We start from the raw sequence: 72,089 nt of genomic DNA, 5'->3' as shown, positions 1-72,089 counted from the left end.
GTTTGATTTCTATTTATTTATTCTATTTTCAAATCATAAATAAATAAATCATAAATGTAACACTCGTCTGGCAGAGATGTGTGTTCTACTAAATGGACCTACCCACATTCAAGGAAAACGTCCCACCCCCCTCCAAAAAGCCAAGGAAAACCAGAGATCTTGCCGGAGCGTGTCTTCATCAGACCTTTCGAAGCATGTGGCAATCATGCATATGAAGGAGAATTCTGAAGTCACTTCACCTGCCTATTGGTTTGAAAAGGTGACCTGCCAGTCCCGGGATATTTGAGTGGGAGGCATTAATCAAGCATTCCTTTGTCAGTGTTAGTTAAATACAGTAAAATGATCCTATTTGCCTGGGCTGTTGAGACCTGTCAGAAGTAATCTGCCCTTTCTTGAGGATTCGCCAAACGGGTTTCCATCCCAAGAGACTCAGTCATTTATTTCTGTTTAAATACAAATCTCACTTACCTCCACGAGTCCTGGCTCACCCTTAAAAACTCCACGTGTGCTTAACATGCCACAGTGTAGAAGGGGGTGAGAACTGTTATGGATTCTTCTCATTGCTTGGAATAGTACAAGGAATGTGGCCAAAGTTTCCTCCAGAGAGTTGGGGAAAGCAGAAAGTAACTCGAGAGCAAACCACAGAGACAGTAAATAGGGATTCTCAAGCTTGACTTGGGAGCGTAAACTCGAATGACATTTTATCCTTACTCCCCCGGACCCTGCACCAGGAAAGCGAAGCATTATCTGAGCAATGTGCAAACAAGGGGTTGCCAAGCACAGCTTAAAAATGGCTGGTTTGTACCACATGCTGAAGATTTATAACATAGAAGACAGAAATGAAATCCTCTGTCACATGGACAAGTGTTTTTAAAATTGGAACAAAGCTGAGAGCTGTCCCCTTCCTTGTCACAGGGAGCACTGCTTGGATTTTTTTTTAAAGCCACCAAATGGGTTTGACTATGTTTCCTCCTTTCAGGTGCCAGGATCTTTGCACAATGGGGCTGCAGCAAGAGGGGTCACCGTGGTTCCAGCAGAAGGAATTGCCAACTTTCTACCCAAAATTGGCTTCTGGATATAAGAGCCTTAAAAGAGCTCACTGTTTCACCCCACTATTTCTCTGGTAGGAATCTCTTCCTAATAGACTGTTTGGCGATACAAAGAAAGATTTAGGGGCCAAGATGTGTGCCCTGGTTTTGTTTATAACTGAAAAAAAAAAAAAAGAAATATAAAATAAAAGAACACAGTCAACAAAAAGTTAAATTAATCATATGCATCCACAGAAAGGGAATATTCTGTAGCCATCAACAATTGTTTATAAGAAGTCTGAAGAACAAAACAAACAAATTTTTACTCACTTAAACTTTTCTGTACTTCTTTCTGATTTTTTTTTAGCAAAGATCGTGATTTGTCTTGTTTGTCAGGAAACAGAAAAGTATCTGAAACTGACCATGAGAGTATTGACACATTAACACAATGAGCGGCACTAAAAAAGGCTTCTCTCTTTAAAACAGTTACACACAAGACTCAGTATTTGGTATTACTCAACCAATTCTGCATCACTCAGATGATCTTGTATATCTGACCACATATAAGAACTACCAACTGGTATTACTTCTTTTATTCTTCTACCTACCCTCTGGTGGAAAAAGCTGATGGCAAATTTGTGTTATCCTCCTGGAAAAAAAAATCTTCTATAATTAATTTGTCAAACAAGTCCTTTACTTCCTTACTTTGACTTCGCACTGGAAGACACCCTCTCATATTAGCTCGTGCTCATAGGAAAGGAAAATTTGCATTTATAAACTCACAGAAGTGCCATTAAGCTGAGAATCTTATTTCAGTTTAAACACACTTTTCTTTTTATGGTAGTGCTTGTCATTCCTTTCCAAGTGGGTGATAAGCTTGTTTTTGATTTGTTTATATTGTCTAGAACAAGATTTTGAGTTGATATGTTTCAATAAAGCCTACTGAACATATAAATGAGGACCTTAGATCAGTGAGTTTCTCTTTTTTTTTTTTTTTTTTGGCTTCGAAGAGCATTGCTTAAATTAAATTTTATGCTGCACCCCAGTATTTTAAATAAGTCAAAGAAGAGCTGGTCTGATTAAAGTGGAGGTGGGGAAGGACCAAAGCTCAGCATGACCATATAATTTATCATGCAATCTAGAACATTCTTGGGAGTGAAAGGAGGCACTCTTCATAATTGCACCGGGGCAACATATTTTACACATCATTCCTTTCTGCTTTAGGAAGAACTACACGTTCAAATTGCCCAGAGCCAGTCAAGGAAATGGTCAGGAATTGACTACATACAAAGGAAACTCCAATGGGGGGTGGAGGTGGGAGGGAGGCGGGTGGGACCATAATTGAAGTCCAGAGCCAAACAATAAATTGGACAAAAAATATGTGTGTGAAACCCAGACAATGGATTAATTCAGTCAGTTAATAAAGTGCTGCACAAACAGTGAGGAAAGCATGACCCTCCCCAAAATAAGCAAAGGGTAGCTGTGCACTGCAGCTCATAGGGAAAAAAATATGCAATTGGCAAAAATCAGTAAAAATACCCCAAAAATGTTTACCTTGAGCATAATGAAAGAAATGTTAACCAAAACAAAATACTGTCTTTTATCTAACAGACAAGCAAATGGTAAAGTGTGAGAATAGCCGATATTAATTAGCCTATAGGAAGCAGTCGTTCTTAACACTGACGATAACCGTATTAACAAGTTAAAAACTTTTTAGATGACCATTAACCAAGAGCTATTAAAGTGAAAATATGTATTGTCTTTTTTTATCGAAGAATAGTCAGTTTACAATGTTGTGTCAATTTCTGATGTACAGCATAATAGTTCAGTCATACATACACATGTATCTATTCTTTTTCGGAGTCTGTTTTGTTATAGGTTACTACAAAATATTGGATACCATTCCCTTTCCTTAAAAAACTAAAAATAGACTTACCCTATGATCCAGCAGTCCCACTCCTGGGCGCATCTGGAGGGACCTCTAATTCGAAAAGATGCGTGCGCCCAATGTTCACAGCACTAGTTACAATACACTATTTACAAGACATGGAAACAACCTAAGTGTCCATCGACAGATGACTGGATAAAGAAGTTGTGGTATATTTATACAATGGAATATTACTCTGCCATAAAAAAGAATGGAATAATGCCATTTGCAGCAACATGATGGACCTGGACATCGTCACATGTATTGTTTTTGACCTGACACCTACACATCTAGAAATCAACTTGCTGCTTGCCAAAGTAAACCTATATACAGCTAATGTGAGCCATAGTCTGTTGCAGCAAAAAGGAACTTGGAAACAACCTAAATGTCTATCAATTAGGGAAGGAGTAAATATTTTATGGAATGGGACAACATATGGTGGAATCCTGTGCAGCCAATAACATAAAAACTGTGGTAGTTTTGTAGGTTCTGGTAGGGAAAGAAGCCTCAAACATATAACATTAAGACCAAAAACCAAAAGCAGAGTCGGAACACTGCGTATATCATGGCTTTTATTCTGTATATTGTTAAGAGGTGGCTTGTAGGTATTATGTATGGATGGATTTTTAACATCACATCAGAAAAAATGACCAATGGTTGTTTATGTTAGAGGGATTGGGGCGGGGGTGGGGCTGGGGGCAGAGCGTATTTTTGCTCCCTGTTTTCTACCTTTTTCCTTTTTTGAATTTTCTAAATATGTTCATGTGCTCTTCGTATAAATTTTTCAAACGTCAACCGAGGTTATCTGTGTGGTTGGATTATCGCGGTAAATATAAAAGGTGGAGAAATTATGTTTGGGGAAGAGAAAATGGGAAGCCTGAGACAAGAGGGCTTCCAGGCTTACAAAATCACACCACTGCCATTAACAGAGAAAAGAGTCTGAAAACTAAAGCTCTTCCTCTGCAAACTATTGAGCACTGGAGCCTTCCACTCACCCCAGTACATTACAGAAGATGCCATGCCTCACCCTCTAGCAAGAGGATGAGGGACATACCTATAAGGGGTGTAGGAGCAGAGAACGCATCCATGATGGATGTCAACGTATGCAAAAAAGAACCTCGAATACGCACCCCACCCCATCTTTATCCCTGGCCCTCAGTAACTGGGAAAGGCTTCTGCTTCTACGGAGCCTTTCCTGACATCATCCTCTTAAAAGACAAATGCTGCAGTTTTGCATGAGACCAAAATATTATGCATTGACCACAGCCTTCAGAAAAGATGCCTGGCTGTGTTAGGTGGAAGTTAGAACGAGGAAGCTGAGCCCTCCTCCACCTGCATGGGGAGGATCTTCTAGAAAGCTGCCAGCAGAGCAGCACCCTCACAGAAGCCCACCAGCAGGCCTCATTATACCCTGTTCCCAGACAGGTCAAGTATGGAATGTGGGAGAGAAGGAAGGGCACGTCCCAAGCACTAAAGAGTGAAACTACAGGGACCACTTCCATTTACACATCCAGCTCTCTTTCCTCTAGCCCAGCAGACATGTGACTTCTTAACGAGGGTTTTTGCCATCCTTCTGTTTAATTTGCCAAGCTAACGTATTTTTCAGAAGCAAGATACTTGCATTTACAATATCTCCTACAAATAAAAATTCCTCAGCAATTTAATGATGGGCTTTGCTCTTTCACAAAAAGAATATGATCTAATACTAGATAGTAGGCATTTACTCCTGCCCCACACCATGCCAGGGGCTTCACATGAAACCACCCCTGCAGAACAGGTACTATTATACCCACTTTACAGATGAGGAAACTGAGGCTCAGAAGGGCTGAACAATTTGCACACGCTCATCCAGCTGGCAAGTGGCTGAGTGCCTGGTTAAGTGTATTATGGGTCCTATAAATATCACCAAAGTTAAACTGAATAAAGATGAGTTTTCCATAAGAGTTTGGCTTCTCGCGTCATCGTGTATAAATGACAGGCGGGATTCTACACAATCAAGGGAATGTGGAAGTCACAGGAAAGGACTCAGCTGCAGTTTCCTCCAGCATGGAGAACTGTCTGCAGAGATGGAAGTGCTTGACCCAGTGCCGTCCCATCGCACCTGTGGCTGCTGATCACCTCTAGGTGGCTTCATGTGAATGAGGAACTGCATCTGTAATTTTGTCTAACTTAAATATGAATAGACACATGGTTACCATACTGGGCGCCACAGTTCTATCCAAAGTCGTTCAAGAAACGTTTATTGGTAAATGGATTCAAAAGGAGAGGACATAGCGGGAGAAGTAAGGATATAAAAATCACAAAATATTTAGAGCTGGGAAAAAAACCTTTATGAGACCATCTCGTCCAACCCACTCATTTTCCACAGATGTGTAAAGTGAGACCCAGAGAGAGATGAAGCAATTCACTAAGGACGCACAAGCTAGCAAGGGGCCAGAGAGAAATCCCACCTTTTAAAGACATGAAGATTAGCCACAGCGGTAAAACAATTGCACAGAATTGAGTTAAACTAAGGAAAACAATAAAAGGATTTTCTGGGCACTTTTTTGAAATCTGCACGAGGCAAGGAAAAAGCGACTAACAGTCCTACGTAGAGAATGGCTCTCCTGACTTCTTACTGAATCTCTCTGTATCAGTGAGAAATAATTTAAGGCAAGATTTCCCCAAGGCAGGGACACAAGTAAGTGTAAAGTTACTTGCTGGTTAAATCTATACCCTTCTGTTAGGGAAACACCGAGCACCTTGGAATTGTGTTTTCATGTCCCAATTCTGTTACCAAAAAGGAAAAAAAAAAAACAAAAAAAACCCCCTGACTTCAAATTACAATATTCCCTAAACTATGCCCTCCTTCTCAACTTCTACCCCCCAATGGGGAGAGTCCTGCAGACCTCCCTTACAGAGGAGCTCTTCTGTTTAATTAGGTTAATAGGTTACAGATAGGTTAATTGGGTTAAATCCTGGGCAGAGCGAACGTGCTTTCTAATTGCTGCTGCCACCGCGGTACCTGGAGCTGAGCTGATCCTCGGTGCACACTGGTCTGTTTCTGGCTCCCCAGAGACCCGCTTAAACACGGCGCAGGGTGGTGACTCACATGTGGGCACTCTCATACCCCTAAACTACTTGGCAAAGGCATTTTGAAAAAAGTACTTTCTGCCTTATAAATGATCTCTTCCAGGTTTCCAGCGAAACAAGTCATTTAAAAAAATTTTTTTTTTTTTTTTTGACAAATGAAAGGGGGAAAAATGCCTTTTCAAATCCAGGGCACTTGAAAGTTTCATTTTCCTGTTTTAATTTGCTTCGGCATTTCAAGGGAATAATAATAGTTTTTTAATGCCAAAGGTGGCTTTCATCACTCAAAGCCCTCTAATTTCCTCCCATACTGCAAGTAATGTGTTAATAGTTCCAAAATGAAATATTACCTAAAACACAACTTGGTAATTTTCCTCACAGTTCAAAGTTATTTGAAAAAGAAGCATCACCTTTTACAAATATTTACTTTGCGACGATGGAAGACGCTGCAAATTATCTGCAACAGCTTCCATTCCCTTCTTTTTTTGTGCCATCTTTGAATATTCTGCTGGGGAAAAAAAATGAAATAAATGAGGAAAAGGAAAAAAACCCTCCCCCTTCCTTTTCATGTTCTAATACCAGATTCCATCTAAGAATCTGAATTCTCCCTTTAAAATTAGATCATGTTTATATATACATATAATATATATATACAGAGAGAGAAAAAAGCTTGGTATCTCCGGTCTCATTATAAAATACACACACCAAAGAAAGGATGTGCACAGAGGCCACAGAGAATTTAAAAGATTTATTTATGATGTATTACTGTAATTTTTAATTTAGACATGCAAATTTTTTAATTTGCACCGACTGCTTTGCCTTAATGGTTTTGATTAATACTTGGAGGTAGTGTTTGTGAAAGAGATTTATACTGTGATTCATCTGCAAAATAATCAAATCATTACCAGCTAATGACAAAGCTGTGAAAAATGATACAGATATTGTGTAACTTCCAGCTATGGCTGAGCACGTGGAGGTACCCAATCCTTCCAGCAAATGTGGACTTGTGTTAATAACTGCTGGGAAGTTCGCTCTAGGTCCACTCTAATTTGGCAACAAAAAACATTGATCTTAATAAAGCTGTCTGATAAAAGGAGCGGTGATTAACATCCCAAACCCTCTCTTCTGCTGCTCATGCCAAGGTCCCTTTTTTTTTTTTCCAGGAATAAAATTCCACTGCACTTCCTGCTTATCGCTCCATCTCACCTCAGCCCTCTGTGAGTCTCCAGATAAGGCTACAGACGCCTAAGGAAGGGGGCCTGGGGACCAAAGGGTTGGCTGCAGGTGGCAGTTCCCCAGGGAAGAAAGCTTAGCACACAGAATTCCCAGAGTCTGAACTCCTGGCAGAGCCAACACCCCCTCCTTCCAGAACTCAGAGGCAAGTCCTCTTCTGATGGGTCCTTCCTGCCTGTTTCACTGTTTCAGCCACTCTGGTCTGAATGACTCTTGCTGTCTTGCTAATCCTGACAGAGTCAGCAAAAGTGGAGGAGAAATTTCCACACCATGTCCAGAGTCAGCAGAACAAACTCTCAAGTGGTAACAGGAAACAGAAGAGGGCAGGAAGCAGAAAGCCACAGGTAATCCCCAAATCTTATTCCATCATTCTTGTCTCCACCGCACTGCTGGCCCAAGAGGCTCATTTGAGCAAATTTGGGTCTTACCTCCTCCCTGGCTGCACCCCATCAACCAAAGAATGAAAATGAATGTTTCTTGTCGTCTGTGCTCAGGCCTTCCCCACCCACTCTTTCTTAATCGTCACCGCCAACCTATGAGGTAGGCATCATTAGTATTATTCCCATTTTACACATGAGTACACTTTACAGATAAGGAGCGCTCTCAAAGTTCATGAAAGAAAACCGGCGTGTGTTGGAGGCAAGACTTACTTCTGGTTTATTCTAGCACCACAAACCCCACCTGTCAAAACCATGCCCTTATTTGTCTGAAGTTTCTACTGCAGAATGAAGACGCCCAAAATGAGGGCAGGGCAGTCAGAGGAGAGATGGGGGTGACATGGAGGAAGTGCGTTCGTTTTAAAAACAAACAAACAAACAAGAAACCCCCCCCCCAAAGCGTGGCTCAGCCAGAGTTAATACTGAAGCAATCCCATTTTTAACTCATTCTCAAGAAATTCAGCTCCCTTTTCATTTCGCTCCTCACAAAGGAAAAGCCCAGTGAGTGGCTAATCATTAATATTTCATTGAAAACCAATCCATATTTTTCTGTGATGGTGACACGGACATTTCTACTTCATCAGGAAGCCATTTTACAAAATTAGAAAAAGCAAGGCACCATTCTAGGAATGCACAAGTCGAGACTACTCATCATGATTATTTATTGCTTCTTGGGTGCCAACTGGGCCCCCGCCTTTGAGAAAGAGTTATAGAAGCATCACGCGGAGGCGGACAGTCCCTGTTCCCTGGGTTCGCACGCCAGTTCCCATCACATGGCTACAGTGGACACTGCGCCTTTAATTACTGGTAACTGCCACTGCCCTGGAACCACAAAAGGAAAATCAGAACATCCTATCACTTTTCTAGACATGAAGAAAAATGAGAAGGGAGGCAATAAGCGTAATTAATTTTAACTAGAGCTGGAAGAGGAAAACTTTTGGCCGTGGTACCATACACAGCATTTATCAGGGAGAGCTTCTCTCCCCGCAGAGCCGGTGCCACTGATTCAGGCACAAAATAGGCGAAGTAAGCCAGAAAGAGAAAGAAAAACACCATATGATATCACTTAACATGTGGAGTCTGGAAAACTGACACAAATGAACTTATTTACAAAACAGAGACAGACCCACAGACACAGAAAACATTACCAGAGGGGAAATGGAGGGGGATGGTTTAATTAGGAGTTCAGGATTTGCAGATACCAGCTATTATATATAAAATAGATAAACAACAAGGTCCTACTGTATAGCACAGGGAACTATATTCAATATCTTGTAATAGCCTGTAATGAAAAGGAATATGAAAAGGAACATATATATGTATAACTGTATACCAAAAATTAACACAACATTGTAAACTGACTATACTACAATTTAAAAAAAATGAAAACATGAAAAAAATTTATAAATTTAAAAATTTTAAAAAAGAAGGAAGCTGCCATTTCAAAACAACAACAACAACAACAACAGGAGAGAAAAATACACATAACACAGCTTTCGTAGCATCATGTTGGTTCAAAGTATCTGTGAGAGAAATAAGCGTATGACTTAATTGTACGTGTGGCCCAGGAAAAGCAGGTGGCGATAAGCCAATAAGTTCAAAGTAAAGTTGAAATTCAAGCCATTCAGTGTGAGCCAACAGAATAAGCCCTTGGACAGATGGGCATCTTGTGTGATTCAACACAAGATGTAGGACAAGTAATGAGGCTGAAGTGTTGAAGGAAAGGGAAATACACTCTCAGAGGTAAACTTGCTTTCAAGTCATCAGGACTTAGCTGAATAATTCCCCTAATGCTTAGACAAATAATGCTGCTAAATTCTTGGGAATCAAACCATGGCTCCACCCCTCAGCTTCCGGGAGCTTCTAAAGGATAGACCGAGCAAGCCGTAGGGACAATTAAATCCAAAATGTATTCATCGTGATCGTTTTAGAGAAGGGAGATGCTACCTGTCCATCCATAATGTGAGAAAAGGGACTAAACTTGACTCTAAACAATCTCAGATATTTTGGAGGAAGACCAGAACCAGAGCATGACTGAATACGGATTTTAGAAGCAATGCTTTTGCTGCTCACTGATCACAAATATTCTAGAATCCCATCCCTATCCAGTTCCCACAGCCTCCCTCCCCCAACACCATCAACAGTTAGAGCCTCAGTCACCTCAAAGAATTTTGGCTGTTGTTTAATGCAGGCTGTTTTCTGCTTCTGCCAACTCTCAACATGATGTTCTGCAACTCCTCATGTCTATCCAAAGTCACACCGCAGAACCTTCTTAGATAGTGGAAATGTTCTAGATCTGTACTGTCCAGGATGGTTGCCACAAGTCACATGAGGCTAGTGCAACTGAGGAAATTAATTTCTAATTCTGTTTAATTTTAATCCATTTGCATTCCTGTAGCCACATACATCTGTTAACTGCCACACTGGGCAGTGAAGCTCTAAAGAGAACAATGTGGATTTCACTGAACGTGCGTTAACACAGATGGAGGAGTTTGCCTTGCACATGCATGCCGTGAAACTCTCTTCCCTAGACTCCTTTGCAACTAGGGGCAGCCATGTGACACAATTCTGGCCAATAAGAGAGGACCTGAGGGACAATTTTATTTTTTTCCTTTTCTATATAGAATCCAATTTTCCTATTTGCCCCCTTAGCTTTTCTTCTGCCTGGGGTATGCCCATGTAGCAACAATCTTAAGGGCAAATGGTCTCCATCAAGGTTGGCAAGGCAGGAAGTTGGAAAGGGGCTAAGGCTTGGGAAACTTCCTGGAGCCATCACGCTAGTCCATGCACCAACCTATGGATTTCTGTGGTGGCATGGGACAAAGAGAGCCCTTACTCATTTAAACTACTCTTTGTTTTTTTAATGCTTGGAGCCAAACTCATATAACTAGAGCCCATTACAAAGGTGTGCCACATAATGAAGATCTTGGTGTCTACACAACTGGTGTACGGTCCAGCCATGGTACCCTGCTCATCCACTGCACCTGTCCATCCTCACGCTCCTCTGTGGGGCTGGCCCAGGGCAGAACTGTGAGAAGTGAATAGATTTCATCAAGTTGCCCGCCCCCTCCCTCCACTTCTCTTCTCTGTGTTCCTGTCCTTGTCCAATTCTTTGTAGCTTTCCTCTCTCCCTTCAGCGTTGTTTCCACTATTGCTCATTACTCTTGGATACTTCCTTAAAATTGGGGGATGTAGGGAGGCTAAGCTTTGTTGTAGGCTCAAAGGTTTTAAGTCACAGGGAAGAAAAGGAGAAGAATCTGGACACTAAGGGTGTTCCCTTCCATTAAAAATATTTTTGGTAAGTGATTTTTTCTCTATGTGTCTAGATAAAGGTTTCCCTGGTCTCACTTCTGAGATCTTGTTCACGCTTCTTTTTTCTTTTCAATGACTCTTAAGTGGGCATCTAGTGTGACTTCAGCTCCTGCCTGGCCCTCGCAGTTATATTATTTCTTTTAATCCTCAGAACAACCCAAGGAAGTAAGTCTTGGGAAGACACTTGGGGACAAGGGTGGCCATCTGACAGTGTTTCAAATCCACACACTGTATCTCTAGATAGCCGTCCACTAAACTTGTGTCTATGATGTCCACTTTACAGATGAGCAAAAGGAGGGCAGAGGGCAGAAGTACTTGGTCATAATGAGTGACAGGATCTCTGGCTGCAAGTTGGGTCTTTTTCCAGGAGAAAGGATGGAAGGGTTGGGGTTTCTCCTCCCATGTGACCCTCTCTTGTGCCAGTGGCTGAACACAAGGGATCAGTTCCCCTCCTCAAAAGAGCTCCATTGGAGAACAAGGGAGAAAGGGCAAACTAGGGAGAGGTCCCCCACACTGACAGAAGCAGGAAGGCTTGTGCCCTGCCCTGGCTAGCGTGCCCAGCAGAAAGGCACTTTCCTCTGCAGACATCCCCCAGGAGGTCAAAGGTGGTAGGAAGCTTTCTCACCTCACAGGGAAGTTGTGAGGCTTGATTCCAGTTTACAAGTAGTATCTGATCCAGCTATTAAAGATTCTCTTGTATTCTTTGTTCCCTCTGGTTTCTCTTTCCAGAGATGACTCATGAAAAGAAGATTGGGTGAGAAGTAGGGTGGAGGGAAAAGTGGAGACAGGCGTCTGAGAGCGAGTGGGAACAGAATAGGGGAGGACCAGAGAGGCAGGATCAGTGGTTCTAGAATTCATAGTCCAGGACCAGGAACAACTGGAAGATGTTCTATGCACCTCCCGTTTCCCCAGATGCTCAGTAATACAACAGGGCTCTCCCTCACCCCACACCATCCCAACCCAAAGGGGAAAATCAAGTGTTAATGGTCGGGAAGTGCTCCACAGGTGAAGCCCTGCCTCCTGCTTTGTCTAGTCCCCCATCCCTTGGTCCGTCTCCCTCCAGGAAGATAAGGAGAGCAGGTCATTCAGTCTTTGGACACTTGGGCCTAGATGAGTCCCCAAAGCTGAAATATTTTTTACAAAATCTTCAGAAAGCTGCAGGCTTCTCTACATTTTTTTTTTTTTTTGCCACAATCATTCTCTTTCTTGCTCTTTTTTTTTTTTTTTGTATATGTATTTTTTATTGAAATATAGTCAGTTTACAATGTTGTGTCAATTTCCGGTGAATAGCATAATGTTTCAGTCTGACATGAACACACATATATTCATTTTCATATTCTTTTTCACCGCGAGCTACTACAAGACATTGAATGTAGTTCCCTGTGCTGTACAGTCTACTCTGTCTTTTTTTAAATTGAAGTATAGTCAATTTACAATGTTCTGTTAGTTTCTGGTGTACAGCATAGTGATTCAGTTATACATATATTTATATTCGTTTCCATATTCTTTTTCGCTCCTTTTCTTTGTGCAAAATTTTCCCTTTCCTTCTTTTTTCTAGTTCAAAAAAATGAGTGTGAAAACAGAAGGGCAAATCATTTTTGGGGTCAACACAGCATTAGAGCAGCCCAGAGTCACTTCTAATGAAGGAATTTAAGGAAATGAGAACCTAGAGGGACAAAAGTGGTCTTTGAGGGCTTTCCAAATCCATTGATAGCCACTCACTAAATTTGTAGAAAATTGCTCCTCGTGTGTGTATACCAACTGCACCTGTAGCTCCAGCAGTCTTAGAGATGAAACAAACAAAATGAAACAAAATCTCCCCTCCCAGATACTGGGGAAATGGAAAACGGGTAGGGGAAAGGAAACACAATGAATTCAGAGGCTGAAGTTTTAAGAAAGCAAGAACAGGAAGCTCAAACCTTTCTCGTTCGGGCAAAAACATGTGTGTCTGAAGATTTCCTCGGGAACTCTGTACAGTTGCTCATTCTGTGCACTGCACAAAAGGACTGGTCAAGCACGTGTGAGGACCAGAATGTGGCTCTCTCTGCTTGCCACAGTGAGAGCCAGGGGGCCATGTCTGCCCAGATGTGATGCCTGTTACTAATTCATACCAAGACAGTGTATTGATGTGGTCTTGTTTTCGTAGCTGAGAAGAAAATGTCCCTGCTAAGAGTCACTGCTCATATACAGTCACAATGATCAGGTGTGGCCTGAAAGGAAAATGCATCACTTCAACACAGCCTTTTCTTTAATGGGTAAATTAAATAAAATGTTGTATCATTGATTTCTGAGTACTAAACTATCCAGAGATGTTCCCTGTGTCTACTTAATAGAACTGCCAAAAAATTTTAATTTTTTCATATAAAACACACCCAGAAAATTGAACAAATTTCATCAAAATGTTTAAGTCCCAGAAACGATTCCAATCTAATAAAACATTAAGGCCTTGCATCGTCCGGATTGCACATGTGGCAGGCCTCCATTCACAACACCGTGGGAACCTGGTTTTTAATTCTTTTGCGCAAAATCACACATTTAGGTTCTGCTGGGAAACCTTCAGGAAGGGTCTCTTTGTAAATAAAGCAACCAATTTCTTAAAGTTGGCCGGGAGTATGGCTCCTTTGGGGTCTGAGAGGCATCTTCGCTGAGCAAACGCGGAGGCAGGCCTGCACAATCAGCTGTTGTAACAGAATCTGTTGGTGTCTGCTGGCGCACTGAGTGACAGCAGTGTGTAATCAGAGAGACGCACAGTGACACATCAGACGGCAAGAACCCAGAAGGAGACAGCTGAATGGGAATATTTTGGAACCTCAATGGACCTTGGAACCTCAAACCCTTTGAATCTGCCATTTTGCACAACCTGATCATTTTTGCTTGTGGCACTTGGAATCTACCAAGGGCAGAGTGATGGGGATCAGAGGAGAAGTGTTAGTTTGTACACGGCGCATCCTATGCTCCAGGCACAAAGGGCTTTGCAGGTATCGTGGGATCCGATCCTCATACTCACAGTAGGGTGTATTATCCCCATCACAGAGGGGAACATCACATCTTCAGAGGTAAAATAACCCACCCAAGGCCACACAGCTAGAACGGAAATCCGGGTCTTCAAATCCCATATTTGAAGGCTGTGGTAGAAAATCAGGGGCCAATACCTTGTTCCATTCTAGCCTGAGCTGCTCTCCTCATTTGGTGATTTCTGAGTAACAGGAGGAGTTGTCCTCAGTGAGGGCCTTTCACCTGTCTGCCTTGTCTTTTAAGAAGGAGAATCCATCTTATTTAAAAAGTAAACTCCCAGGAGTGGGATGGCTGGATCATAGGGTTTATCTAGAGTAAACTCTAATTCAAAAAAGTACATGCACCCCAATGTTCATGGCAGCACTATTTACAATAGCCAAGACATGGAAGCAGCCTAAATGTCCATCGATAGATGACCGGATAAAGAAGTTGTGGTATATTTATACAATGGAATACTACTCAGCCATAAAAAAGAATGAAATAATGCCATTTGCAGCAACATGAATGGACCTGGAGATCATCATTCTAAGTGAAGTAAGCCAGAAAGAGAAGGAAAAATATGATATGATATCACTCATATGTGGAATCTTAAGAAAAAAAGGACACAAATGAACTTATTTACAAAACAGAGACAGACTCACAGAGATAGAAAACAAACATGGTTACCTGAGGTGAAAGGGGAGGAGATGGAGGGATAAATTGGAACTTTGAGATTAGCAAATACACACTACTATATATAAAGTAGATAAACAACAAGGTCCTACTGTATAGCACAGGAAACTATATTCAATACTGTGTAATAGCCTATAATGAAAAAGAATATAAAAAGGAATACATATGCAAAAAAATTAACCACAAAAAAAAAATAGAAAAAAAGGGAGATTAACTCAAGGAAAGAGAAAATTGAACTCCTGAGAAAAGCTAGGCTGGATTCAATTGGATGACAATCCAAGAGCTCATTTTTCTAATCAGGTTTTGTGGATGGAGGGGCCAGAATGCTGGGATATGTAGCTCAAGAGCCTTGCTGGCCACCCAAGTATGGGTCCTGGCCGTGGTTTCAGCATAGACACTAGACGACATAGGAGCTCATGCAACCCCTGCCATCAGCAAACGTATCAATCAGCAGTGAGAGCCAGGCTCCCCCTCTGAGCAAGGGAGAAGATTTACAAGAAAGCAAGTGATGTTCTCTGAGGGGAGTAAACCCACTTTATGTAAACCTGAAAGATCAGTTAGAGTTCCCAGAATTCACCCCTGAAGTCACCGAGTGAGGGACTGTGAGAAACAGTGTGAATGGACTCAAAACAAAACAAGGCTCACCTGATTACAAGTTTCATTATGAACCTTGGGTTTTTTAGAGCTGGTGACATCGCGTTGCTTCAAGATCTTGGGCAGGGGACAGGGGCTGGCTCCAGGCTGGATGCACACGTGAACTTGGTGTGTTGGCAGGCCTTCCCCATTGACATCACACAAAACCTCATCCCCACTTGGGCTTCATTCACTGAATGGGCTACCCTGTCCCTCTCCCTGTCCTGAGGTGGTTAACCACCAATGTGGATTTTTTGTAATTTTCAAAGGCAGCTTCAGATACAAACTTACAGCACAATCATCGTCCAAGATTGTCAGCCGTCAGGAGCTGTCAGGAGTTGGAAGAAGGCTCTGAGGCCCATCTCAGCCTCCATCTACAATATGCCTGCCATTTGAGTTTGGAATGCATCCAAGCTTGGCTACTCAAAGTATGCTCCATGGATGGATGAGCAGAACAGGTCTCAACTGGGTGCTAGCAAAAAACTACAGAATCCCCAGACCCATCCCAGCCCTAGAGGAGCAGAATCTGCATTTATTAACAAGATCCCCAAAGGACTCGTATGCATGTCAAAGTCTGCAAAGTGCCAAAATAGAACAGTGGTTCTCCCAGTGCATCTCCAGGACCAGTAGCATCAGAATCCTCAGAAACCTGTCATCTGCAGAATCTCAGGTCTACTGACTCTGAATTTCCATCCGAGTGAGACCACAGGTGATCTGTCCCCACAGTAAAACTGGGAGAGCACAGTTTCAGGGTCACGCAGACCTGGGTTTCAGTCTTGGCGTCACCAGTTACCAGGTGTTTGATTTTAGACAAAGTACACAACTCTTGGAGTTTCCATTTCTTCCAACATAAAATAAGGCTCATAGAATCTTCTCTTGGGAAATTCAAAGGGATGAAAAGACATCATTGTAGGGAAAGCTCTTAGCACAAGGCTAATGCATATTAAAACTAAGTAAACAGTCGTATTTTTAGCTGTTGCTATTCGTTCCTCTTCCTCTTGTCTGTCATTCTCCATCCTAGAGATATTTCCATGAGGACTTCCTGGGCCTCACCTAGCTTTAACATGCTCTGATTTGACAATTAGTTCATTTTTCTTAAAACTTCTGCATAGCCACTAAACCAAGCCCTATAACTGTAACAGAAACAAAAGTGGATTAAGAATTAATACCATATGATCCAGCAATCCCACTCCTGGGCATATATCCAGAGGGAATCCTAATTCAAAAAGACACCTGCACCCCAGTGTTCACAGCAGCACTATTTACAATAGCAAATCATGGAAACAACCTAAATGTCCATTGATAGATGACTGGATAAAGAAGGTGTGGTATATTTATACAATGGAATACTACTCAGCCATAAAAAAAGAATGAAATAATGCCATTTGCAGCAACATGGATGGACCTGGAGAATTCTAAGTGGAGTGAGCCAGAAACAGAAAGAAAGATACCATATAATATCACTCATATGTAGAATCTAAAAAAAAAAAAAAAAAAAAAAAGACAAATGAACTTATTTTAAAAACAAAAACGGACTCACAGACATGGAAAGCAAACTTATGGTTACCGAGGGAAAGGGGAGGAAGGGATAAATTGGGACTTCGAGATTTACAGACACTGACTGGTATATATAAAATAGATAAACAAATTTATACTGTATAGCACAGGGAACTATATTTGATATCTTGTAGCAGCTTATGGTAAAAAGAATATGAAAATGAATATATGTATATTCATATATGATTGAAGCATTGTGCTGTACACGAGAAATTGAAACAACATTGTAAACTGACTATACTTTAATGAAAATTAAAAAAAAAAAAAAAAGAATTAGTTCCTCATTGGTGTCCAACGTCATTTTCTTGCTGAGCTGGGTATTGTCCCCAGTGCAGAATGGAAGCAGGAAGAAGGGGACCGCAGTGTGTCTGCTAAATGCTTTCCACAGAAAAAGTTCAGATAGGAACACAGGGGGAACAAAGCCGTCATGGCTCCTATCCTCGGGGAGTCTGCTGATTGAACCGGGGCAATTGATGCATAAATGTATCATTGCGGTGGAAGTTGTAATAAGCACTGGGAGGCATCGTGTATAGGGCCATATGAGCAAGAATAGAAGGATAATCACACCCTGGAGATGGCGAAGGTGCAGTTAGCGAGGCGAAGCTGGAGAGACTGCCTCTTGGCGAGAAAGACAGGCAAGCAGAGGCTTGACAAGGAAGAACATAGTTGATCAAGGGTTAGAGAAACCCAGGCACCCGTGTCTGCAAGTGCAATGGGCCTGAGGCAGAAAGGGCTTTGAGAAGTCAAAGAATCACTGTGAAGGTAGCCATGGCTGGACCCCTGCCCATCCTGCGGCTGGTTCCTGCGGAGGCTGGTTCCTGCGGAGGCTGGGAAGGTGGGTGGAGCTAATCGGGGCTCCCAGCAATTGGCTGTTCTCTAATTTAGGGGGGAGGAGGCAGACATCACTGCAGTAAGCTCGTGGACATAGGTGGCCAGAGCAAGTCTCATTACTAACTGTATTCATGCATGAACTCCGGGCACCAAGGAAGAGCTCTATAATACTTGTGATTAAGCACAAATAAATAAAAGGATGAGACATGCAAATGGAGGAACTGGTAAAATGACAGAGGAAAAGAACCTTGTGAAAGAATGCAGGGCGTCGCTCCTCCAAATGCCCCTTCTCTCTCCTGCATTTAAAATTTTTCTTGAACTGCTGAATTTTCTTATTGATATACAAATTTGCTGGAATATCCTATGTCTTTAAAAACAACCTTGTGTGAACTGAATCACTTTGCTGTACACCTAAAACTAACACAACATTGTAAATCAACTATACTTTATGTAGGTGAGCATATATAAAGTATGCATACCTTATATATATTGAATATAAGGATTTATAGTCAATATCTTGTAATAAACTATAATAACCTTATAAGTGAAAAGAATCTGCAAAAGAATATATATATATATATATGTAACTGAAACACTTTGCTGTACACTTGGAACATTGTAAATCAGCTATGCTTCAATAAAAAATAAAAATGTTTAAAAAGCAATGCACAAAAAAGGAAGCATCATTCAGGAAAAAAAATATTAAATTATATTATTCACGCAAATCCATATTAGTCAGGTAAAAGCCTAATAAATGATGGTTCTTGCTATAAATAAAGCTTTAAGAGAAAGATGAAAAAGAAAAACCTTCTGTGATCTCCACATTCCATGCCAGTTACTGGCCATGTTTCTAAGCACCTTTTACAGCAAAATGTTGAGTTGTTCTTCTGTATTCACTTCCTTTCTTCTCATTTTCCTCTCTTTAAAAATCATAAATACCATTGATACACTAATGAATATATGTAATGTATACATAGCTCATAAAGTTTAATGATAAAAGTGGATATCCCACGAGTGTTCCACCAACTATTATTCCAACTATTAGAACCTCACCAATTTCATTGAAGTGATTTGTATTAATATTTTTCACTCTACCCACCGCCTCCACTAATCCAGGCAATTTTTTATTTATCATTTCCTTTTTTTGTACATGATTTCATCACAAATGCTTATATCCCTAAACAGCATATATTTAATTTTATCTGACTTTTTGTCCTTTATGGAAATGGAACATGGATCATGCAAAATCAATTCCAAATGGAATTACCAGTGGCAAGACATCAAGAATTTTAGAAGAAAACACTGAGCAATATCTCTATGATTTCCAGTTAGGGAAAGATGTTTTGAACAAGACATAAAAAGCACTAAATTAAAAAAAGAAAAAGACTCCTTCCTTCCATATGTATAAACCATCCCTCTTCCACTCCCTTCCAGATGTCACACTGCCAAGCAATTGAAGCATCAGCAATTCTTCCTTTTGAGTTGAACATGACCCTAACTCTGTGGAATTCCTTTAAAACACAAGTGTCTTTCAGGGATTGGTAATATATGGAGCCTCTGCTATGTGCTGGGTTTCCTGGGATGCAGATTCTAAGACAAAAATTGATGTGCAGAAATTTGACTGAGGAGGGCTCTTAATAACTGTTGGGGAAAGGAAGGAAGCAGGATCAGGGCAGAAGCTGGGCTGTGATGCCGTGCTGTCTCAGTGGAGAGTCAGCCAAGGCCACAGGGCTCTGAAGCTGGGATGGCCCTTCAGAGTTATTCTAAGTAACAGCATGGATGCCTTTATCCCCTTATCCACCAGTAATGAATGCAGTTGACATTGGGCAAGACAGCTGTCTTCAGTCAAGGCAATTCCTTTAGGAAGATCTCTGCTGGCAGTCCTTCCAGCGACTGGGGGTGTACCTTCTCACTCCTGAAGGGGAATCGGGGGGAGACACACCACAGCACCCATCAAAGTCCCTCATACCTTAGACTGAGGTTATTCAACATCTTCTTTAGTTTTTCTTTCTTTATTATTATTTTTTAATGGAGGTACTGGGGATTGAACCTGGGACCTCCTGCACACAAGGCATGCGCTCTACCACTGAGCTATATCCAACCCCCTCAATGTCTTCTTGAGCCTGACAAGACCTAGTGGCACTAGAACACCAGGTCTAGGTGTGCTGATAAAGGGATGAGAGAAGGAACTCAGCCCTGAAAGCAACTTGGTAGAGAGTTGGGAAGAGAACCGTTGCCAGGTCATGGATAGTAAGTTAAGACTATGCACTGTACCAGATTCCTCCACAGCATCAAAATATTTTCCAGAATCCACCTCGACCCTTGCTTCTAATTAGGACCAAATTACCTAACTAGTGGACCAAGTACATTCTTAGAGAACCAGCTCCACAGGAGAAACCATCCACCCACCCACACACAGAAAAGTTCACTTTGGTAAACTTACCCAGAATTTTACAATCAGAAAATCTAGAAAGAAACTATTTTCCTTTCAACCTGAAAAAAAAAAAGCATTGAATCATTTCGAAAAATAAAATTTTATACTTTGAAATTACCAGGTGGGAGAGTGGCACTGAACCAGGGGGGAGTAACTTGACCTTTCTAGGTCTTTGGCTCCTTAATCCCTTAGTTAGAGCCATGCCTCAAATGGAAACCCCGAGCTTCAGGTACCAGGTAGCAACAGCAGCTCAGTAACGTAGAAACAGGCTTCCGGGGCCCACGATGGAACCCAGAGCCAGCTGAACAAGTAGTACCGCAATTACCAATATTCCCAGAGCTCTGCTTTGCAATTTTTCTGAAGACAAGAAGATTTCCAGTAATTTAAAAAAAAAAAAAATGACCAAAGAGAGAGAGATAAAGCCATTAAGAAACAGCCAGTGATGCCTTTATGCCAACGTTGTACAGCTTCACTTGGGCTGAGCAAGTAGAAACAATTGCAATGGAAGGTGAACGTGAAAAGGATGAGATGACTCATCTTAGTTATTCTCAAGAATGACAGTGTTCAATAAGCATCATTTCTGCAAGATATTTATAGGTTTCTGACATAAAACGGGGTTGGGGGGAGCCCTTTCAAGTGTGTCTGGGAAACACTGCACGTTATATTTCTCTCCCACATAGTCACAGTTGCTTATGGAGAGACCTGAGAAGTTCTGCAGCAAAGAAACCTTCTCAATCTTGCTGAAGTTTGCAGTCGTCAAGAGTGAACCCCAGAACGCGTTTTCCCTGAAACACCCATTTAACACCTTGCCGAACTAGTATACGAAGAACACAGTTTGGAAAATGCTGGTCTAACCCAAACGATTCCAATTTCAGATAAGCAGCCTGAAGATCAGAGAAGAAAGAGGGCCTTTCTAAGGTCCCAGTGTAAGTAGAGTCAAGGCAAGAGCCCTAGTTCTACAGACTTCAAATCAGTCTTTTCCTTTCAATCCACTGACTCATGGAAGAAAATCAAAATTGCTGTTTTATGACTGTTCTATTGATTGAGGGTTAATCTAAGAGATGGCTGTAGGATCCATCTTAAACAGAAAAAATTTCCTGTTTTTGTTTTTTTTTTTTTTTCTTGTTCATAGGGTACTTCCAACCCTGCTCTGGAACAGGGAAATGGAGACAAAGAGGGGTTAAATATATTTGGCTTAATAAGGCGAAAGAGTATCTACCAAGGCCATTGAAGTCTGTGTGTATCTTATAAGGAATTCTGAGGCTTCCCCTGGGGAGCTAAATGACTGGCTTGGAGGTGGGACCTAGGAAAGAAGAAGGAGACATTGAGAGAAGAAAGTAGGACCCTAGCAGTGTGGTTATCGATCAGGCTCCTGGGCGAGAAACCACCTGAGAGGACTCTGCGATGGACTCTTGGAAAGGGAAGTGTGCTTCCTGATTTGAAACGGCCTCCCGTGCTGTGCTGCAGTGACCCTCTGGGGTACCCTCCCATCTCTCCACCGCTCCCTCCCTCCTAGAGGAGTCTCATGAAGGACAGAGAGAAGTGCCAGCCTTGGAGCATCACACCTTGGTGAATGAAGTGGAGGCCAGGTCTTCATTTGGGGCACAGAGCACAGCAAAGAAAGCTGGCGCTTCTTAAGGAAGTGATCCTGGGAAGCCAGAGGACCCAAAAGGGAGCCTGGAGTCAGAGTTGGGAGTAAGGGGTGGCAGAAACCAAATTCCTTTGTAAACAACTGCCCCCACCCAAGAGTCCTCCGATATAGTGGAGACTTCTCTATCCAAAGCAGGATAGAGCCTCAATTTAATTTATTTGGACATTTAGGTGAGTAGTGAACCAGAAGGCCAAATGGGACATTTAAGGTACACAGTGAGATTGCACAAGGAATATCATGTGAGACAATCACTCAGCATGGCTCCTAATTTCTTCCAATTGAATTGATCACCACTGGCTTCCCATCACCACCCAGTACTCCAGCTAGAGCCTTCTTTGTCATGCTTTGTGGGGTCAGTGTGGACCGAGCCCTCCTTCACCCACTGAAACAGCCTTCTGCAAGGCCAGTACACACTACGCACTGGGTCTGTCCTCCCTGCTCCCTGATGAAATGCCCTTCGGACTGAATACCAAGACCAGTGGGGGACAGGCCCAGAGAAGACAAAGAAAATGAGCATTCCATTTCAAGATTAAAATGCTACAGAGATGTCAAAATGAGAAGTTTTGGAAATGTAAGGCATCTAAAACAATCACATATAAATATAGATTGCTATATAAAAACATGGTAACCATGAACTAAAAATCTGTAATAGAATAGATACGCACAAAGAAAAAGGAATCCAACGTAACACCAAAGATAGTCATCAAATCACAAGAGAAGGGAACCAAAAAAAAAAAAAAAGAAAGGAAAAAAAAAAGACCCACAAAACAATTAGTAAAATGGCAATAAGAATATCCATATCAATAATTATCTTAAATGTAAGTGGGCTAAATGTTCCAATTAAAAGAAATAGAGTGGCTGAATGGATACAAAAATAAGACCCACACGTATGCTGCCTGCAAGAGACCCACTTCAGACTGAGGAAATGCACAGCCCGAGGAGATGGAAAAAGGTATTTCATGCAAATGAAAATCAAAAGAAAACCAGGGCATCAATACTTACATCAGATAAAATGGGCTTTAAAATAAAGTCTATTAGAAGAGACAAAGAAGGACATTACATAATAATCAAGGGATCAGTCCAAGAAGAAGATATAACAATTGTAAATTTACATGCACCCAACATTGGAGCACCTAAATACATAAAGCAAATATTAACAGACAAAAAGGGAGAAATTGACAGTAACAATAAAAGTAGGAAACTTTAACACCTCACGTACACCAATGGACAGATTATCCAAATAGAAAATCAATAAGGAAATACTGGCTTTAAATGACATATTAGTCCAGATGGACTTAATTGATATATGCACAGAACATTTCATCCAAAAGCAGCAGAATACACAGACTGCAACATTCTCCAGGACAGATTACATGCTAGGCCACAAAACAAGCCTCAGTAAATTTAAGAAAGTTGGAATTACATGAAGCATCTCTTCAGACTATAATATTATGAGTCTAGAAATAAACTACAAGAAAAGAACTGCAAAAAATACAAATATGTGGAGGCTAGACAGTATGCTATTAAACAACCAGTGGATCATGGAAGAAATCAAAGAGGAGATAAAAAAAATACCTAGAGACAAATGAAAATAAAAACACAATTCCAAAAACTGATGAGATGCAAAAAAGGCAGTTTTAAGAGGAAAATTTATGCAATCTTACCTCAGGAAATGAAAAAAAAAACTCAAATAAAAAAACCTAGCCTTACACGTAAAGGAACTAGAGAAAGAGCAACAGACAAAACCCAAAGGAGAAGAAAAGAAATAATAAAGATCAGGGCAGAAATAAATAAAGTAGAAACTAAAATACAATAGAAAAGGTCAAAAACACTAAAAGCTAGTTCTTTGAAAAAATAAACAAAATTGACATATCTTTAGCCAGACTCTTCAAGAAAATAGTGAGAGAGTCCAAATCAATAAAATCAGAAATGAAAAAAGGAGAGGTTATAACCAACACCACAGAAATACAAAGGATCTTACGAGACTACTATGAGCAACTAACTATATGCCAATAAAATGGACAACCTAGCAGAGACAGACAAATTCTCTGAAATGTACAATCTCCCAAGACTGAACCAGGAAGAAATAGGAAATAGAGAAAGAGAGAGAGGAACACCAGCCAAAAAATAAAGAACAAAATGTTGCCATTTGCAACAACCTGGACCGACTTGGAGGGCATTATGCCAAGTGAAATAAATCAGAGAGAGAAAAACAAATACTGTATGATATCACTTGTATGTGGATTCTAAATTACAACAAACTAGTGAATGTAACGAAAAAGAAACAGACTCACAGACATAGAGAACAAACTAGTGGGCACCAGTGGGGAGAGGGAAGGGAGAAGGGGCAATATAGGGGTAGGGGAAGCAGAGGTACAAACTGTTAGGTATAAAATAAGCTACAAAGATATATTGTACAACATAGGGAATACAGCCAATATTTTATAATAACTATAAATGGAGCATAGGCTTTAAAAGCTGTGAATCACTATATTGCACACCCATAATATATAATATTGCACATCAACTATATGTCAATAAAAAATTAAAAATAAAATGCTAAGGTGTCTATGTAACGATCTTCTAATTGGCGTGGCACCTCACAATGTGGCATGCCAGTTCTGATGTAAGTTTTAATTCCAAGTAGCCCTAGAGTTCCTTAAGCCACTAACTTTCTCTCTTTTTTTTTTTTTTTTTTTAGAATTTTTAAAAAATAAACCTAGTCAACACACAGCAGCAAGTTAGAGTGGTCACTTCCTGGTGGTGACTCACACCCTAGGAGCATTTAAACCCCTTTTTCTGCTGACCAGGCTCTCCTGGAATGGGCAGAGCCAAGTTCCTCCTCTCCATCCCCACTCAGTATCCTTGAGTACAACTTTGCAGCAGCCTGATTTTCAGATTCATCCTTTTCTGATCATTTGTTTTCTGAATTATCAGTCTTACACGGTGTCTGCTCCCTTCCCCTCTGCGGCTTACATGAGCCAGTCAGTTGGAACCTAGCATGGATGAGGTTTCAAAGGTGTGTGCTGTGCCGTCCCCAGCCTGCAGACGTTCCTGCTGAGGGTAATTTCAGCGGTAACTCCAGCCTGGCCCTTTCTAAGCATCCAGGCTTAGAACCCTTCTCGACAACATTTGCTCAAGAAAACTATTCATCAAGGCAGTAAGTCCAAATGATAGCTTCGAAATCAGATGCCAGTGCCCCACGTGTCTCAACAAGACAGCCCATCTGCCCTGGTTTTTGTGCTGCAGTCCCTGCACAAGCAAAGCTGTTCCAGAGGGCATGTCACAGAGTTTATCCAGGAAGCCAGATGCTTGGATCCCTGTGTTGTGTTCCAAGGGTCACTCACTACCTGCCTCCACCGCCTCCAGCAAGGCTAGGAAGGCTTCATCAGAAAATGACACAGCTGAACTCAACCATCCTTTGTGGAAGACTCTCTGCCTCTTTTAGAGACAATCTTGCCACACCTCTCATCATGTGTATTTTAGATGAGAAAGTTTAAAAGGTTTAACCAGATTATGCCAAAATGTGTGGACAAACATGCTCAAAGTCCTGAAGTGGGATGGCTGAAATAATTAAGGTATTCAGTATTTTAAGTGCATGTGAATGTGTGATTAATTTTATTATTACTAAGGAGTGGATTAAGGAGCAGTTCCTAGGTTGCATGGCTAAAAGATGTGTCTGTTAGAAAGTTTTGCAATTTAGCCATATTGGGTAACGTAGCACATGGTTTCTTCTGTCTAGTTAGAAAAGCAAGGACAATGTACTAGGCTATAGGTCTGAAGGATAATCTGGGGTTAAATACTGAGAACAATGAGGAGGAGATGTGGACCCATCAGAGGCCATTTTCCAACCTCCCGCAGTTGCAAAAACAGAATCCTTCTCTTAGGAAGTGATGAAAAAATTGTATTGGATATAGTGGAGGCTGTCAGGACTAAAACTTGTTCACATTCAGAGGGATTTTTTTTCTTGTTTTAATTAGCCTTTTGCAGTTAAAGAAGACATTTCTAGATAAAGAAATTATAAATCCATTAGACCAGAATTTGGCAAACTTTTTCTGCAGAGTCAGATAGTAAATATTTTAGACTTTGACGGCTGCGCAGTTTCTGTAACAACTGCCCAGCTTTCCCGCTGCAGCAGGAAAGAACCACAAATACTGTGCTTAACAAAGGCGCATGGCTGTGTTTCCAATAAAACTTTATTTGTAAAAGCAGACAAAGAGCTAGATTTGTCCCACACATGGTAGTTAGCTGACCTTTGCCCCATGACTATAAGTTTTATGAAGGTAAGGACCTGTATTCTCAAGAACTGGTACATTGTAGGCACTCAAGAACTATTTGTGAATGACGTTTTCAAAAACTGGAATTATAAGGGGAGGGTATAGCTCAGTAGTGAGCACATGCTTAGCATGTACCAAGTCATGGGTTCAATCCCCAGTACCTCCTATATAAATCAGTAAATAAATAAACTTAATTATCCCCCCCCAAAAAAAACAAACAAAAATTGGAGCTATGGACTTAGCAAGACACAAGAAAAGAGAAGGAAGGAGAGGGAGAGAGAAAGGACATGAAAGAAAGTAAAAATTGGTAAAAAAAAAAATTGTTAGCTTTGCTATCCGATAAAATTTAATCAAAATTTACTCTGCAGACAACTTTTCAAGGTTGGTTCTAGTCTTTAAATATTATCCTTTGAGTATAGAAATACCTTACATTCCTTCTCCATAGGCCTTTCTGAGCCACTGGAAAGAAATGCAGGATTCTTTTCAGCAAAATGTCCTAGCACACCCTCTGAAATTTCCTCATTACTCCTCACTGGCGGAAAACTGCCCCACTGTTACGAATTCTTAAAAATTCTGATGAACAAAGGAATGAATTGATTTATAAACAAAGCGAATGTACAGACTATTAAATGCTAAACAAAGTGAATTTTGTCTTCAAGACTGGGTTTAGATGTGGGAAATTACAGTGGTATTAATCTACAAGAAATATCATCACCTTATCCTCAGAAACCTAGACTAACTTAATACTAACAGAGTGTCCAATTTCATTACAGCAAATACTACAGTAAAAATTTCAGGATGACACCAAGAATTTGAGTGTTTTTCTTTTGTCAACAGTAGGGATATAATTAAATTTTACTAACAGAATCTAGATTAGAAGTTAGTCTTCTGTATTTTAGTATTAGTAACAAAGGAACAGAGTTCTTAAGAAAATTTTTAAAATCTTACTTTGATCCTTATATTTATTATTGATTAAAATAATCATACAAAATGACCAAGACAAAGCCAACGAAGATTTTTACATTCTCTTCCAGAGTTAATTTCAGTTAAAATTATTCTTGAGCTTCTAGATGGGTTTCCCCCCTTGTTGGCTTGATTTTTGTTTTGTTTTCTTTAAATTTATGTTCCCTTTGCACATTCCACTTATGCCTGATTTGGGAGGAGAGAGTGCCGATAATTCTGCAAGATGGTTGATTGTTGCGTTTGGTTTGATTAGGATGAGGTTCCAATAAAGCATCCAAACATGCTGGTGCGCCTCTCAGTTAAAGCTTCAAATCCTTAGAGGTGCGCATCACCACTAAAACAACAGACCATAAAGTTTGCTCTATGCAAGGAGATTTATTTCTTTATTTGTACTCAAACACAACCATAAAGGTTTATCTTCTGATCAGAGGGGAAAAAATAAACAAAGCAACAAAGGTCTTCACAAAAGAGAGTGTGTGAGCCAAATGAACAAAGCCTTTTTTCTTTCCAAGTTAAGAAGAAATAGGAAGGAAGAAGAAAGTAGGACCAGGACGAAAGGAGGCTCCACGCTTTTAGGATCCTGTCACTTTGATTCCTGGTAAGCGAACTTCAGTGTGTGTTTAAAATCTTGAGGATTTATATTATTAACCAAACAAGAATTTTTACAATCAGGGAACATTTGTCTGGCTTTCTCCCTCGCCTCCTCCCTCCCCACCCATCCCCCCAACCAGCACACACAATTTTTGTAGAATATTTTGTTGGCTATAATTAAACTATGTGTGTTAATTAGGATTAGATTTTAAATGCACTGCTTGGGAAGTTGAAAAATACAGGATCTGAATGAGCCCAAATTGAGATGACACTTGAATTTTCGCAGATGTTTCCATAATCCTAATTTCAAATTGATTGTACTTCCTGAACAGTGAGAAGCCATTTTCAGTTATTTATTCAGACGTGCGCACTACTTTTTCCTCTGCCAGTGGGTAGAAAATATCTAGCACTTTCATTAACTCCTTCAAATAAACTGATTTTTGAGGCAGGTTTTAATGGGAGGGATGCCAAATCAGACCCACCTGCTCCTAGGGTCGCCCCAGAGCCCGCATAGGGGCCTGAGCGGAAATCGGGAGCCTGGCGACTTCTCTCTTGCCTGCCCCCTCATGATGGGTTCAGCTGGCTTTTGACTGTCATTGCTCAATAGCCAGGGAAAAAGCAAAGAGAGGGAAAAAAGAGCTTCCCAAATTATTGGCTACCAGCAGCCCATAATATGTGACACTTGATTCAGCCGCAAAGATGTGCAGCGTGCTACACTACAGAAGCCCGGAGTTTGGACCCAGCAGCAGGGCCACCTGTAAAACACATTCCCAAATAAATGGCCTGTAAAAAAGATAAGCCCCCGCCAAGTCTGAGTGTGTCAGTACCAAACGGCATTTCAGCGAGAGCCGAAAACCCAACACCAGGCGCCCAATGTGCCTGAACCGAAAGGGTCGTCTTCTCTTTGTCTTATGTGGGTTTGTTGTAGCTTCTCTGTATGTTTCACTGTATGTTCAACCCAGAATCCAGAAAGGCTTCAGAAATCCTGCCTTGGAAGCAACCCCATCCCCCTGACAAGGCCCCTATTTGATTGTAATTCCTCGCAGATTTCCTGTTAGGGGGGCCTCCGCTGAATTAGAGGCATCTCGCCTCTTCCACCTGTAACGATTTCCCACTCAACTGTAAGACAATGGCCATGATTGATCTAATGAGGGACTGGAAAAGCCAGCTGATTGCTATAAATAGTTGAAAGCAAAAACTTGTGCTTGGCTTCCCAAAGAATTTCTCATCAACTCTGGTCCCCTAACCTAAATAGGTAAGCGGCCTCCTGGCAAATTAGGTGAGACACTTAAGCTTTTTCTTGGTGGGAGTTCGTCTAGAGGGCAAGGCAGAATTCAAGCAGAGAGAGATGACTGATGGAATATTCACGTTTTAAAGCCACAATCACGTGTCATCCTATATGTCCCACGAAGGCAGAATTCAGTTTTTTAAACAGAAAACTGTTTGAGTAAATGCAAATATGCGTGAGACCAGAGAATTGGGTTTGTTTTAATAGCTGTTGTTGTTTTTTTTAATAGTCAAAGTCCAGTGGAAAGCCTTTGTATATTCATTTGTTAAATAAAGTAGCATACTGCAAAGGTACATAAAAGTCCCTGAAAATCAGAAAATCGTACATTTTTTTTCCTCCTTCCATCTTTTAGGACTGTGTTTCTTAACCAGGCTACATGTTATGAATGCCCAGGCTATACCGGATCAATTACATCGGAGTGCAGGCTTGACATCCAGGAATCACTATTTCTTTTTAACTCTCCAGGGTATTCTAGTGGGCATCCAAGTTTGAGAATGGGTTATCGTGCTAAAGGATCTCCAATAACAGCATGGAGAAATTTTTCCTCCTGTCCTGTATGCAGAAGGGAAAGAGGTAAAACTGTCTCTATTTTCCCACCCCTTGCCTGTGAGTTATCTGGGGACGATTAATAGTTCATCGTGTGCATGCCTGGGCTCACTCCTGATCACTGCTGGAGCCCCTTCCTCCGGGGGTCCCTGCCACCCCTTGGACATGGCGGCAGAGAGTTTAAGTGACTGGCCCTAAGAACACTGGCCAGTAAGTGGCACAACCAGATTTCGAATCAGGCCAGTGTTGGCCCCAGAGTCCATGTTTTTATGATTACAAATGCAAAGGTGGATGCTGGGAGCCCACATGAGTCTGAGACCTGTTTTAGTTGCTTTGTACCTGTGAGAGGAAAAGAGAAGATTTTGAGGGTGTGTGGAAGAGTATTATTTCTCTCATTTCCTTCCATTTTGTTGAATTGTATTAAAAGCTTTTTCAGGTTTTCAAAAGTTGCAGGAACCAACTGATTTGACTATGACCATTTCCACTGAAGTGGTCGAAGAGAAAACCTCTCTGTGAATTTAGAGATTCACTCAAATCCAAAAGAAGTGTAAGCAATTTATATTCCTCCATCCAGGCATAGTCTCACCAAGACTCCCAGAGAGTTGGGGTAACACAGAAGCTTGGGTCCCCTCTTTGTGCACTGGCCTGACTATGCAAATCAGTGCGTAGCCATGTCCTATTCCATTTTCTGGGATTCTTTGAAAGCAGGTATTTTAAGTGTTTAAAAATGTTAAAAAATTAGAATCAGCATTAGTTTGGCCTTAACTTTTTTTCTTCTTTCTTTTTTTTTTTTTTAGTTTGTGTTAATTGATTCGATCAGCAATTTATTTTAAAGAACTTGGTTGTTACATCCCCCACTGAAATATATAAATACTGCTATTCAAAGCCATTCATCTGACGGAGACAATTCTCATATAAAGAGAGTTGCAAAGGAGACAGAGGAGGATAGGAAAGACATTTAACCATCTATCAAGATGTTTCAATGAAAAGTCAAGAAGTAAGCTTTTATTTAAGAAATCAGACCTAGTTATTATAGGTTAATAAGAATCAGGAGGACTTGAGCAATCTATCTAGAAGTGACCACGCAGTTTGTCAACTGAAGATTGAAAGTCTTACGGTTGTTAATAAAGTAACTCAATCTAATATCCACAAAGATCAGCAAAAATGGCAACTTGGACTGTCCCAGAATTTAAGTCCATAAATGGCGAGTGTGTCATATTGAGTGTCGTTTATTTTGTTCGATGTCAGATGAAGCAATCATTAGTTCCATCAAATTACTTAATATTATTACTTCATATAAAATGCTCCATAGCTCCCTGTGCACATCAAAGGGTATAATTTACACCAAAATCATTACTTGCCAATATTTGGGGACCTTGGTAGGAAATCAAGATGCCATCTAGTCTAGCCGGCTAGAAGGAAATTTCTTTCCTCCTTTCCCTGGGAACTGCTTTCCCTCAGCCTTGGTCCAAGACTTTGTCAAAATTTTAGGCTGAGTAGGTGTTTAGCATATACTAATGATCTAGAATGAATTATTCTGAACGCTGTCATATGCCAATGCCCAACTCTTCTGAAACTTTCTGCCCAGAATCTTCATGATATGACCCAACACAGAGTCCAAAAGAAAGAGGAAAGTTTAGTGGAAAATGGTACAAGAAAGATTTAAACTAAAAGTTGGAGAAAGTTACAGAAAATGAAATAAGTTCTTGAATTGATGGATGGATCAAGGGTAACTTTTAAAGGAAGCAGATTGGGGTTTCTCTCTCTCTTTCTCTTTCTCTTTTTTTTTTTTTTTTTTTTTTAGATTTTTTGGAGGGAGGTCATTAGGTTTACTTATTTGTATATTTTTAACAGAGGTACTGGAGATTGAACCCTCCCCCACAGCATAATCTCTTTCTCTCTGTCTTTTGAAATTTTGAGCCACTTGGGGGATTTTCAAAGACTGAAATTTTAAGGATTTGCTTTAGTTATTTTTTTAACCTTAGGAGTGACAACGTTTCTGTGTTGTTCCCACATTCACCAGAACAATCAACTGAATTTGTTGTTGTTGTTCACTGCAATACTTTTGTTTTCTTCACAATGACATGCTGCTGGGGCCAAATGTTCTCACGTGGGCAGTAGAAAACCAACAGTTTGGGGCCATCTCTTAAAGAATTGAGAATTGCATACAGAAACCATACACAAATTAAAAGGATTGAATACATTTACAGGTGTAAATGCTACCCATTTTCCAGCTCAAGGCAAGGAACAACCCATGGCGTTCTGGCGGGCAATTGTGGGGTAAGAAAGGAAAGTGAGTTCTAAGGCTGGGACCTTCCCAATCCTGTCAGACCCAGAAGACAAATGACAGCTGACGCAGGACTCTTGTCAGCCCCTAGGGAAATCGTGGAACAGGCAGCTCTTACACCAATGCCCTGTGCAGGTCAGCAAACTCGTGGTCTCGCAGATTGTCATCAAGCCCGAGGATTTCTCTTCCACAAACATATTTCTCACCTCAGCCACGAACTGAGGAAACACACGTACTAGGGGTTTAAAACGAAGATACGAACTGGCCATCACACTTAGACCAAAGGACCCGTTTAACTTAAACAGAAGGTTAAAATCAGCAGTAAGCTCTACAACTGGGTGCTGATATTAGATACAAACGCCAAGGACACATTTCTTTCCAAAGGTTTATTCCAGTGGCAGGAGGATAGCACGGTGTGTGAGCATCCGCCAGGGCAAACGTGTACTTTTATACGAGCTCGTGTAGCAAATGCGAAGCATCCCACCCACGGCCCATTTAGAAGCATTTGTGGTGGAGGACGGAGGGGCTGGACAGGGCATCCTTCTGCTCTCTGTTCACGTCAGCTGGAAGGCAGACAGCGAGGCCAGGATGGCCCCCCAGACCCACACCCAGTATTTGTGTTCACGAGGAGCCTTGGTCTTGATCTGATCTTCAGTCGTGCAGGGGCCAGTGCCCTGAGATCCCTGTACGTCCTGGTGGTGATGCGAGGTACACGGTGGTCCCGCCCAGACAGCACTGTGTTGGCACACAGGCCTTCCGGCTGTCGACATCACCCTTCAGCATGGAGGTGAAGGTGGTCTCGGGGGTGCCACGGGACTCCATGCCCAGGAGGAGGGTGGAAGAGCGCCTGTGGACCCAGAAACACTCATTGAGGATGGTGACCACCTGACAGTCAGAGAGCTCAGAGCTCTTCTCCAGGGAGGAGGCGGGCACCGCAGTGACCGTCTCCTGCCCCGTGTCCAGGGCGACGTAGCAGAGCTGCCCTTGGCGTCATGCACAATTTCCCATGGGGCCGTGGTGCGGAGGATGCAGCCATGCCCCATGAGCATCTTCACGAGACAGCCAGTCAGGTCCCAGGACAGCCAGGTGCAGATGCAGGATGGCATGGGGGAGGGCATACCCCTCGTAGATGGGCACCTGTGGGCGACCCCCTCCCCAGGATCCATGACAACACCAGTGGTGCGGCCAGAGGCTACAGGGACAGCAGGGCCCTAGTGTTGAAGGTGTTGAACATGATCTGAGTCATCTCAGAGCAGGCCTTGGGGGGTGGAGGGGATGCCTAGGTCAGCATCACTGGGTCCTCCTTGGGGGCCACGGGCAGCTCGTCATAGAAGCTGTGGTTGGTGCCAGGTCTTCTCCACGTTGTCCCAGTTGGTGACGATGCGGTGCTCCATGGGGTACTTGAGGGTCAGGTTCTGAGCTTGCTCCGGGCCCACGCCCTGGTGTCGGAGGCAGCCGATGACAATGGGAACATGGCGCAGGGGTGTCATCCCCAGCAAAGCCAGCTTTGCACATTCCAGAGCCATCGCCGAGGAGGAACACGATGATTTCGTCCTCGCTCATGATCTGCAGAGGTGACGGCAGCCAGGCACACCGGGAGGACCAGTAGCGCAGCGATGAGTCTTCCGCTAAATTTGGCTGAATGATCACTGCTGGAATGCCTGGGCTACGCGGGGTGTTTATGAGCCAGGGTTATGCCTTCCCAAAGACTATATTCTGACAGAGACAGACACATACACGCATCGTATAGTTAGAAGCAGTTCACATACATGAGTCAAATAGATGGAGGACACTGAGAATAACCAAATTAACACCTCTGAAGAACAGATTCTGTTAGGTTCTATGTTCATTTTTCTGGTGACAAACGATTATAGAAAACCTGGAAAATTCAGGAAAGTCCTCCAAACACAAGACTCCCTCCCCCACCCCACCCAGAGACAACCACCCTAACCAGCATTTTGATGTCTGTATCGTCTGAAACAGAAGTGGAAAAGAAAGAGTATGAGAACCATGTTCAAGGCAGCACTGGTAAGATTTGACAATGGATTGAATATTGAATGTGGTGAGAGGGAAGTCATCAAGAATAAACAATTTTCAAAACTAAGCAACTTGGTGCACAGCGTTACAATAAACCAGGTAAGAGACATGAGACTTGTGGCAGGCTTCCAGGAAAGGACAGGCGTCTGTTTAACTGTTTGAACTGGAGGTGACAGCAGCAGAGTCACATGAAAACCCTAATAGATGGTTCAGTAGAGCAAATACTACCAGTAATATTCTTAAGGTATCCATGTTTAAGTTGGCCACTGAAATTTATTTTTAAAGATCACTTTAAACCATACATCACAAACTCTGAATTGTGGTGAGAATTTAAGAAACTGAGACTATATTTTGATCCTGATCATCAGCTCAGAGGAATACACTTAAAACATGTATAAATATATATATTTATTGTAAAGGCATCCCCTCCATTATGTCTGGTATAAAGTCATAAACGGATATGCAGTGGACAGTCCCCATTTGTAAATAACTTTCACTGATGTTTACCAGTAGTGTCCAATCTCAAACACTTATGAAAATATCAATTTATTAAAACTCCAAGCTTTGTTCTGTTCTACAAATGAGACAACAATGTCACCAAGAACTAAAAGGTGATAACAGTGAAAAACAAGTCACATGGCTGAGAAGCCGGGAGCCTTAACCGCCCAAATGTTGCTTACTGGGCCACTGTGGTTACCAGTCTGAATAGGAATGTTTGATAAGTATCATTTTCACTTTGTTTTTGTTTTTACAGACCCTTAAGGATTTTCTCTCTGAGCCTCAGTCTACTAGGATCCCATGCAAATAAATAAGTAGGAGATATTGCTGGTTATCTACCCAGTTTTCATTTTTCCTTGTTTCTTGCTATCAGTGTCTTAGTTTGTTCCTGCCGACTGTGACCGCAGACCTGGGGGATTACTTTTGATTGGTCCAAACCAGTGGCGGTAATCCACTTCACTTTGCTAGTCACTGGTCCAGGTGCAGGCATGTGATACAATTCTGGCCAATGAGATGTAAAAAGGATTCTGCGTCTGCATGCTGGGAGTGTTTGCCTCCTTCGTGAAACAGAGAAGAAAGATCATGTGCCCTCACCTTTCCCCATCCCCCTGGGGACATGATTGTTTGCAGTTCAACAGACACTTTCAACCATATCTTTTTTTAAAAAAATCAGAAATAGGCTGAGGATAGTGGTACAACAAAAATCATAAAATCCTGGATCTTTTGACATCTCCGGAGTGACATACCAACCCTGGAATTTCTACCTCCACCCTTTCTGCTATGCTTAACCATTAATTGACTCTATAGTTGAAGCTATTGTTAGTCAGATCTACTATAACTTGCAGTGAAAAGCAATCCTAATGCTTAATACTAAGGTTTTGTATAGCACCTTGTATAGAGGAGGCATTCAGTAGATTTTTCATTTAAATGAGATTAATATGCAATCCAGATCACTAGGCCTGGATGCACATTGTAGAGCCCAGATTTAGTCTAGCTGAAGAGTGTCTGGGGCAGGCACCCAGGTCCCAAAGTCCTGCACCCTTCACTTAACACCAGCTTGCTCGTTACCCGTATCAGGGTGTCTGAAGGCCTGGGTTTTTCAGTTTGTTCTTCACGTGGTGGGTTGCGTGCCTTGAAGCAGCCCAGGTTGCTGGGTTCCTGCAAGCTCCTGCCCCCTACGCCTCCTCAGGGCTGGGCGCTCTTCATCAGCCCAGCTTTCACTCCTCTGAGCAATGCTCTGAGCCACCGGTCACCATTACATCCTCTCTCCCTGTTTCTTTCTACACCCTTCAGAACCACCATGTTGGCGTGGAACGCACAAGAGCCTGGCAGGGTAAGAGAAATGGAAAAGGAACAGAGGCTTAAATAATCCATCAGCTGGCTAATCCATCTCTGAATAATTCATAAACTGACTAATCTGACCCCACCATCCTGCCTATACATCTTGGAAAACAGAAAGGAGCCTTCAGGCAGCGAGCCCTTCGCTCCTTCCAGAGAGCTCCAGGGTCTCAGGGCAAAGCCAAGAACTGTTCCTGCCACCACCACGTCCACGGGGCTTGGAAGGGACAGCCATTCAGCTCAATGTTCTTCCCCGTGGTTTCACTAGCACTATCGTGAAATACTTCCGGCAGGGGAAACAAAACATCAAAGAATTCAAAGGAAATGAAGTCATCAGAGTCAAGTCCCCAGTGTTCCCAGGAAGAGAATCTTCATGGTTAAGAAGAAAGATCCGAAAAAAACACGTTTAAAAATCTTGACTCTAAATCTCCCTTCCTTCTTGAGAACAAAAGTGTACATTTCTCAGTCCCCTCTGCTGCGGGCTCCCGGAATAAAGATCCCAGGTCACAGAAAAGGAAAACAAGACTGCATCTCTTTGATAACCTGGCGTGAAAGGATGGGTAAACACCAGTGTTACCTACTATGGATGTGCTAACTGTCTTTGGTATAGGAAGTCTATATTTTAGGGAGAAAATGATTTGACCCATAGAATGTCCCCAGGCAGCGGTAATGGGACAGCTATGTAAGGGAAGAAAGTTTTTAAAGCTGGTAAGATTGGGAATCAGGTAGCTGGTATCCACACTGAAATTTTTAAAGAAGAAGATCTCGGTCACTACATGTCATTATTTGTAGAGTTTTAAAAAATCCTGACATGTTTTCCCCCTTGGCTGAGAAAGAAAACTATAATGGAATAAAAGCAGATGCGTCATTAATGCTTTTAGCATCTTTTCTTTCATTCTGCACACCTTCAATCTCCCGCTGAGTATCTCCTCTCTGCTGAGCACTGTGCTGGGCACGGGGACTCATGAGAATCAGGCAAAGCCTCTGCCCGCAAGAGTTCGCAGGTCTGGGGACAGAATTGTTCATCTAGAAGCTTTGAATTAATCATATCTGGGCACTACCACTTGCCTTAATATAAAGCGCACAGAATTGCATAGAATGCTGCAGCCAGAAGCAACTTCAGGGAGCTGTCTGTGATGGGGAAACGGGAGGTAATGAAAAGTTGGAGCAGCCATGATCTGCTTTAACCACCTCTGAATAATTAAGAGACTACTGGCTACGCCAAACTAGCCCCTCCAAACGAGAGCCTGCCACATGGTGGAGGTGCTGGATAATATTAATTGAAGGGATAAGAGAGCCTCCTCTAAAATCTACAAATACATAGAAAGGCCAAGCCACCTCTGGGAGGTGAAATTTCCTATGGCGAAGTCTCCCCATCTCTAGTTCGTGGCTTTGCCAGACACAACGCCGTTCAAGCAAAAAGCAACCTCTTATCATTGATCGAGACCTCTCTTTGTCATTCACACTTTGAGGCTCTCTTGCCTCCATTCTCTGACCTGCTTCATAAATTTTAACAGAGATTTCTTAAGTAAATACTTTATTGGCATGTAGCACGCAAACAGAAAATTACACAAACCGTAAGGGTATAGGTCAAAGTGTGTCTACCACGTGATCACAGCTGGTTTCCCAGCACCTGGAGTAAGTAACAGAGATCGCTGCACCCAGATTCCCCCCTCACACCTCTGCCTTTACTTGCCCCACCGCCCCCACCCTTGCCAACACACACACGCACGCACAAACGTAACCGCTGTTCTGATTTTTATCACTGTGGTTATTTTTGTTTTTAATTTTACATAAATCAGTTATTCACTGTGTACCATTTTGCATCTTTCACTCAATATTCTGTTTGTGAGATTTTCTCCTGTGGTAGCATCTATCTATTCCTCCACAGTAAATGTAATAATATGGTAATGCAGTAATAAGTAACTGTAATTCCACTAGGTGTACACACAGATGCTCACATACCCAGACACATCACAATTTATCCATGCTTCTACCATCGAGGGACATTTAAGTTGCTCCCAGTTTTGAGCGCTTATGAATGTAGCTGCAATAAGCATTCTAGTTCACATTTTTTTGGTGCATATATGTGCCTATATCGCCTCAATATAGAAGAAGTGAAATTGCTGGTTTAATATAGGTATAGTTAAACTCTATTAAAAACTGCCAAACAGTTTTCCAGAGTGGCTTCACTAGTTTATGCTTCTATTAGCAGTGAATGAGAGGGCCAGTTTGTGCCTGCCAACGTTTAGAATTGTCAGATTTTGCTTTGTTTTGTTATTTTTAGCCATTCTGATGGATACATGGTATCTCACTGTGGTTTTAATTTGCCTTTCCTGATGACAAATTGTATTGAGCCCCTTTTCATATGCATGTTGGGCCGTTTAGGTAGATAATTTCTCTTACAAAATATAGGTCTTCAAATCTTCTGCCATTTTAAAAATTGGGTTATTCCTCCTTTTTGTTGATGTATAAAACTTCTTTATCAATGTAGGATGAGTCTTTTGTCATACTTTTGTGTTGCAAATTTGCATTATCTTTTGGCTTTCTTAATGATGTCTTCTCATGAGCAGAAAGCCTTCATTTCAATTAAATTCAATGTGTCAATCTTTTTCTTTTAGGTTAGTCCTCTTGTGTCCTGTTTGCTAAATCTTGGCCTACCCCAGGTTCATGAAGATCTTGTCTTAAGTTATCTTCTAGAACTGTGCCATCCAATAGGGTTGCCACTAGCCAGATGTGACTACTCAAATTTAGATTAGTGAAAACTAAACAAAATTAAAAGCGAACTTCCTCCATTGCACAAGGCGTACTGTGTGGCTAGTGGACAATGGCTTTTCCATCTTCAAAGAAAGTTCTATTGGACAGCACTGTTCTAGAAGTTTTGTTGTTTTAACTTTTATATGGGCATCCCCAATCCACTGGAACTAATTTGTCTTTTTTTTTTTTAGTATAATGTGAGGTAGGACCATTAACTCTTTCATTGGGTCCATTGATGAGATATTTGGCAATCAGGATTATTTGCATGAGATTCTGCCTGAGGAAAAAAATACACTTTCATTGTGTTACATCATTGTTATTTTGGTGTTTGTTTTAGCAGCTAGCGTTACTTACCTTACTAAATAGAGTCTACAATGTCACTGGTTTTCATCTTCTCTTCTTTCTTAACCCTCAGTTTCAGTGCATGCTTTCTTTGGGGTTAGGACTTCTAATTCCTATCCTACCTTTTCTTCTTCTTATCAACTCAGTTTTGATGCCTTGGGAGCCCATTTGTAGAACTCCCTCCCGTCGCTGGATCTTTGAGATGTGGAGCACCCATATTCACACACACGGAATAAGATATTCTTTATTGAGCATCTGCCATGTGCAAACGGCTCTCCACCCACGTCTAACTCTTCCTCACTGAATTCTGTAAGAACACCATCGCACATTTCCCTAATCTGACCAATTCCACAAAATATGACCCAATCGTTGTGGACATGTCCATGCTTCCCACAGACTCTATGCCTCTGAGAGACACCTCCTTCATCGTAAGCTGCTGTGAACTGAAGACTTACTGTGCAGTATTCAAAACGTGAAACTCTATGAAAAGAGAAATCCCATTTCTGTCGAGGGGATTGGATCAGACACATCAGGAGGGCGCCTCCTGGGCCAGGGCTAGAGCAGAGCTCTGGGGGTTCTTTAGGATCAAATAATCACATGAGGTTGACACTAGCAGAGGGATCATAAATGGAGGACAAAGCAGAAATGTTGTGGTCCAACACGGATACCTAAATGTATCTTTGGGTATCTGAGGTTGAATTCTCCAGAAGTAGACCCTGAAATAAGGATCTGTGTGCAAGGGATTTATTAAGGAAATACTCCCCCCGCCCCCGACCCCTGGGAAGTGGAAAAAGCATGGGAGGGAAGGAGAAGCCACCAATGACAGAGACAATTTCAAGAAAAGTCTCAGCCTGAGTCTGACCCTACAGGGAAGTTCTGGAGTGTACGTTACCCAATTCATGGCAAGCGAGCTGGGGTTTTGTGTCCCTGTACTAGTCAGCTGGGCATTGACGAAAAGCTGCTGTTGATGACAAAGAAAAGAAGAAGGAGGCCAGGGCAGGACAAAGCTTCTAAGCACCACCTGCTGTCTGTCCATGTGAGCAAAGTGACTTCCGTAGCCAGTAGTCAATGCCCAAAGTGAGTCACCCACAGGTACGGGTCGTTAAAAGCAAAAACACACAGAGGTTCGAAGGGGCACCCAGAAACCAGGAAAAGACCATGGAATCTAAGAGGAGTAACTTTAGTGTCCATGTGGCAGCTTTAAGGGGAAAGGACAAACGTAATTGTAGGGGTCAAAGCCAGAGGTCAGAGAGCAAGTAATTCAGAAACAACCCAGGAAGGGGCCAGAGAGTCCAACTTTTCATTTCACTAAATGATCCTAGTGATCATGACTGAGTATTTCTGGGCTACAGGCACAGAATCAGAACAGGGGAACTGGAAGACTTGCTCTGATTGACTTCATTACATAAATTCCCAAGGAATTCTTCTGCATGAGAGTTCTACAATCTGGTAACTGCAAACTTCCTTCCATCATTCCTTCACCAATTTTTATTTTTTTGTCATTCTGATATACTAGTTGACAGTGAAGTTATAAGTTCTCCTCTCCCATACTACCCAAAATATATTTTATAAAATAACTGACTGTTCAAGAAATCATTCTTTGCATGCTCACCATCAGCTGGGTAGTTGCTAAGCACCATCTGATAATTCCCCCATTGACGTCTCACAACCGTCACTGTGATATGTATTGCTATCACGTATAGGGTTGAGCCACATGAAACCATGGATATTTGACCTCTTTTGATTTTTGACAAGAACAAACACCATTTCATATGGTTCCACTTTACAAATACGACTTCCAAGTTGACGATACTTCCTCACTTGAAGGGAAAAAGAATGGAATTTCAGATATTTTTGACAGTCACCATCGATCAGACCCTGCCTGAAGAATACAATGAACAAGACTGACATGGTAACTTTAGCCACCCCTCGTGGAGCTTACAATTTAGTAGGAAGAAAGTAAAGTTCAGAGAGGTAAAGGAACTTACCTTCAGCTGCACAGCATGAGAAAGGCAGTGCCAGCATCTCAACCCAGATCCCCAGATCCCACACTAGGTACCTTGAATCCAACTGTCTCCCTGAAAAACATAAACAATCAAGTCACCCATGGCAATCTGGAAGCAATAGTTACATTTTCCTTCCTCCCTTAAAAGCTTTCTTGGGATGTCAGGAGAGATGAGTCAAATGAATGTAATTATCTTATTAGCAATTTTGAGAGAGGTGTTACTTTTTCATTAAGACACAATTATATTGAAAAAAAACTGAGCAAAAATTCAAAATCAAATTCAATTTTTGTGTCGAGAGCACTAGGCTAAAAGACCATCCTTTCCCTTTTGTAAATAACTTTCCCAAGGTGTGAAAAGACGTGTGGCAGGTGTATAATTTTACTGATCCTTTAGAAGCAGCTGAAATGTGGAAAAACCAGAGAGCTGGCTTAGAATAGATCCCCGGCCTTAGTTTAGCTTCAGCTGCCTAAATGTGGTCATTTCAAGACAGATTCCCAAAGTTAATTATGTTTTCCTGTAAAATGTCGCATTAATTGTAAGTGGAGAGGATTAAAATGGAATGTATAATACACCACTCAGATGGTTTGTTGTGTATTTTTTTTTCCAAATAAGTGTACCACACATGATGTCCCTGTAATGGTATTAATTATTTATCACTCTATGTGGAGAAAATATCAATTATAATAAAGTGTAAAAGGGTTATTAGCTTTTCTGAACAATAAATAAAGTGGAAGTTTTGCGATCAATATGATGAATATATTAAGTTAAAATTCTCTTTTGCCATAACGGTTGATAGAATTTTATGTACCAATCTCATGAAAGTGTTATAAAGATTTTAAAAAGAAATACATTAAATACAAATAAAATCTATTAAAGAAGGTAATTTTAAATATTTAATGGTATAATTAAGTCTTATTAATGTAACATTCTTTATTTTTCAGATTAAAAATTCACAGGACTGTCATCTCTTTCATCTTAATCAGACACCGTGTTTGTTGTAATGATTTGTGATGTATTTTCATTAACATTTGATGAATATTAACGGTTTGAAATAAAACAATGTTTTTTCTTTAGCTCTGATGACTAACGGGGGCTACTTCACAGCTAGCAGAGAGAGCCAGACAGGAAATGGGGAGCTGTCTCCCCAGCTCTGCTAGGCCAAGGGCAGGGTGCCATCCAAAGGTCTTAAAGTTTCACCTCCTGCTTTCAATTGTGCAGGACCATGGCTTTGCCACACCTGGGAAAGTGTATCTTAGCATCATCGGGGAAGCACAGGGTTCAGAGCAGCCGAGAATCAGATTCAAATTCAGCTTCTGGTACTTCCCCTCTTTTATTTTTGGGCAAATTGCTAAACATCTTGAGCCTCTGTTTCCTGATCTATAAAATAAGAAGCATAACACCTTCCTTGCAGAGTAGCTGTGAGACTAAGAACAAGTCAATATACAGCGCCTGACTCAGAGGAGATGCTGAATAAGGGAAAAATAATAATTGGATGTGCCCCCTGGAGTACTTGCAATGATGGGAAAGGAGGCATTAGTGTGGGTTCTGATTCGGTTTAGCTGGAGAAAAGAAGAAAGTGATATTGTATATCCGATGACACCATTCTTTTCCAAGAGCATGCATTAAAAATGAGTGAGAACTTTTATGCTACAAAAGATACCATTAGGAAAATGAAAAGACAAAGCCAGAGACTGGAAGAAAAAAAATTGCAAATCGTATTTCTGATAAAGGACTGTATTCAGAATATATCAAGAACTCTTACAACTCAATAAGGGGACAAAAATCTCAGCTTAAAAAGTGGACAAAATATTTAAGCAGACATTTCACCTAAAAGGATAATGGCCAACAAACATGTGAAAGCACACAGAGTGGCATCAGTCATTAAGGAATTGCTAATTAAACCACGTTGAGTTTTTTTATACCCACGCTATACACTAAAATAGCTATAATCACACAAAAAGAGACAATACGAGGTGCTGATGAGGATGTGGAGAAAAGGGAAACCTCATGTATTGCTGGAGGAAATGTAAAGTGGCAAGGCCACTTTGGAAAACAGTTTGGCAGTTTATTGAAACTTACCATGTGACCCAGCAATTCCATGCCTAGGAATCTATCCAAGAGAATTCTGTCTAACTGTCCTCCTCCAGTTGCAACACCTGTCACCTTACCATTCGTGTCTTTTCACCTCTATTCACTCTGGATTCCCTAGAGCCCTAGAGAAAGAAGTTTAAAAAAAAAAAAGGTGGGTTCCCACGCTAATCACAAATAAGAAGACTTCAATGAAAAGCTAGGACAGTTTCACCCATCAGCTAAATGATTTCTCATTTATTCTCCCTTCACACATCAAATCTATTTAAGGATTCAGTTATGGAATTTTCCCCTTTTACATCCAGCAGGCACAATGAATGTTCCATACTCAAGAAGGTACAGGGGAAACTTACATAACAACATTAATGGAAACATGATACTTTTAAGAGACCAATGAGGTATGAGCCATAACCTTGACATTAGTCTAAAGGGATGGACTGTCGCTCTAGCTAGCTGCATGTTGACCTTTTGGCAAACTCCGTATTTAAATGATAGTGATCTTTGTGCTTTAAACTTCATAAGTGCCTTAACTTTCATAATTTCTTTCGAACCAAAATTGTATAAAGTTACTTAACTGCCTTGAGCTTTAGATTACTCATCAGAAAGAAAAAAAAAAATACCAGAACGTTCAATGTTCAGCCTTGGTTGTTTGGGGTTTGTCATTGGAAATTGTGTAGGTTTCATTAAATGGGCTGATATGTGTAAGGAAAGTGTGTGTGACTTGTACACAACTGCAACCTTCTTGTTGGGGTGGGGGAAGACGATGCGTGTTGACTTAATCATTGACACCCTCGTATCACAGCTTTCCAAGAACCTTCACACTGAATCAAATTTACAACACAGCCCCCAAGCGAAAGTTTGGTTCAAGGGACTTACAAGAGAATGAAGGAATGAGTGAGGAGCTAGTACTTTCTGATACCAATAAAGATAGTGTTCCCAGGGAGTACGGAAGACGATAAACCCCAACCAGATAAAAAAGACATGTTAGGACTGCCTGCCTCCTCTTTGAAACGTTGCGATGGTATTATTGCCTACGTGTGAGCATAGTTCTACTAACAGCCTCTGTATCACAAGGTATTTCTACTCCCTGTAAAGCTGTGAAAAACCTCACGGGACGTAAGCATAAAGATGAAGTAAGGAGAGAAAAGAATAGAAACAAAACGGGCAGTGAATGCAAACCCAACTACACCAGACCGATACTGTTTACGCAAAACACAGTGGCACTGGATCGTTTTTTAAAGACTCGGTTTTGTCTCCTTTTTAATTATGAAGGATAAAATAAAATTGAGTGACTGAGAGGAATAAATAGATAATGAAGTATCAAGGGTTTTTATATAGAAGCTCCTTATTAAAATGACTGTCTCCTTCCACTGTTTAATCTAATTTCTGCAAGGCAGGTTTTCACTTGTTCTGCTCATATAAATGCACAGGTAGTAGAGGTCTTATTAAGACACTATGCAGTTCACACCCAGAGCTTGAAGAACAACTTTAACCCCTTCAATGCTCAGTGCATTAACTCTCCACTTGTGGTCTGCTTTTTCTCTCTCCATTCCCTCTGTCCCGTGAAAACTGGCAGTAGCTGGCTGACTTCTGGACTGTTATTTTAACACTGTATTGAAGGCTTACTGATATATAATCTCTTCTATGTAATATATAATTCCTCTAGGTAATCTCCTGTATGTTATAGTTAATTCCAAACCATAACAGATCTTTAGTTAGCAGCCTCACTAAACAATATATTGGTCTAGGCATTAGAGAACATGAGAAAGTTAATTCACAGTATCTGTCTTCAGGACACTGACAGCCTTCGGTCCTTGATTAGAAAAATCATCCTACCCAGCCTTTCTGTAGATTAAGTGATGATACAATTTATTGTCCAAATCAGGACATTTTAAAATGTGAAGCAGGTACTATTAATAACACAAGGACAATAGGCAAAAACTAGGAGGGGCTTGCACAACCCTGGACAAATGGTCACCCTATTTACGGGTATACAAACCATAAAAGCTGTGGAGGTTTAGAGGACAGAGACTCTCCCATTGTCTAGTTGGAACCCCATTTCCAGTCTTCATGTCTTTATTACATCAGTATGACTCCTGAATCATAACGTTCCCAGATGGAGTCCTCAGCTCAATAAACCTGGGTTGCAAGTGGGGTTGTATATTTTGTAGAGGACATCATGGGAGGACAGGCCCACAGGTTTAATCTGAAATGCAGACAAATTGCTTTTGCTGTTTTCCATGAGCATTTTGCTGTTTTTCACTTCATGTCGACCCTGTTCCAGTCGTGTCTTTCCTTAACATGCTCTCTAGGTCCCCAATCAGCTGATGTTCCTCGCACCTTCTGGTTGGCTAGAACATCCCTCTCCATGCAGTGCTGAGTCTGTACCTCCACGTGGTGGTCTCAGCCCTCTCCATCTTCGAATACAGTAAATCACCAGTGGACATATCACGCCTCCTAAACTCCAGATTCTGCATTCTGGTAGCCAGCCTCCAAGATGGTACCAATGATTCCTAGCTCCTGGTACTCACATCTTTTGTGCAATTGTCTCCTCGTCCCACCTCACCAGACACACACTAAATAGCGCTGACGTGTATAACCAAAGAGATATTGCAGAAATAGCAGAGTGTGACTTTGGAGATTAAGTCATAAGAGACATTGAGGCTTTCTTCCTACTCTGTTGGCTCATTGGCTCTGGGAGATGCCAGATACCATGTCATGAGGACAACCAAACATCCCTATGGAGAGGCCCGTGTGGGGTAGAAATGAGGCTTCCTGCCAATAAGCAGCACTAGCTTGTCGGGGGCATCAGTGCCCCACCTTACAGGTAGATCTAGTTCCACTTGTGCCTCCAGATGGCTGTAGCCAAACCAGAATGACTGCAAACTCATGACAGATCCTGAACCAGAAGGACGATCAGTAAAGCCACTCCTGAATGTCAAACCCACAGAAACTGTGCGATAATCAATGCTTATTTAAGCTGCTGAGTTTAGGGGTAATTTGTTATGCAGCAATAGATAAGTAGCACAACGAAAGCTGAAAATATTTAGCTAATCATGGTCTCCAGCAGAGTGGGTGCTCTGTAAATATTTGTTTGAATTGAATTGAGTTGAACTGATTTAAGCTCTAGGGTTGAGCACTGAGTTTATACACAACAATGCCTCTTAGAGAGGGGAGGGTGTAGCTCAGTGGTAGAGCACAGGCTTGGCATGCACAGAGTCCTGGGTTCAATCCCTAGTACCTCCATTTAAAAAGAAAAAGAAAAAAAGAAAAGACAGGAGCTCCAATGCCTCTTAGGAGAGCAGGGACATTCCTGACCTGACAGGCCTGGGTGAAATCTCAGGAACAATCTACTCATGTAGGAGTAAGTGTTAGTACATAATAGTGGCTAAGATTTTTTTTTTGAACAGTCCTTTTCTTAAAAAAAATAAATTTTATTTCTTATTTTCTTTCCAGAAATTTATTATTTATTTATTTCAGGAGAGGAATGAATTTTGTTTATTTATTTACTTTTTAATGGAGGGACTGCGGATTGAACCCAGGACCTTGTGCATGCTAAGCACACACTCTACCACTGAGCTCTACCCACCCGCCTTGAAGAGTTCTTAAATGTAAAACATTGTGCTTTAAATATATTAATCTCACTTCATCGTCACAAAATTCCTATGAGTTATATCTTACTGTCCCCATTTGGTAAATAAGAAAATTGAGGCAAAATATATTAGGTACCTTGCCCGTGACCACCTAGCCTAGCAAACAGAGATTGGGAGTTGAACTTGAACAACTTGATTCCAAGGATCATGCTCTTGGCATTACACTGTCTTGCGTATCAGAAAAATAAGCAAAATAAATCTGAGCTCCGAGTCGTCCTAGTAACAATCTCAGAGTCGTCTTTCTTAACTTTGGGGGCATTGTTGATAAACCAAACTCTAGACAAGTTGTTCTCAAAGACCAGCAGCATCAATAGCATTTGCTTGTTAGCAACGCAAATTCCCAAGCCCACCCAGACCCACTGATTCAGAAGCCTGGGGCGTCGGGCCCAGTAGTGGTGTTTTAATAAGCCCTCCAGGAGGTTCTGTCACAGCTCAGCTTTGAGAATCGCTGCTCTAGATTGCCTGCGTGTCAAGGGCTGCTTGGCCAGTAACAGAAAAGGGAGAAATATGCAGCGCAAGCCTGGTATATTTTATCCCGACTTTGGCCCTTCCCCAACTAGATGCCAGCTCCCTGAGTCAGTCATTTAACCCTTAAGAAGCTGAGTAACGGGGCTGCTCAACATGTGGGCAACTCCTGAAAACTGGCAGGGTGCCACAGAGAAAGATATGCAAATAGGGGCTTTGAGCATGCTTTGATGACACTTTTAGTATTCCTTGTTGACTTAGCAAGGCCTTTAAGTGGGTTAGGGACTGTCCCCAGCCCTGGGAATTCCCCAGTAAGAGATAAGACCCTTTCTACCTTGGAAAACCCAAGTCTTAGTGAGGCTGATAGAGTTCCAAAGAGATTATTCACAAAGATCGGGTCCATAGGAGTCCTATCAAACAAACACAGACATGCATGCAAACTCACATACACACACCCCTAAAAATGATTCATTTAGAGTAAAAATTCTAACAAACCTTTGACTTCACAGTCCTATTGCTCTTTTTATTTAAACAATAATCATAATTATTATAATATAACATAAATAACAAATATGCCCAACTTAATAGATTGTCACCTGAAACTCTTGGTTTGAATTATGTGTTACATGGAAAATGATTACTTTTAAATACTTACTAAAATTCTGGTTAAATTTGGATCAGCTTTATTTGTGTCTTTCTACATTTTCGCATAGCTGTGGTTTTGTGTTTTCCTTCTCCAGTTCTTACGAATAACACACTCTCCTGCCTCATTCGTCACTTTTTTTAAATGAGAAAGAAAAAAAAATTTAAAGTAAGTTAAAATGATAAACACTTCCATCTGCAGTTGAAAGGTTGGAAACGTAACAACATAAATTCTAGGAAATGCAAAGTTTCGCCTACAAGGCACACACATGATTCTCTTGTTACTATTTAAATACTTAAAAGCACAGTATAAGCCTAAAATAGCTCAAATATTATGACGATGTTTCAGTAACAAATACCACATTAGGGCTCCGCTGAGAAACTTCCCCAAAAGGCCCAGTGTCACTTGCTTTGTTTTTACTAAGCAAAATCAGAGAGGGCCAAAGTCAAGTCACCCCGGAAATGGAGTGACAGTTCATTGAGAAATGTCATCTGTCCTACTTGAGAGAGTAGGGTTGCTTTGTAGGCTGCCTCTTAAGAGTCAATGTCATAGTATCTGTGAAAAATCACTCGAGAATAGATGCTAACACTGTGCTTCTAAACTTTTAAAGTACATAGGAATTGAAGGGGGGTCTTGGGGATATTCAGATCCTAACTCCGTAGACCTGGGGCAGGGCTGAGCTTTTGTATAGCTAGCCAGCTCCCAGGATGTGGTGATGCTTCTGTTCCCTGGACCATACTTTGAGCAGCAAAGGTCTACTCCAGCTCTTAACCACAGGACAGACAATCTCTTTCCTAGGACAAACAGGCAATGGGAAGGACGGCTTCTAAAATTACTCCTAGAGTCTTAGAAGGCAAGGTAAACCAGAAAACTACTAGAACTCATCAATGAGTTTGGTAAAGTTAGAGGATATAAAATTAATACACAGAAATCTGTTGCATTTCCATACACTTATAACAAAATATTAGAAAGAGAAATTAAGGAAACAATTCCATGTACCATTGCATCAAAAAGAATAAAATACCTAGGAATAAACCTATCTAAGGAGATAAGAACACTCTTTGACATAAATTGCAGCAATATTTTTCCTAAAGTAAAGGATCTAAAAGCAGCAATAAGCAAATGGGACCTAATTAAATTAAAAAGCTTTTGCACAGCAAAGGAAATCATTGACAAAAAGAAAAACTAACCCACCGAATGGGAGAGAGTATTTGCAAGTGATATGACCGATAAGGGATTAATAGCCAACATATATAAACAGCTCACACAAGTCAACATCAAAAATAAATAAATAAACAATTTGACTAATACATGGACAGAACTGAGTAGACATTTTCCCAAAGGGGACGTGCAGTGGCCAACAGACACATGAAAAGATGCTCATCAGGGAAATGCAGACCAAAACCATAATGAGATATCACTTCACACCTACAAATGGCCGTCATTAAAAAGAACACAAAAACAGATTGTGGCTAAGATGTGGAGAAAAGGGAATCTTACTACACTCTTGGTGGGAATGTAAATTGGTGCAGCCACTATGGAGGTTTCTCAGAAAATTAAAAGTAGAGCTACCATGTGACTCAACATTTCCACTCCCGGGTATATACCTGAAATAAACAAAAACCCAAATTTGAAAAGATACATGCACCCCAATGTTCATAGCCAGCATTATTTACAATTGCCAGGATATGGAAGCAACCTAAGTGTCCATCAACAGATGAATGGATAAAGAAGTTGTGGTATATATACACAATAGAATGCTATGCAGTATATTTCATTTATTTAAATTTTATTTGTCAATTATACTTCAATAAAACTAGAAAGATACCATTCAAGGAGGAGCCATGATTCCCAGAGCTGGTAAGAACTTGGCCCCACCCCTCCCTTCCCCCTTCCCCTCTCCTCTATGTCCCTTGATAACCCTGTGTCCCCCATTTTAGTCTGTCCAGATTTTGCTGGAGGGGATGACATCTCTGACAAGGAAAAGATGACAATGTACGTGACAGCAAGAAAAATGTGGATGAGCCAAAGCAGTGGATTTTGATGGTCCCACCTGGGCCACTGGCATGATATTTTTCTCTTCTCATTTCTCATGAGGCAAATTTTCTAGAAGAGAAGCCTATAACCTAAAGAATCCCTTCATCTTGGTCCTCCATGATAAATCCTAGGTTTGTCAACTAATAAATTTACCCTTGAGGTCTCGACCCTGGAGGATTTAAATTACTTCTACAGACAAGAAAAACGTTCCCACTATGTGCTATATTCTCTAGTACCTGGGATGATGTTGTAAAATCCAAAACAGCTTGAGTAACAGAACTCTGTGAAGTCAGGGAGTTGCTTTTCCAAGAAGCTTAGGACAAAATATAAACAAAGCTGGGTTTTTTTTTTTTTTTTTTTTTTTTTTTTTTTTTTTAGTGTTTTCAGGAGTTTGGGAAGGTATCGAGATGAATGGAACCAAAAGCCAGATTTCTTGATCTGTCGGCCATGTGAACTTCTCCTTGATTTAGGAGGATATAATTCAGTCCCCATTAATAAGATACCATGTAAGACACCTGCTACTGGCTCCTGATTATTCTTAAGATGGCATCATTGTCTATCAGAAGGGTCTACTTACTCTGGGGACTATGATATCAGGGCATTAATACCTCCCAGTCCCATGGCCAACTTTGCCAACACAGCTACTCACCTGGAAGATGACACCAGGGGAAAAGGCCCCCCAGAAAGTGTTCTCTGTGTAGAAGGCAGCACATGGGTTTAATTAGAATTAACTCAGAGAAAAAAATCGCATTTCCCCTGCCAATAAGAATCATTAAGTGGACCAAGTTATATTAGACTCCTCTGTGTCACTTTTATAAGTAGGAGATTGTACGGTGAAAGTGAAAATAGGGAGAGATTTATGAAGGAATATGATCTCACAGAAGGCTTCCAAAGATTTGACGGGAAAGATTCTGTTCAGGTTGGTGAAGAGCACTTATTAGTGTGCGTTGGAGGGTGGAGCTTTTTAGAGACTGGATTTATGCAAAAGAGTACGAAGTTTCTTTTCAGAGAACTGAGAGAACCCTATCCTTACCCCCCACGTAGATTTCTATTCAAGCCCAAGCTTGGTAGAAAGTGCTAATCTGGGGATCCAGACTTACCTATAGGCTGCATGATTGTAGGGTGTGTAGCAAGTAATTTGCTATTAATGCCACTTAAGTTATGGAAGTGTGAGGTTGGTTGGTTTTGTAAATACATAAATATTAGAGCAGATTCAAAGTCATTGTAAAAATTAAGTCTAGGTACAATCACGTCTAAGGCTTGGGATTAAAGACAGCTTAGGACATAACCACGGGAGTGAACCACTCTCGCTGGACCACTCACTCTGTGCATCACATCAGGAAAAGGTTAGAAATGTTTGACTTCATTCTAACAGATGCTGTGTACTCTCTTCCAGGTCCTCATCCTTAATTTGTCCTTAAGATAAACTGACTCTCTTCCTATTATAGAGTTATGTCCAGGCACACCTTCAACAATCCTACACGTGTCACTATAGCAAAACCCAGACCAATAATTGGTACCAATAAGGACTGAGTGTGACACATAGAAAAAATTAATGACTGTCACCTGTGGTGGATAAACACCCCAAATTGCAAAAGTTCACTCCTCATTCACACAAAAGCCCGAAACTGAAATTTAACTAAACTTCCACTGCTAATTCAGAGTTCTAGGTTCCTTCCACTGGGGACCCCACTGTCCTCAAAACAGGGTCTCACAGCAAGGGAAAAAGAAAGCAAAAAGGCACACTCATCCTTAACCACATCAACCAGAAGTGACCCTGTCATTTCCATTTCTATCCATTCATGAGAACCAGTCGCATGGCCACCTCTAAATGCAAGGTCACCTGGGAAATACAAATTCTGTCCAGGAAGCCAACAGAAACTCCACTATACTGTGGATGGAGAACACACGTACTCACGAGCCCCTCTCTGTCTCTGCCATATCAGAACAGAGGTCCCTGAATCCTAAAGAAGGTAAGGAAGCCAGACATTTCTTGTCTCAGCTTTCCTGAAAATTGCAGGACCACAGTGACATTTAAATCAATCAGAGAGACCCCAGAAGGATGCTGAATCAGGAACTAGCAGATCACAGAAGGAGGGGCAGGGGAGAATTATTTCTGGCCACAGAGGCAGCAACATCTATAGTGCCAATGGCAGCAGCCAGGGTCCACCACTGACAATGTCAGAGGTAGAAGCTTAGGCAGCCCTTCTTCAGTTGTGCTTTTGTAACACTGGGTCACGGGAATTACCTGGGCTGTGCTCCTGACTGCAGGGATGCCCTTAGTATCTGCATGTCTGAAAAGCTTAGCTCTCTAATGTTCTCAGTAATTCTATGTGCTATCCAGTTTTTCACCAGGAAATTCCTTTCCTGCGTGCATCAGTAAGAGTCAGTTTCTGTTGCTTGCAGCTCAGATTCCTGGGTGATGTAATAGTAAATGATGCTCTTCTGGGTGGAACAGCGTGGGAGAGGGAACATGAAAATAATGATACTGGTTTTATTATTTCCCTCTTAAGATGGCAGCAAGGGAAAATCCAATTAAAAGAAGCTCCAAAAACTTTTCAAGAACCCGGCAGTATTGTTGGAGTAAGTGCCAAGTCTTCCAAGGTGATTATATGGAGGGAGATGGTGTTGCTTGGATAGACATGTAAAAGGGGACACATGGTGATAATTTTTTAAATTGTATGTGCCACATAATGGGAAAGTTTAGCATGCACAAGTGAGGTATATTAGATTAATAATTTAAGAACACTCAGCAAATGTAATCAGTATATGTACATATGACTTTATAGGTGTTCAGGTTTATATAATATTGCTTTTTCCTATATTATATGCATCACCTTTGCAGATAACTAAGGCTATGTGTCTGCAAAAATATATGTCACTTACAGAATGTTCCCTAATGTTTTTCATTTTTCGGTATTGTGCAATAAATAATTAGTCTACTGACAGTGAGAATAAAGTGTCATCTCTTCCATGAAACCTTCTCTCTTCCTTTCTTTCTTTCTTTCTTTCTTTCTTTCTTTCTTTCTTTCTTTCTTTCTTTCTTTCTTTCTTTCTTTCTTTCTTTCTTTCTTTCTCTTTCTTTCTCTCTTTCTCTCTCTCTTTCTCTCTCTTTCTCTCTCTCTCTCTCTCTTTCTCTCTCTCTTTCTCTCTCCTCTCTTTCTCTCTCTCTTTCTTTCTTTCTTTCTTTCTTTCTTTCTTTCTTTCTTTCTTTCTTTCTTTCTTTCTTTCTTTCTTTCTTTCTTTCTTTCTTTCTCTCTCTCTCTCTCTCTCTCTCTCTCTCTCTCTCTCTCTCCCTTCCTTCTTTTCTTTCTTTAATTTTCTTTTCTTAAAACATCACTGACATACTGATATTTTTCTGAGAGTTAATGGTTACAAAGTTCAAAGTTGCACTTGAAATCCATCTCTCCCCTTACCCAGTATGTGACCTTGGGCAAGTCACTCATCTATTCTGACTTCAGATTTCCCCTCCAATGAGAAAAAATTAGAGGACAAGCTGACGGGGGAGGATACATAGTTAGTTGTTGGTTATTACCAAGATTTCACTTTGTTTTGTTTGAAGCTTATGCAAGTACTGCTTACATATTTTAAATAATTAATTAGCCAACTGCATAACTAAATCAAATGGAGCCATACAAAGACCAATTATAAGAATGTATAATGAACTAAGGATTTTGATTTATCCAGTTCTGTGTCCCTGAGCCCTAACATAACAAACCAATGCAAAATGATGCCAGATAACCAAGTTAAATAGGTGACCTGCCTCCCTGGGACTCCTGAAGAATCAGTGGCTTAGAAAGTGAATTCACTAAACAGAGTTGCCATGTCTACTATTTATAGTAGATGTATTAAGAATCCGTTTCCTATCCTGGCTTTAAAGAGATCAGCTGAGCACAAAGGTAGTGACTTTAAATTTTCCAGCTCAGTTCAGAAATGCATCCTCCACTATAAAACAAACATTATTTGGAGGCTTCAATTTACCATCAGGAACAGAAATAGAAGGTATGGTGTTAATTGAAGTATCTGACTTGTCATTTTATGAATATTTTAGTTCCATTATAAATTACTCACTTGTTCAGATATGTCAGCTTTCTTCCCCCCACCCTTCCAAGCCCTAGAACATCTCTAGTCTAGTAAATAATTAAAGGGTTATCAGAAAAAGTCAAAAGGAATTTGACATCAGAATATCTCATGATGGATAGCATTGGAGTTAGCTGCAGATAACGTATCTCTTAATTAACTGGTGCCAAAGGGATTCCCTGCCAGGGCCTGGCAGTGAAGACTCAGTCTCGGTCCCCTCCCTACTAGTGATGCCATGGTGTGGTCAAAGCCACCATCTCATAATTCTCATGTGACAGAAGGGGCCTCAACAGAACTCTGTTTGGAAGGTCACATGTGGGTGTGACTGTGTGGGCTTCTGGCTTCTACCCTCCTGAGTTTTCAAGATGTGGTCCAAAGACCATGCCACTCATGAAAAGGTGCAGCTGTCAACCTTGTTAATCCCAATTTGCCACTCCAGCCCTCCCCTCCAGGCCAGCTGAGCTAAAACAAGCAAGCAAAACACTAAATAAAGAATCTTCCAGGTGTCAACAAAGGTGGCAAAAAACAAAGGAGGCAAAAAACAAAGGAGAGCAAAGACTGGAAAAATTCAACCAAATGGGAAAGAACCCTAAGAAAAAGCCAGCCAGCGATGGTTGAGAGACCTCAGCTGGAAACTTTTCTGTTCTCAGTTGTGAACATTCATAAATTAGTGTTCATAACATAAATTTTAAAAATAAAAATAAAAAAGCATTCAAATAAATAAAATAAAAAATACATTATTAATAAATAAATCTCCATTAATTAAAGCAAACTGTTGGAATGGACATGGTGTCAACTCTGATGTACAACTGCTATATACCACATACAGCTTGAATTATTTTACTAAAGATATTTCTTAATAACATGTCCATTGATTTGATTCTGATGCTATTGGAAAATAACATAGACAACAGTTGTACATCTATCAAATAAGCCCATGGTTTATCAAATGATTTAATAGTAGCATGTTTTCTGTGCAATATTATAAAGAATACAGTGAAAACAATAGTATAGATGAGAATTTTTTAAAATCTGTCAATAACCAGTATAAAAAGACAAACCACACAGTATATATTGTCCTGTCTCGTGGAAACCCCCCTGAGAATACACTGAATTATAGTCAGAACTATTTATTAAACATGTAGCACTTCCTCTATGCAACCAGTCATGCTTTTGAATTAAGTCTTTTTTTTTCCAGCTCAATAACATACACTCAATAAAAAAAAAAATCAGAAAATCTTAATCCGTGGACAGGTTGATTTGAGCCAAAATTTGGAGTGTCTTATACCCGGCTACTTTCATGTTAAGGTTTCACCTTTTGCTGCAAGAAGAAAGAAGTTGTACTTCCTTCAGAATTTATATGCTATTATTTCTAATGGCAATTTCAGTTTTCTCTTTAATTTTTTTTCTTTTTTATCTTGTATTTAATGTTCGACTTTTCACTTTTTTTTCCACAAGTCATGTAAGTCTTTTTCCAGCTATGTTGAGATGTTATTGGCCTACAATGTATGTAAGTTTAAGGTGTACAATGTGGTGATTTGATACATATCTATGTTGCAAAATGATTAGCACAATAAGGTTAGTTAAGACTTCTATCCTCTCACATAATTACCATTTTGTGTGTGTGGTGATAACATTTAAAATCTACTCTCTTAATTTTCAAGTATATAATACAATATAATTAACTATAGTCACCACGTGCATATAGTACAATATTGTTAACTATAATCCCCACGTGATGCATTAGATCCCCAGAGCGTATTCACTTTCTAGCTGGGAGTTGTCCCCTTTGACGAATATCTCCTCCTTTCCCCTACCGTCCACTCCTGGCAACCATCATTCTACTCTGTTTCTGTGAGTTTGGCTTTTTTAGATCCCCATGGAAGTGAGAGCATCCAATGTTGGTCTTTCTGTCTGGCTCATTTCACCTAGTATAACGCCCTCAAATTCCATCCATGTTGTTGCTGAAGGCAGGATTCCTTCACTGTAATGGCTGAGGAGTATTTCATTGTACGCATATCCTGCCATTTCTTCATCCACTCATCTGTTGGTGGACACTTACTACTTTCCACTTTCTGGTGGGATTCAGTGACAGAAAGAATCGACTGACAAGAAGTTTGAGTAACAAGAGGAATCTGAGTCTGCACCAATACCCCGGGGGAAACAGGTTAACAGCATCTGTATCCACCCTGAGTGGACTTAGCCAGGACTGCTCCTTGTCTGTCTATGAAGTCCTAGAAGACAAGTTCCATGGAAGCCTTAACATACTGCCGTCTCTGCAGCCACATTCCATCAAACAAGGAGCAAAGAGCGTTAATGCTCTTTTCCCCTGTGCTTGGTCTAATTAGGCAGTGTTTCTCCAAATAATAAATGCTCATAAAAATAAGAAATAAATTAGATAGGAAGGTTGTTACTGCCCTGTGGCCTAGAAATCGGATGGTTTCACATATGTTTCCAATAGAATCTTTGATTAAGATGCCTTTTCTATCAATGTGTCTTAGCAATTACCTGTATTGATGATGGGCCACTATTTTCCTGGCAAGGTAACAGAGAATCTCACAGGGGTGTCTAACCAAGTCACTTCTAGAATACTCTCTGCCTTTTGAATTTTTTTCTGGGACAAATTTACCTAAAGGATTTGGTGCTTATCAAGTCCTTTCTTAAATAAGAGTGAATTGGAGCATGCACTTGATAAATATTTAAGGATAAATTTGGCTGGACTAGAGAGACTTCTATTCCTTAAGAACTCAGTGGGGTCATTCATTCACTCACTAATTCATTCATTCAGCAGATATACATGAGTGGCCTGGTAAACATCAGTCACGGTGCTCTTATGTGGTTGGTGATGAGTAAGACGGTTTGTCTGCCAATGTTGGACTTTGATGTTAAAATGGTGAATATGAAACTGCTTGCTTGGGACCCCTGCTGCAACTAAAATATAATGATATTAAAAACGTTTTCAGTGGACACACTAAGCAGTTTAGGGTCTGGCTGAGTCACTATGGCAGGAGAAAAAGGGTCTAGCTGAGGTCTACAAAGCAGGGTTGAGCCTGAAGGACAGGAGATGTTGGTGTCCTTTGGGAGTACCCACAGCACCAAGGGTGCCCAAAGACTCAGAAAGAGGGGGACCACTATGCTCTGACTGTACCAAGATGGAGGAGAGAACCCAACGCCTACCAGGGGCATCCTTCAGCACTAGAGTCCAGCAGGGATGGAACCAGCCACACCTCAGACATCATCACCCCAGAAAAAGCATAAGATGGCCAAACAAAGCCCTGAGCATCTACCATGAGGGATAGCAATTCCCTTTCCTCCACCCAGCTCTTGGAAGGAAAATGGCTTGGAGTCTGAAGACTGGAGAACAGTTTGGAAAAAAAAAATCCTCTCCATTAGACCAGGTTACTTAAAGACAAAGTCCAGATTAAGGATTCGTTAAAGGTAACCTCCTAAAATTGATATTTGGTAAGTGGGGGCTCATGAGAAAGCTCTAATAAGTAATAGGGAAATGTTAAAAACTGAACTTCTTTTGCACACAAGATGAAAGTCAATGTGAGCGTTCAGGGGCGCTGAACTTCCTTTGCCTTTTGTGTCCCCAGCAGTTGTAAAAACAGGTCTCTATAGCCTGACAATGGAGGGGTACCAGAATGCAGGAAGTCCCACACCCAGTGCTTTGGAGGCAGCCAAATAGGGGATTCTCCCTCTACTTAAGCTCGAAACCTCTTCCACAACTGATTTATGCTATTTTTTTTAATGTGCGCACACTTTGAAGGTTGCTGCCTGTGAAGAATTGACTAAACATGTTTTTAAATATTGTCTCTTGCCCACCTTCACACCAGCACCCATGGGACTATCGAATCTTTTCTTCTGACATTTGAAAGCATTAAAACAGCTCCAGGGCTGAAGGAAACATTTTCTCTGTAATCTTGGAAAAGTTTCGTTGCCAAGGAGACAGAGGCCTTAGTGACCAGGTAAGAAGGCTTCTGTAGTATATTCATTCTGTTATCCAGGGAAAGGACTAAAAAAGCAACGGGTGATTAGTGGGAAGAAACACGGATTTCCCAGCATCTTACACCTAAAGTCTTTTTTATTATATAATTAGAGGAAACCCCAACTTTTTTTTGTAAAAAATGGTACTGTTTTTTGAAAAGATTGTAATTTAAGCTCCGCACCACTTTGACTCATGATCATCAGGTTGAAATACATATGACATCCTCAGAACAGCTACTTTCCAGAAGAAGAAAGGGTCCGAGGAGGAAGTTTTATGTTACAGGATAAATGACAGCCACCCAACAAGACACTCTCCTTTCAAGGAAGGACATAAAAATCATCTCTCTGCGGTGTAGCCAGGAAAGACGTGAGGAGAACCCAGTTCTGAGACAGAAAGAAAAAGAGGCTGATGCATGGACAGAACAGAAATATGAGAACAGTTCAAGGTTTTGTAAGCACATCCATCGAATCTTGCTTGTAGATACTGAGTGGCTTCTAATCATTTGTGTTCTTTTTATTCTATCATCAAATTGTTGGTTAGAGTGTGTGAAAGTACCTGAAATCCCCCAAGAATGCACCACAAGCTGTTTCCCCTGGACCTCTTTTTGGTATTAGAGAGAGAAAAACAAAAAGATTGCAAAGGAGCTGAGAAAAGATTAACTATCAGGCAACATTCTCAAGGAGCCTAAAATTTATGCATACTTTAATATGGGATGAACAAAAACAGATCTTTTATCTAATGAATTCTAACAGGAGGTAATGAAATAGACATAATCTTGCACATTCTAACAGGTTGTTTCCCAAATCACCATTCACAGGGCTCTGTTGATTTACCCTCTATACTGAACTTGGCACATCAGATTTTTGAAGGCAGAAAAGACCCCTCATCTTCTCCAACCTGTGTGAAATGCGCTCTCCCAATCTAGTGAGTCATCTGAATTCAAGGAAACCAAAATTCCAAACTCACAAGAAAGGAGAATTCGACCTCCTGGCCACACATTTATCGAACAGGAGCCAGAAATGGTTGTATTTGTAGCAGATGAACTTTTATCCATTTCTTTTCTTTTGACTCCAATCTTCTTAGGTGATTAGCCAAAAAGAATCTAATCTAATAAATCAGCTCATGAGAAGATTTGAAGTCATGCAACTATACTTATCAGAAGAAAATGAATTATACAATTTGGACAAAACTTACTGCATACTAATTTTAGTCTCTTTTTAAGACAAAACTTCTGCCAGAATTTATAGGCCTGCCATTATTTTTAAAACAAACTGTTAAGCAGTAGAATATGTGGTTGATATGATATATATTTTCTTATCTGTATTTCTCTCATCATTAGTTCAGTAGAGTTTCAAAAGTCATGGGTTTGGGGTTCCAAGGCTGGAGTTGATTTTCCTGAAAAATCTGTGCTCACAAGGGAATTATGAGGACAGTGGACACAAGGAAATCCCTGCATTTTTTCTAGCAAGAACTGATGAAACAGCAGTAGGAAATATAGTTAGAAACATAGTGGACACTCTCCAGAATATATAAACAGCTCATACAACTTAATAGCAAAAAAAACAAACAACTCAATCCAAAAATAGGCAGAAGACCTAAACAAGCAATTCTCCAGTGAATATATACGAATGGCCAATAGGCACATGAAAAAATGCTCAATATCATTAATTATCAGAGAAATGAAAATCAAAACTACAATGAGGTATCATCTCACACCAGTCAGAATGGCCATCATTCAAAAGTCCACAAATGATAAATGCTGGAAAGGATGAGGGGAAAAGGGAACCTTCCTACACTGTTGGTGGCAATGTAGTTTGGTACAGCCATTATGGAAAACAGTATGGAGATTCCTCAAAAAACTAAAAATAGACTTACCCTATGATCCAGCATTCTCACTCCTGGCATATATCCAGAGGGAATCTTAATTCAAAAAGACACCTGCACCCCAGTGTTCATAGCAGCACTATTTACAATGGCCAAGACATGGAAACAACCTAAATGTCTATCAACAGATGACTGAATAAAGAAGTTGTGGTATATTTATACAATGGAATACTACTCAGCCATAAAAAATAATAAACTAGTGCAATTTGCTGCAATATGGATGGACGTGGAGAATGTCATTCTAAGTGAAATAAGCCAGAAAGAGAAAGAAAAATACCCTATGAGATCACTTATATGTGGAATCTTAAAAAAAAAAAAGACAAATGAACTTATTTATAAAACAGAAACAGACTCACAGACATAGAAAACAAACCTATGGTTAGCAGAGGGAGAAAGGAGTGGGAAGAGATAAATTGGGATTTTGAGATTTGCAGATACTGATATATATAAAATAGATAACACGTTTATACTGTATAGCACAGGGAGCCACATTCAGTATCTTGTAGTAACTTGTGGTGAAAGAGAATATGAAAATGAATATATGTATGTTCACGTATAACTGAAGAATTGAGCTGTACATGAGAAATTGACACAACATTGTAAACTGACTGTACTTCAATAAACACATATTAAAATAAATAAATAATAAAAGAAGCATTGTATACACAATAAATAAACAATAAATAGCAAGTAATTGATACACATATATAAAAACAAAACAATTTTTCCACCACATGATTTTAGCTATTATACGCAAGATTGTTTTGAAAACTTTAAATTGGATTAATTTTTTTAAAAATTGTACCCTATATCATGAATCTGGAAACATATCCATATGCTTTTTCCATGGACCTATAAGTTGCTAATGGTGTTTTCAGAAGGATCTAGGTTATGAAAACAAGTATGTTTATTCCAGTTCCCATGGTTAAAGGGCCACCCAAAGAAAGCAAAATGACCCATAAGAGGCCATGGAATGACTAAAACAATGACAACATTTTATACTTTGTATTAGGAATTAATACAGAGTAATATTTTCCCAATGTTTTCCCAATGGAATCATTCCAGAAGGATGCTATTCAGGTAAAAATTCGGGATAAATTCAGTACCTGAAATGGTTTTAATACTTTGACTGTCTGTCCTCCCCTCTCTATTGAGGGCTCTGTGACCATTAGAATTTAGACATTTTTTGGCCAAGATGCTGGCCCAGTATTAGTGCTCACATAAGAAGCCAGGATTCCTTCTTATGCGACATTCCATTTCCCTCATATAGATCAGAATTTTTCAATTAAACTCCTATTTAATTTTTCTCTTCCCCTTAGAATACTAAACGGGATATTGTTTTCTGATTCTTCTTAATTGTTCTCCTTTTTCTGATCCAAATCAATTGAAACATCATAACAGCTTCAAAATTAATTACACAATTTCCCCTCTGCTCGGATAGATATGTACACATCTCAGAATGCGATGACTGCGTTCACATTACTAATTACTCACAGAAACCTCTGATAGCTGTGTGTTTGCCCTGGCCCAAGTGAACAGCCCACGTTTAGCTGGGAGGAGTTGCTTTGTTTAAAAAAATAATAATAAAGCACAATGGAAAGGCATTGATGATTTTGTTTTTTGGTGACTGAACAGGATCTACTCAGCCTTTTACCTTACTAGCTCAATTTGTGCTTTAAAAAAAAATCTACTTTGCATAAAAGAGGCCAAACTTTTGACTCTAGAGAGCAATCTGTGTCTGGAGGGGAGAGCTGAACAGTTTCCATCCAGTGGGAAGAAAGTCGTCGCTTTCAACAGTCTTAAAATCTATAATAAGGAAAATCTAGAGTCACCAGAAGTTACTCCAAAAACCCCCTTTTTTTCAGTTTTCCCCCCATATGAACTACAAAATCCATGAAAAGTGAACTTTAAAGAGAAAAGATTTTAGAGCATTTGAATCAATTTGACATTTTTTGTGGATTTACTGAAGAATGAGACAGAACATGGTTATCATACTAACAAACGAGAAAGGATATCTTGAGAAGTATTTTGAAGACAAAAAGTCATTCTTTTTCATTGCCCCTAAAGTAAGCATCACAGGGCTGCCTCATTAGGCTGGACAGGTTGGACCCCACACATGTCCACTGGAAACCACTTACAACGGTCTACACGCCCAAGTCACCATGCTCAACATGGTGCCCAGGTATTTGTCAGATATTTTTCTGAATGAAATTTTGGAGTGTTTTCTTAATCTTTTTTTTTTTTCATGGGCCCTTTAAGATTGTATTATTTTCCTCAAAGGGGAAAAAAATTACTCTTTGTAGCCCCTATGCCATCTAGTCCTTGGTACTCTATAAATATTTGAAAGAATAAATGAATGAACAAAAAAGCTACCTTATCTTTGGTTTTCCCCTTTTTAACATTTTCCCCTGATCCTGCAATCATTTTCTAACAAAACACCTGAACATAAAATGGAGTGAGAGAAAGTAATGAAATTTGAAGACATTTTTGCAAGATGCAATGTTGTCTTCATTTGGAAATCTGAATTATCTTTCTCAGTTGTCAATCATTTTGGGGGTGGAGGGGAAGAAGAGTCTTTGGCCAACAGGAGCACGTGGTATTGATCAGTTGTGGACTAATTATAAATTTAGTTAAGTCCCAAAGATCTCCCAAGCCAACTGGAATGGTTATTTTAGTCTTCAAAAAATCCCTACCCCACTATCACCTTATGCTCAAACCAGAAGCTCTATAATGTTCCTCTGGTGCTATCAGCTCATTAACGCCTAATTTTCCAATAACTGAGACATCATTTTTCCAATTCCAATCAAAATGAGACTTTTAAGTGTAAATATACTTTGAAAAAGCAACAATGATTTCTATTTATCCATAATCTAATATCCAATAGCTGATAGTAGATTATTCCCTAAGAATCTTGCATAAAAGAGAGAAGGGAGGGAAAATAAGGCAATAGGTGCCTAATCTGAGGGGATAGATAAAAAGAAGGAAGGAGAGGAAGGGTAGAACTCAAGTGGTAGAACGCATGCTTAGCTTGCACAAGGTCCTGGGTTCAATCCCTAGTACCTCCTCTAAAAATAAATAAAATAAATTACCTCCCCCTGCCCCAACCCCCTCAAAAAGAAGGTAAGAAAATTCAGGGGGAAAAAATGAGTCCAGAACATTAAAAATAGATTTTCTTTGCATACTTTATATTTTGCATGCCTTCAGTCTTTGTATCACAGAATGAACTCAAACCTGAACTAAGGCCATACACACACAAAGAAAAAAATAAAATCAACAAGTTTAATTAGAAGTGAAACACTGGTATTCTACTTCTGCCAAGTATTTGGGTGGTTTCCCATAGTACGCAGCTGTACTGTTGCTATGAAATTGCCAAGTGTGGAAGGAGACCACCATTACCCATCCCACAATAATACACTCCTGTACAATTCTCTACAAAATGGGTACAGACATCCTTTGAGGGTGAAGAGCTTCTAGTTCTTCATCAGACCTACAAACACATTCCTCAGTCTCCAAAATAAACAACTGTGCTCACTCCTGAAATGCACTGATCAGACAAGGAAAAGAATTCATTAATAATTATCAGAGAAATGCAAATCAAAACTACAATGAGGTATTACCTCACACCTGTCAGAATGGCCAACATTCAAAAGTCCACGCTGGAGAGGGTGTGGAGAAAAGAGAACCCTCCTACACCATTGGTGGGAATGTAGTTTGGTGCAGCCACTATGGAAAACTTAAAAAACCAAAAATAGACTTACCATATGATCCAGCAATCCCATTCCTGGACATATATCTAGAGGGAACTCTAATTCAAAAAAATAGATTCACCCCAATGTTCACAGCAGCACTATTTACAATAGCCAAGACATGGAAACAACCTAAAAGTCCATCGACAGATGACTGGATAAAGAAGTTGTGGTGTATTTATACAATAGAATACTACTCAGCCATAAAAAAAACAAAATAAAATAATGCCATTTGCTGCAACATGGATGGACCTGGAGATCATTATTGTAAGTGAAGTAAGACAGAAAGAGAAAGAAAAATACCATATGATATCACTCATATGTGGAATCTTAAAAAAAGACACAAATTAACTTATTTACAAAACAGAAACAGACTCAGATGTAGAAAAAAATCTTATGGTTACCAGGGGGTAAAGGGGATGGGAAGGGATGAATTGGGAGTTTGAGATTTACAGATGCCAACCTCTATGTATAAAATAGGTAAACAACAAGTTTATACTGTATAGTACAGGGAACTATATTTAAAATCTTATAGTAACCTATAATGAAAAAGAATATGAAAATGAATATATGTATGCACATGTATGACTGAAACATGATGCTGTGCATGAGAAATTGACACAACATTGTAAACTGACTATAATTCAATTTAAAAAAATACTAGCCCAATAGGTTGTGCATTAAACATGGTTCATAAGCCTGGGATAGAAAATCTATTTGTAACAACTGATGGCTGAGTTATAAAACTTTGTTTTTGTCGTTGTCTTAAACTTATATTTTGGACAATAATTGAGGAAAGTCAACAAAAAAAGAGTAACTTAAAGCTTTCACCTACTCAAAAGGACTTTAACCTATATATAGTTTTCCATCTATATGTACTTTAGATGACCATGTTATCATTCGTGCTGCAAACAACAAGGGCTCAATATTTGCCAAAACCTCTGATTATTCCTCTGAGCCATACAATCTGAAGAATGTATGATTTGAATAGATATCCTATTAGGAGAGTCTCCTGATTTCTTCTATTCAAAGTGTGGTCTATGAACCAGCAACCTTGGCACCACCTGGGAGCTTGTTAAAAAAGCAGATTCCTTGGGCGACACCCCATTGTTGGCCAATCTAGCTTTTATCAAGAAAGATGAAGAGGAACAGTTAGAAAGCAAAGTTGTACACAAAAGGGAGTTGAAAGGAACAGCTATTGGGAAGGGAACACACAAAGGCCAAGTCTCACCCCAGCTAGACTTTTGGCCGCTCGAAGTAACTGATGAGGGCCACAGGAGAAATCTGAAAACCCCCCTTAGGGTGGCCAGCTTTAGAGAAGTCTATCCCAGGAACCCAAGGAAGATAAATATCCAGGAAAAAAAGGAAAAAGGAAAAAATTTAAGTGCTCTGATGCAAGCAAAAAGGATTTTCTTTAGGAGATTCATGGGCCATAATAGGTGCTCAGTAAATAGTCTCTAATGCTCCTTTAGCCAACAATAATGTCATACTTCCTGAAAGAAAAGAGAGTAATAAAAATGAGTTTTCAACTTTTTTAAAATTTTTGTTTTTGTTTTATTTTGGGGGGGATTAGGATTGGTTGGTTGGTTGGTTGGTTGATTGATTGATTGATTGATTCACTTATTTTTTTTAATTAAATGGAGGTACTGGGGATAGAACCCAGGACCTCGTGCATGCTAAGCTGGCACTCTACTACTGAGCTACACTGTCCCCACTAATTTCCAACTATTAAGTGTCTCCTATGTTCCAAACACTGTACTGGACATTTTAAATTCTTTTTAAAAATTACATCTATTTGTAAGAAGTGGCCACATCCAGCGTTCTTGCCTGTTTGAACTCCCCTGCACTGCCTGCTGTATTCCTTTGGCAGGCATGGGCAGGCCAGCCCCTCTATGGGGCACCTACATCTTCCATGTTTGTATAATTCCTTATCCAGAACGCTCTCCACTTCTAGTGCCGATTGTGTGTATGAAAATAAAATAGCAAATGTGCTGAGAGGCGTGCACACTAGAAAATGATACCTGTAATATCAAGCACTTTCAAAAGTGTATAGTATTTGCATTAGGTCATCAAATAAATACCTTCCCCACTGTGGAAGACAGTTTTTGTTCTCAGCTCTCCCCTCACGAATTTCATCTCTCACAAGTGAAGATATCCTTATCTCTCCTAAGCCCTTCTTACACAATTTTCTACTTGCATCTGTTACTATTCATGGGGGAAAATGTCACTCTCTATGAGCAGAGATAAATCTCGAGCAAACTATATTACAAATGCGTTTGTCTACGGGACTGTTCCCTTTAAACACGGTGGGCGCAAGCCTCCAAATTCCTTCACTGTTTATGGGTCCAAAACTTGGCTTCCTTCTGGAATCTGGATGCTCAAAACTGCAAATTAAAAGGCATGCTCTGAGTCTAGCTGGATGTCTTCCACCACGCTACGTTAAAGAATGTATTAAAGAGAGGGGAAAGGCAGGTGTTACATTTTTAACTGACAGCTGAACATTTCCTTGGCTTTGTGCCAAATGAAATAACATAATCCTAGTTGACTGGTACACTTTTCCCTGATCCCTTTAAATTCCTCTTTCTCGAATTCTTTATGACATTTAAATATCCTTAGAATTAATCAATGTTAAGACAATGAGACAGTTAGGGATGAAGACGGTGAGTAGCAATAATCGTGAAGAAGATGGCGAGCTTTCCCTGAGGATTTCAGATGTTCTTTGGTTTTACTTAGAGCATCATCAGTGATGATGACGTTTCTGTGAGAGATGTAATGAGACTCCCATTTTATAGATGAAGAAACTAAGGTTGAGAGAAATTAAATGACTTGCCCCAGGTCCCAGAGATAAGGAGAGGGGAGACCAGATTCACACTCAAGTCTGTCTGTTTTGCTCCAAAGCTGATACTCCTTTTACCTTGGTCCCCAGTAGTCATGGTGTCTAGGGTCCCTTTCCTTGTTCCTATATCTCTACAGAGTGCTACCTAAAACTTTTTCAGGTTTTCTTGCCGGGAAGAAACGCTGATGAGAATGCCACTAGGAAGGACTGTTTCCCACTCCGCAGCTCACAGGCTGTCTCCCACGTGGCTGGTGCTCAGTGTTCAATAATCACAGTTCAAACCCAGTAATGATCAAGCAGGAAGTGCCTCCTTCTTTATACTTTTTAATGACTTCATAAGGTTCTTTTTTGTTAATTGTTTAATCACAAATTTCAGTTATTGCTATTTACATGCTCTTTTTCAACTTTGAATACAGACTTATTTCTATTTTGCCAAGCTTTTGGAAACACCAAATTAGAAACAAGCCTATTGTCTTCCACACAATTTCTGCACAGTGCGGAATGAAAAATGCCACCAGAGTGCCTGCGTGCCTGACAGGGGAGAAGAAAGAAAGGGAAAGAATACAGTGTACATTGTCTGAAGAATGCCACCTTAGCTCAAGAGCTTCAAAGCTCCAAAGTCGTTTTTTCCACTATGGAAAATACCCCCCCCGCAGCATCGTCGGAATAGTACTTGCAGACAAACCAAGGAAGGTCGCTTCACACAGGTGAAAAATCCAGGAGAGGCAAAGGGGTCACTGAATGATGTAAACCTGGCAGGCTTTTTGTGCAGGTGGTGAGTGAGCGACTTGCTCTTTAAAGGAGGACACAGATTTTCTTCACTCCATCTCCAGCGGTAAAATTAGAGATGAAACCCCCCAAATTTCACCTTGCCCTGGAGAACTAAGAGGAGGTTAAGTACATGAGGTTTGAGCTCATTGTTGGCACTATTTTACGATAAACCACCTGGACAAACAGTACCACACTAAGCCTTAGATGGCCCCCCTGCTGGAAAATGTTTGAAACCGGAAATTCACCCTCAAGAAGCTGAAGTCTTGAACCGTCACCCAAACCGAGAAATAGATGTCCTTCTCACAAAGTTCTTCCGATGGTCTGTGAAATTCAAACATGAAGACAACAAATCATTCCGTCCCAGTGGCTACTCATCATACAAACTTTGTTACTCTTTACAAAGACCCACGTTCTCAGGGTATGCAAAGCCGTGAAGGAGAGCTTGGGGACATCCCACAGGAAGCCTTGAGTGTGCGTTGCCAAAGGTGAGTCCATTTGTTTCTGAGGATGGCTTTGTGCTCTTAAATCTAGCAACATCCAGTGAGCAAAGGAATTATTAGATGAGTAAGAAAGGAGTAAAAGCATGACTCAGAAGCTTACAGCTGGCCAGGCTCTCTGACAGATTTTATTCGGCTTACACAATGCTTCTTAACATTTTATACATATTTTTATATAAAAAGGTTTTTATATAAATAATGTTTATATATAATATGATATATTACATATAAAATATTGTGTTTATATATTAATTATATATAATGCTTTATATAAATAATGTTTATATATATATCAATATTATATATATTAACTGTCCAGGCCCTCTGACAGATTTTATTTGGCTTATACAATGCTTCTTAACATTATATATATATTTTTTAATATAAAAAATATAATGTTTTTATATATTTTTATATAATATATATAACCCTAACCCTTTTATATATGCTATATATATATATATATTTTTCCCCCACTGAAAAGTTGAAAAATTCTAAATAAAATCCAGATTCTTAGGCTTCCTTTAAATAACAGAAGATCTGGGGAAGTGAGCACGTAATTCCACAGGGCAGCACCCTCCCCCCTACCTTTTATAGAAAGAGCCTGTGTGTTCCTCAGTTTTTCACAACCGCCTGTTACACCCAACCTGGCTGATTCATCTCCACGATCTGCATTGCTCCTGTGAGTGTGAGCATTTACAACCTTTGCTGCAAGCCTTAGTAAGGAAACACAAGCAGTGTGTATCTGAAAACTTTTCTACCTAAAGGTTTTTTTTTTTTTAAGTTTTAGTGGAGGTACCAGGGATTAAACCCAAGGCCTCATGCATGCTAAGCATGCACTCTACCACTGAGCTCTGCCCTCCTCCCCACCACCTAAAGATTTCAGGGTACGTATTTGTATATATGAAAACAGTGATATACTTAAAAGCTCCCATGTTCAGAGTTAAATGGCATGGCTTTGATTCCACTTCTGCCTTTAATTAGCTCAGTGCTCTGCAGCAAATTATTTTAACCTCTTGGACTTGGATTTCTTCGTTAGCGAAACAAAGGTATTGGGTTACCTTTAGGGTCCACTGCTGGTCTAGAAAGCTGTGCCTCCTACGCGAAACCATAAGAACCAGGGGTCAACCCGAGGGCTAAGTTATCTCTTAGAATCCTAATGACACCTTGTGCATGCTGAGAGAATGTAAGATTCTAAGGGAAAGGAGTAGAGAAGTCGTGGTCCCTTTAGAATACCACCGAGAAATGAGAGATTCCATTCAGTCTTATCCAACCTTGTGCCAAAAAGAATTTAATATAAAAACAATTCTGTATGACATAGATCCATCTATTATTGGTTGACTTGTCCCCCCACCCGCACCCCCAAAAATGTATAAGTCCAACCTCTAGTGTCTCAGAATGATCTTATTTGGAAATTGGGTATTTACAGAAGTGATCAAGTTAAAGTCTAGGGGACCCTAATCCAGTATGACTGGTATTCTTACAAGAAGGGGAAAGTCAGACACAGACACACAGACAGATGTAAAGAAAGAGGGACACACCATCTACAAGCCAAGGAAGGTTAAGGCTGTTAGGACCTAGGAGAGAAACATGGGACAAATTTTCCCTCACAGCCCTCAGAAGGAACCAACCCTGCCTTGACCTTGGGCATTCAGCCTCCAGAACTATGGTGCAGGCAGACCTCAGATATACTGCAGCTGAGTTCCAGACCACTGCAATAAAGCAAGTTAACACCAATTTCTCTGAAAACACAGCATATAAAAGCTGTGTTTACACTATACTGTTAAGTTTATATAATGCATATAACATTCTATCTTTAAAATATTTGCATACCTTAATTTAAAAAAAATTTATTACTAAATAAATGCTAACCCTCATCTGAACCTTCCGTGAGTCACAATCTCTTTGCAGTAGTGACATTAAAGATCACAGATCACAGATTGCCATAAGAAATATAATAGCAATGAAAAAGTATGAAATAGTATGAGACAGTGACATGAAATGACAAAATGCTGTTGGGAAAATGACACCAGTAGACTTGTCCAATGCAGAGTTGCCACAAACCTTCAATTTATAAAAAATGTGTATCTGAAAGGAGCAATAAAGTGAACCCCAATGAAACGAGGTGTGCCTGTATTCTGCTAGAGCAACCCTAGCAAGCCAATATACCACCTTACATCCACTTACCACCCCCATCATTTAACAAAAGGCATAACTGTTCTTGAGGGTGGAGAAAAGACCCAAAACACAGAGAAAATAGCATCCAGTGACCTCTGCAGGGACATGATGCAGACCATCTTGGCTTTTTCAATTGTTAACCTCCAGGTTATAAACAAGGGCTAGTATGTAAAGGTTCTTACTAACTCTTCTGAATCTTGAAACTGTTTCTTAAACTGGATCCAAGACCAGATACATAATTTTCAGAAGCCAGAGCAAACTGAAAATGTATGGCCTCTTGTTAGAAAGTTATTAAGAATTCAAGATGGCGACAGAAGAGCATTAAGCCACCCGTGGAGCACTCTGTGATGACACACCCAGGACGCCGGCTGGTCCTGAGTACTCACATCTTCGCTCGCCTTTCTTTGTTGGGTAATTCTGGAACGTATCTTGTCTCTTTATAGAGCATTTTTGACTTGCTCACAGTTGGTCTAACAAAGTTTTGAAGTTTTCTAACAAATTATCATCTCTTTCCACTAGTACATTTATTTGCCAAATGTGCTGAATCCATTAGTGTCCCAGCCAGTGTGCTAGCTCTTAAAAAAGTCACATGGGACCTAGTTTGAAATCATGGATAATTTAAAGACAAAAATACCTGCAACCTAAATGTGTAATAAGTGAGATAGGGGAGACCAAAGCATTGCACTCCAAATATTCAAAGAGGAAGACTTTATTTCCAGATACACTGCTCTTAGAAGGGGCAATATTGGGTGGACCCTTAAAAGAATGGATTGGATTTGGTTAGGCATTTGTCCAGGTAGAAGAATTAGTATGTACAAAAGATCAGAGATGGCACACAAAGAAAGACATTTGAGGACTATGGGCATTTTGGTGTAAGTGGAAACATAATGGAGCCATTTGGGGGCAAACCCAGAAAAATGAGGTAGGAATAGATCAGGAGGCCTTTTCCTGTCTAGGAGGCTAATGGTGCAAGGGAGCTGAATGGATTATGTTGAGAAGCCAAAAATAAGCAGTGAAGATGAAATTAATTGAACTTCAAATTAATTTTATGCCTGACAATAGATGGCACCATCCTTGCAGATCTCCGTAAATCTATCCTACCAAACGTTGTTGAACACTAGTCACTATTTTATTTCCAAGGAAACAACAACAAAAAATCTTTATAGAAAATCTTGAGCCCTCCCAAACAGAACATCCCATCCTCTTTGGGTTCTTTTTATAAGTTGACACTGACATTTATACCAGGATGTATCACACTAGATTGCAATAGTTTGTTTACAAGTCCGTGTTCCCCACTAGGCTATGAGTGCCTCAAATTCAGAAACTGTGTCTTATAATCCTTTCTACTTCTGTATCTGGCAAAATGCCCAGGACATGGTGAGTGTTTAGTAAATATTTGTTAAATGACTAAACAGAGATTTCTGCTATATGTGGTTGCCTCCACCTAAACATTCTCCTTCTATCTACTCATAAATGGAGGGTATTATATAAGAAATTGGAACGAAAAGGCTCTCATCCAGCTCGAGCTGTGAACAATAGCAAACTGCTCTGCTCTCAAGTACATTCTGTTTCCCATACCCATGATGCTTTGCCCTCTGGTCTCATTTCATCATCCATCCTTCAGTGTCCTTGGCCTCATGGTCCCTGGTTGCCGAGTTACATGGTACCATTGTTTTTCTACACTTGGCAGTGAGCAGCCACCCCTATGGAGATGAAGATGAAGGACTCCCAGTAAGTGTAGCTCAATCAAGGACAGCCTTAGTGTAAGTAGAATATCCTCTTCCTGCACAAAAGGGCCCCCTGAGTTCAAGGAATTAACTTTGGAAAGTGGTAAAATTGAAAGGAAATAGGCAACAGAGAAAATCTGATCTTACCCGACCGCCTCAGGAGTTCCTCTGCCGGTTAACTCTCAAATGTCATCTGAATGTGTCCTCCTGCCATTCTGTCTCGTCTGTTCTTTTCGAGAGAGTGTCAGAGGGTGCCTTCACCCCAGGGCTCGCTTTAGGTGTGGAAGTAGGAAGAAAGCTGCTCTGCTGGATGGATTTGTTTCTTGGTATTGGAACGGGAGGCTCTGTGAGACACAGAGTGCCCCCTGTTTATTGTGATAAAAACTGCCTGCAATACAGGCTGTTAGGTAGGGAGTTTTTAGATGGTGTGATGTGAGATACTTACTGTGATATCCAGGGACCCAGTGGTGCTCCCACAGCTGCATCCTGGGCCACTTACAAGGGACAGTTTTAAATCACTTTGATTTTAAAGCAATTTGAAATCAGGGTGAACATCAGAACACAATTTTATCATTTAAAAAAAAAAAGTATGGTGTAGAAGCTGAGTTCAGCAGTCGAGGGAGGAAAAGAAACACATCTTTGCAAAGATAGCAAAGCATACTTGGGATGAAGAGGGGAGACTCAGGCTGGCTGGGTCTGGAGCCCAGCAAGGTGCTTACTTCCCAGGGGTCAGCCTCCCCATCAGTGGAACAAGACAATAAGAATGG

General features: G+C 40.5%; 1 long non-coding RNA gene across 1 annotated transcript; it reads right to left on the bottom strand.

Annotated features, from left to right (window-relative positions):
- Window positions 1–33,372: 33,372 nt before the first annotated feature.
- LOC135318791 (uncharacterized) lies at window positions 33,373–71,688 on the bottom strand. Its single transcript, XR_010377151.1, has 3 exons — window positions 71,470–71,688; window positions 40,712–40,801; window positions 33,373–33,412 (listed from the first exon to the last, which is right to left on the bottom strand). It is a non-coding gene; the product is annotated as an uncharacterized LOC135318791 (long non-coding RNA).
- Between the last annotated feature and the right edge of the window lie 401 nt (window positions 71,689–72,089).

This window comes from Camelus dromedarius, chromosome 2 (genome assembly GCF_036321535.1).
Source record: "Camelus dromedarius isolate mCamDro1 chromosome 2, mCamDro1.pat, whole genome shotgun sequence".
Classification (NCBI taxonomy): Eukaryota; Metazoa; Chordata; class Mammalia; order Artiodactyla; family Camelidae; genus Camelus; species Camelus dromedarius.
Note: the sequence above shows the minus strand (reverse complement) of the source record. Positions and strands in the feature narration are given on the sequence as shown.